We start from the raw sequence: 68562 nt of genomic DNA on the forward strand, positions 1-68562 counted from the left end.
CTTTGCCCGGAGAACTGCAGAGAGGATTTAGTCAGGAGTGAAATGCATGCTTCCAGCATCTTGTCTGGATGCAGATGTCATCCTGGTCTGATTAATCCTTCATGTCTCACCAGCACAGCCCCTTTCCTGCAGGTTTTTTGGTCCGTCTGAAGTCAGTTGTGCAGCAGGGCTGTCGGCACGGGATGCCGCTGTGGTGGGTCCCTCCTCCACCTCCTCCGAAGACGGGAGCGGAGCCTGTGCCTGGCTGGCGAGGCATGGGTAGCAGAGGGGGAGAGGTGCTGGGCAGCACCAGAGCACACCCACAAGCCAGGGATGGTTCGAAGGCTGCTCTGAGTTTAGTTCTGAAGATTCAGAGCTTTGTCTGGAACCACCTGCAGTTTGGGCACAATGCTGCTGCTGGCTCCGGCGTGCTCAGGTTTGGGTGGGAGGGGAAACCTGCCTGCCCCTTTGGCAGGAGGGTGAAGGTGGGCAGATGGGTGGGAAGAGGCTGCTGACTTAGGGAAAGACAGATCAGCTTCACATCTGCCTCCTCTGCCTCAGCCCGCTCCTCCAGAGGCAATTTCTCCAGCTGATAAGCATATTTCTGTATTGTAACACTGAGCCATGGCTGTTCTGCTGAGCTCAGCATCCCACTTCCCAGGCTGGGAGCAAGGCAGCAGGCTGTGACTGTTGTTAGATGGATGAACAAACCCAGTAATGGCCCCAGATGAACAATTTCATCCAAGCGATCAAGTCCCACAGCGGCCGGATCGACTGCCTTGACAAAGGCAGACGCTACCCGTGCCTGGCCGAGAGCAGAGCGGGGCGTGCAGGGCATTGCACACGCGGCTGACATCGACCTGCCCAACGCCCACGGGAGAGCGGAGCCGGTCTGTGACGTGCAGCTCGTGGCCTCGGGCACAGGCAGAGACTCACCTCAAATGGAGGGGGGAAAAAAGCACCAGAGAAGTCAGGCCTGAATGAGAACCGAGGGATTTGGCACGAGGAATGATCCCAGTGGAAAACAAAGTAAAAGGGAAAAGCTGGCTTGATTTGCTCAGAAGTAACATTATCCAGGGAGACGGCAAAGACAGCTCTGGCGGGGAAAGCGCTGTGCCGAAGCGAAGGCTGCCCAGCAGATGACTGCGGAGCTCTGCAAAGAGGTTACGCTTTTAAAATCCCGGGATATAAATCTATGCCACGCAATTGCACAAGTCCTCTCCGAGCCCCTCGGGGCTCTCTATCGTAATGTATTGCTGGGCTGCACAGCCTCGAGATTTAATGTGTGCGGGGAAGCATCCAACGCCCATACGTCATCTGGGTAGTTGGTGGGAGGTGCGTCCCCAAGAGCTGGAGGAAGATCGCTGCCAAAGGGTGGAAATTTTTTGGCCCATTAACAAAGCTCACGTTAAGAAATACAGGCTTGGTGTAAAGATGCTGACAGCCTGCAGGAGCATGGGGGAAGAAAGCTGAAAGGCTCTGAGAGCACAGAAGGTTGGTCAAGGACCGGAGCACAGAACAGGCCATGGAGAGGTGCAAAACGAGCAAGTTGGATGAAGAGCGATGAAATGCAGGGCGTATATAAGAGAAGATGGGCACCCCTTGGCTCCTGATGGGCTTCCCGAGGGGAGCAGGCTCAATTGGCGGGTTGGAAGCAGGGCGGGATGCGAAGCGGGATGCCTTTCTGCACCAAGTGCAACCCCACAAGCTGCTTCCCCGCTCCTGTTCCTGATGGAGCATCTCCAGCCAGGTCCAGCTTCAGAGCAATGCACCTGACCCTGCACCTTCACACCTTTGCAAAAGTTCACTACGCAGATTTCCCCATTTTGCCGCCAAGCCACCCAAAATCCCAGCCCATACCCCTGTGCCACGAGGAGATTCCTAAGGCAGGTTCCTCAGCTCAGGCCCGTCGTTTGACGCTGAGGGTTATAACTTTCAGGCAGCTCTTCTGTGGTGCACACACAGCTTCGCACGGGGACGGGTGCTCCTGAAGAGTCTGCAGAAGAAATGCTGTCAGCCACTGAAATGCACTTTAATTTTAAAGCTTTGATTTCCTCCCCACCCTGCCCTGGCTGCAGGTTCAAAGGCTTTGCAATCACTGCTGTCCGGCACCCCAGCATCCAGCAGCAAACGCCCAAGCTTGAACATTAGGGCAGAAAAGCGGGTTTGTCTCCTGACACCGAGCCCCCATCCAGCCCTCGAGACCAAAGTGAGTGCTTTAAACTGCAGCAGTAGAATGGCAAAGCCTCTGCAGAGGCTAAGAGGTCTAAGATTTGCATGCACAGAACTTTTTTTTCCAACAACTTCTTTCCTTCTCTGAAAAAATGGAATATTTTGCTTCTCTTCCATTTCCTCTTCTCCCAGCAGCCTCACCCTATCTGGCTTTTAGCTTCCAAGTGCCCTTAGATCTTAAATAAATTTGATCTAGAGCCACAAATACTCTATATCATGTTCTTTTGGAAGCTGTTCCCTGCTTCCTCGCACCACAGCCACGGCAGGGCCCGCTCACGCTGGAGGGAGGTGGTGGCGGGAGGGAAGGCTGCGTTTGTGGGACCCCGTTTCCCTCAATGCAGAGGAAGGGGGTGTCAGTACCGATGACAACAAGGAACAGGGGTAGGAACAGTTGTTGGGTTGTCTTGGAAGCATCAATGAGAATTTTGATAAGTTTATCGATAAGCTTTAAATGTATTAAGGAATGTGCAAATAAAAGGGGGGAATATCTATGTCACTTAATCCCACACTTTCGTCTTCAGGTCGAGGAGAGGTGGGACAGTAGGTTCTGTGACCTGAGGAAAGATTTGCCTTCCAGCAGCAGGGGAGGGGTTAAACTTTTACAGATTTTTCTGGACCTGTAACAAGCCTTTGGAAATGCCGGGGAAGGGAGACTCCGAGGAGACCCGTGCTCACTGTGCAGATGGTCTGGGAGCCGAGCGTGGAGAGCAAGGCTGTGGTAGGGGTCTGCTCTCCGCCTGGGACCACCTGTCCCCCTCCCACTCCCCAGCTGTGAAACACCGATTCCTCTCCCTCCTCCTTGCGGCTCGGGTGGATTTGAGCCCGAGAAGCTGTTCCATCCATGGGACCCCCGCTCCCGTGCTTCCCACCGTCCTGGTCTGCTGGGTTTCCATGCAGCAGCCGGAGCTGCGGAAGGGCTGCCCCGACGGCCTGTGGAAGGGGCGGCTGTGCCACCGCTCGTCCCTGGCTGCTTCGCAGTCACCGGTGGGCATGGCCAGGCTGCCTGGGGACAGCCCCCCAAAACGGGAGGACCTGTGCCCGGGGTGGGCTGCGCAGCACCCCTCATCCTCCTCCAGGGTGTGCATGGAGGGGTCTGGCTGGGGCAAAGGGGCAGGGAGGGGGTCCCAGACAGCGTGGGGATGGGGGGACCGCAGCATCAGTGGGGAGAGTGGGAGGACCCTGCCCCTACCCGCAGCCCACCCGGGCCCCAGCCCATGCAGTCCGAGCACCCCGACTTGGAGGAAGGCTCAGGGGCGGTGGCCCCGCACTGGGGTGGCTGCAGGGGTGCGGGGATCGGGCAGAGATCCCCACGGATGCCACCGCTGCGTCGTGTCCGTCGGGCCAGCAGACACGGGTGGGTGCAGGTACTGGCTGCGAATCCAGCAGAGGGACCTCTCGGGAAGGAAGCATCCTTCCTCCTCCTCCTTCTCCTCCCTCTCCTCCTCCTCTTTCTCCTCCTCCTCCTCCCAGGCTGTCCCTGGGCTCCCCTGGGGTGTGCACCCCAGGGTGCCCCACGCTGTCCCCGGCGTGGGGAGCGCAGGCGAAGGGCTGGATTCGTTTCCTTCTCCTTTCCTCCCCATGCGCATCCCCTGGCTGGATTTTTATGTGCAGAGTCCCACGCGGGCTGGTGGGTGCCGCAGATGTGCCCGAGAGCCGCTGCACCGGTGCCTTCCCCGGGACGGCGATGGAGGCAGAGCGCGGGGCTTCCCGGGGACCGGTGACCACCTGTAGCATCCCTGGTGCGTGCAGCCCCACGCGGCGTCGGTGCGTTCGTGTACGTTAGCGGCAGAGGACCAGCAGCATCTCCACGTTCCCCTTCCCTCCTCCCACTGCCGCCCAGCAGCCCAGGCGCTTTCCAGGCCTTTCGGAGCCGGGCGCTGCCCTGCCAGCGGCTGCTGACATGAGGCTGCTCCTCATCATCCTGCCGTCGCTTTTCTACGCTGCTACAAGTAAGTGGCTGTCTTTGCAGGTCGTCATCCAAGGTCATCCAAAGCGGGGAGGAAATCGGGCCATTTGACTGGGGTCTTGGTGGGGGGTGGTTGCAGAGAATTTGGCAGCGGGATTCGGATATAGATCCTGGCGCGTGGCAAGGGGATGCTGGCTGCCTGAAAACAGCCGTGCTCCGCAGAGAAAGTGCTGTCCTGTGAAGAGTTTGTGTGCCCGGTAACGCCGCTCCATGCGCGGCTTGCTGTTCGCTTTTCTGGGCATCTGTGTTCCCTGGAAAGCCAGAGATAGCTGCGGATCGCGATTCCACCTTTTGTGCAAGAGAGCGAGCACGGGAGCGCAGGGGGAGCTGATGCAGCCGCCGCGCCGATGTTACGGTCTGAAAGAGGAGGGAGCAGCGGGCAGAAACCAGACTGAAAAGCAGCGCTTTTTGCTGGAAGTCAGGAAGGGGGACGGTGGAAAGGCAGTAGCTCTGCGCTATTTCCCTTTTGCTCTGACTTGTTGTGATTTACTTCCGTGGATGGCAATGCAAACTGTTCCCTCCCTGCCCAGCCGGGGTGCGGGGTGTCAAACCTTTCTCTCCAATCAATCGCTTGTGTCTCCTTTAGCGGGGTTTGCTTTAGGTGCAGCTCAACCTGCCTCAGCGTGGGAAATGGAAGGGGAATTTTGCACGGTGTGTTCAAAAAACGGGTAGATGTGGCACTTCGGGATATGGTTTAGTCTAGTCTGCCCTTGATTGGTTTAGGTGGGCTTGGCAGTGTAGGTTAATGGTTGGACTGGATGATCTTAAAGGGCTTTTCCAACCTAGATGATTCTATGATTCTATGATTCTGTGAGAAGGGGGCTGCGGTCCTGGGCAGCGGGGATGCACCGTGGCGCGGAGAACCCGGGTGCTGGAGACGAGCGGGATGGGCGATGCATCCCCCCGGCCACCTCCTGCAGCTCCAGGACGGTGCTGGCAGGCCTTACACGGTTTCTTTGCAGACAGAGGCAATGCAGACCGAAGGCGTGTTTCATTCAGCCTGTAGGTTTCCGGAGAATTTGGTCACGGCTGTTTTCCTGGTAATGCGTGGGCTTCGTTTACAAGCCTGGGTGGCCGTCGTGAAAAGTCGAGGCAGATGCTGAGGTTAATCCCGGCTACATTTGGCCACTTCCTCTGGCTGCGCTTCCTTCTGCGGCCCCGCGGAGCCGGGGCAGGAAGGTCCCCGCTGCGGCACAGTGCCCGTGCCCACCCCGTCCCACCTCTGCCAGGGCATGTCCATTTATCTAATAGTCTGCATCGCCCGAAAATCGCCTGTTTTCTCAGCGGTTTACCTTGCCTGAAACACGCACTTTTCCTCTGTTTATTGTTTTGGTTTTTTGGGTTTTTTTTTTTTTTTAAATTTCACCTTCTCTTTTGTCTCAGGCTGCTCCCTGACTTCTGTCCTGCACAGTCCCCAGTTTCTCTGGCTCCGAGGGGGGTTAATGCGGAACGAGGTCCTACGGGGTGGCTGGAAAGCATCGGTTTAGCTGGGAATCCGGGCCTTGAGCGTCATTCCTGGAAAAAAAAATAGAAGCTATCTGTGTTTATATATATAAATATATATATGTATAAACTCTTCTCGCTTAGTATTTACATAACTCCATATGTGGATACGCTCTCTGCAATAGGGACCTGGAGGCCCTGGGAAGGTTTCTGTTGCCTTTTGTGGGTCCTACATAAATTCAGACTGAAAAAACAGCCAGAAACCTGCGTGGCATGACAGTATGCAACAGAGAGCCTCCCTGGATAACTAGAAATGGAACCAAGACAGGAGAAAAAAAAATCCCTCCGGAGGGAGTCGAGGTCAGGTCGGAGGGCTGGGGTGGGATCTGTTTCCATTCGCAGGACTTGGAGAGGGTAAGGGACACGCTTCCCTCCGCAGGGCTGCAAGAGGGCAAGAGCCGGGGTCTTGTACTATCCCCACCCCAGTTTTGTGTTTTCTTACTCTTTCATCACCCAAAATTCCGTCTTAAGGAGACACGGTTTTCCGTACAAGCCCAGCCCCTCACCAGTCGCCACCTCTGCTGCCTGCAAGGGCAGGACCCGACAGCACCTCCGAAATCTCATTTCTCCTGCCACCACTCCAGCCTCTTTTAAGAGCTTTCCCATTTGGATGATTTGCAGTGAGACGCTTTTAATTGCCCTTAATCTTTGCCCACGTTTTAATTCACTGGTTAGGTGTTTATCTTGCAGGGAGCCGGCGGAGCTGTGCCAAAGCGCAGCTCCCAGCCAGCGTGAGCGGGGACGGGCCAGCGGAGATAGCAGCCGAGGGAGCAGCAGGACCACTGTGGGCATGCTTAAAATGCACACGCGTGAAAGCACATTAAATAGGTCAGCGAACTTGCTTCTTGGCAGGCTGGCTCGGCCCCAGCGCGTGCTCCTCCAGGCAGACTGAAGAGCGTCTTCAGGAGCGCTTGGGGATCTCTTTGCGCTGGCTGCAGCACGGCAGGAGCTGCCCCTGCACCCAACGCAAACGTTCCCCAGTGCATTTTGCACACGGGATGCTGCGAGGGAGTTAGCGGGTCCCCACGCACACGGGGGTCCTGAGCAAATTCCGCGGGAGCCCTCCTGGCATTGCACCCGTGGGCTGTGGCAGGGTCCCGCGCAGCGCCCAGCAGCGCTCGCTGTGAGCACCCACGGGGAGGTCTGGTGTTGAGGAGCAGCTTCCAGCCTCTCACAGGTACTTCACACTGATATACAGCGCAGACTTGAACTGTTTTGACACAAATGTCATTTTATTTAGTTTTTTGCACATGCTTTTATTATTGGGTGTGATCTGCCAGCCTGAGGTATTTTTCATAAACATGATAAAACTCTTTTATTGAAGCATTAACACTCAACAGTTCTATTAGGAGTAAACTTACACTTAAACTTGGCTCAAATTTTTATTTTATTCGCTGCCTCGGAGAAACAGCTGCTTAGGAAAATCAAAAGGAGCAGTCACACATCACGAGTTTGCATTTGGCCACCTTGCGATGTGTGAATTTGTTAGAGCAATTGCTTGGGCATGCCCTCTATGAGATATCCACCTACCAGAGCTTTCCCCTGGTCTTTATTCCCCCCTTGGATGGGTGTCCTTGCTCAGCTGCTGATTTACACCTGCCCGAGCCTCTGGTGACTGATCTCAACTTGCTGGCAGTGAGCAACTCCATGGGCACCAGCCCTGCTCCTTGTAAATTTTTTTTTTTTTTGTACACTGCTGCAGTGCTGGTTTTAGTGTATAAAACAAAATCTTGCAAAAGCAATTCCCCTTCCAGCTCAGTTATAACTAACAGAAGTAAAAGACTGATTTTCTCTTTTCCCCATACCCCCGCAGGTTTTCGGCAGCAGCCCGGCTCTGTCAGCCTGAGCAGCGGTGGCCGGCTCCATCCGAGGGCTCTGCCTACTTTTCACTCTCCCTGTTGTATTTCCGTAACACTCCCCGTTCCAAAACTCATGTAATCTGGAGAGCACCAGCCCTCACCCCACCCCTCTCAGCTTTGGGTGGACCAAAATTTGCTTTTTATGAGTAAGAAACTGCGGTGCTAAGCCACTTGCCCATCATCATCGTGCAGGAGATGGCTGCCTGTGTCTGTCCTCTTGGAGAGGTTTTGGCTTCATAAAGCAGAACCATGCCCAGAAGTATTTAAAGTCACTGAGACTCTGCACTAACGAGAGGTCTTGGACGAGGCTGTCCGGTAACGAGCCGCCCCTGGGCAAATTCCCCAGGGAAATGCTGCTGGAGCGGGAGCAGGAGCTGCCTGTGCTGCCTGCACCGCTCACCGGAGGGAAACAGCCATATGCCGGGGAGACACGGCTATACGTGTTTTAGCTATATTTTAGCTATACGTAACGTTGTCATGGCACTGGCAGGCTGGGAAGGGAAGGCGCCCAGCGCATGCAGCAGCCCTCACCCGCGTCCCCAGAGACTTGTCTGTCACTGCCCCGGCTCGCGTCTGTTGCGTTATCAGAAGAAAATAGATGTTCTTGCCCCCAGCTAAAAGGAACAAAAGACCACACGTAAATGAATTTTCAGTGATAAATTTTTGCAACATTTAATAGCAGATATGCTTTTTAATGTCGCAGGCAGACAGTAATTCGTTAGACAGTTGTGACGTGTTTCAGTGTTCTGCAGTGGCATGTGCGATACCCCCCAGGGTTTAGACATGTCTAATACAAAAATATACCTACAAGCTGTATTTATAAAAAAATCTAAAATTTCCTCTTGGTTTGCAAAAAGACTAGTCAAAAGCAGGCACTTCCGAAACAGAGATCTCTGGAAGTCCAATGTACTGTACAAGCTGCGCAGGGCTACAGCCCAGATTTTTTCACTTTGGGGTAAAGGGGACACGGTCCTGGGCAGGGCGACGGCTCAGCCTTCAAAACCTTATGGAAGCGGGGTTTCCCTTCTCGCCCCAGGCTGCCTCGTGGCTGGGGCTTGGGCCCCGGCTGATTCACAGTGCGAGACAAAGAGGAGCAAGAGCGTAGGTATGTTAAAAATGCCGCTTGGACCCGCTTTACAGCTTCGAGCGGACAGAGATCCCTTCCAGAGGTGCTTGGGATGGCTCCAGTTTTCAGGAAAGATTTATGGAGCCACAATAGACTCTGCTCCAAATCTTAAAAGACTTTGAATCATCTTGATTAAACCCATCAGGTTTTGTGTGGAATGAGAGTCCTTGTTTTCCCCAAAACAAACACCCCAGATGCACCAGTGAATCCCGGGGAAGGCGTGGGGGACCCCCGGCCGGTCGGAGATCTCCGGGCAGGGATTCAGGCAATGCATGTTGTTTATGTCTAGCTCAGCCAGCCGCTGCAGAAAGCAGGGATATTTCTAGTCTCATGGAAAACTTCCTCAGGTCCAGGCACAACCTGTCTGCGGGAAAACCCCACTGGTGTGGATGGGGCACCCGTGATTCGGCTGCCGGGACGGCCGGAGGGGACTGTGTCCGTGCGATGCTGCCCGCCATGTGTTGCAAGCCCCCGCCGGTCACCCCTGCATCCCACCCGTTCCCACCGCTGCATCCCACCCGTTCCCACCGCTGCATCCTACCCGTTCCCACCCCTGCATCCCACCTGTTCCCACCCCTGCCTCCTATCCGTTCCCACCCCTACATCCCACCCGTTCCCACCCCTGCATCCTACCCGTTCCCACCCCTGCATCCTACCCGTTCCCACCCCTGCCTCCTATCCGTTCCCACCCGTTCCCACCCCTGCATCCCACCCGTTCCCACATCACGCCGCAGTGCTTGCTGATGGGATGGTTAATGGGGGGGGGGGGGGGAGGCAAAGGGCTTTTAATTACAGCATGCACCATCAGCCATTAACAGCCTGGCAGTTGGAGAAAATTGCGAGCAACAAGCTGGGCCCCCCCAGCCCTGATCAAAGCGGGCTGTGGAAGCGTTTAGCTGGATGTGAAGCATGCCTCTGCCATGGCTAATTGCAGGATATTAACGAGCAGGGCCCTGCAGCTGGCTATCTGTGATGGCTCTGATGGAAAGGGCTCAGCAAACGGGCAGCGGGAGCTGCCAGGACAGCTTTGCCCCCGGGGACGGGGCTCTGCCTCGGGGACAGGGGGGCTGGGGAGGAGGGATGGGGTGCCCAGTTTCTTGGCGCTCTGCATTTCCTCAGCAGAACTGCCTCTGCCCTGGTCTTCCGGCTCCAGGGCGGCATTTTGCCAGCTAAAGGTGCTCCGAAAGCAAGGGTTTGGGTCCTTCTTTTCCCCTGGGGCACGCTCGTGCCTCCTCGGTGGTCTCCATCACCCCATCAGCTCACGCTTGCTCCGGCCGGCGCGCGGTCTCGCAGGACACCGGTGTGGCGACGCTGGCCTTCAGCAGCAGCGCAGGCACCCCCCCTTCAGCCCCCCGGCCCCACCCTGCCCCGAAAGTCACCGGAGCTGGGCACAAAGCAGGACACGGCCCCAGGAGCTGGGCGCCCGCAGGAGCCCGGGGGCAGGAGGTGCTGCCCCAGCGCTGAGCATCTCCTCCTCCTTCGGCAGAGCCTCCTCCGATCCGCTCCCGGCGGGACGGGCACGCGTGTCCCTTGGGACAGTTTCCCTGCGGCAATCTCTCCGTCTGCCTGCCCCAGGCCCTGCACTGCAACGGGGAGGACGACTGCGACAACGGAGCGGACGAGGAGAACTGCGGTAAGCAGCGAGCCCTTCGCAAAGAGGGATGCTCTCGGAGTGAATAACCCCCAGACCGGGGAACGCCAGGATCCGGGACCAGGAGTGCATTAGAGCAGAGCTTGCTTTTGCCCCGGGAAGCGTGAGGAATCCTGGAGCTGCTCCGTTCTCCAGCCGCTTCCCCGGCTCTTGCGTTTGCACGCCATCCTGGCACAGTGGCCGTGTGTGCCCCAGCGAGGAGCTCATCCATCAGGGATTCTCCCGGGCTGGGGTGCAGGAAAACTCTCATTGCTACAAGGCTGGGGCAGACATTTCTGGGCCATGGTGGAAAAGCAGAGGAGCAGAGGGGCTCTGCGCCATCAGTCAGGACACGCGGGTTCAGCAGATTTAAATACACAAAATGGGGTCCTTTTTTCTTTCAATATACAGTGCAATTGTGGAGCTCTTTGCTCAGGGATGCTGAGTCTAGAAGTGTAAATGAGTTGGAGACTGGACAAATTGATACCCTTTGGGAGCTGGTTAACCCAGTGGCTCGGATGCAGCGGCTGGCTCAGGATATCCTTAAAGCAGGCTAGGTGGGATGCTAGAAATAGAGGAAAGAAAATTGTATTGTGGCTGCGCTTGGAGAGATGCTGAGGGGCTGGATGAACCCCTCTTCCGCCCTGGTACAGCTGTGGGGCTGCAGCCCGATCTCAGGCTTTGTGCGATCCAGCACCCTCTCCCGCGGCTGCCAGGGTTTTGCTCCGCACCGATGCCCGTGCCTCTAACAGTGGTCCCCCCTCTGCCCTGCAGTGGACGACAGCGGCTGGGTGCAGATCCTGGGTGACATGCTGGCTGCGAGGAGCAGCGGGATGGCGGTGGAAGATGAGGGTGATGCCTGCTGTAAGCCGTCCTCCCCGGGGCAGGCATCCTTCCCACCCCGCGGGCCCCCCGTGCCCTCCCCGCAGCGTGTCCCCTCTGCTTGCCCGCAGGGCTGGAGCTCTTCCCGGAGCGGTGCCGGTGCCGGGGAAGGGCTGTAGACTGCACCGAGCAGGACCTCACCGCTGTCCCCTGGGTCTCCTCCAACGTGACCAGGATGTGAGTAGCAGTGGGTGCGTGCACCCCTCTCCCCCGGGAGAGGCACGAGCGGGGCATGCACTGTCACCCAGCAGGAAAACGAGCTTACAGGGAAGGAAATAAAATCCCTGGCTTTTACTTCTTGTCCCTGGATCCAAAGCAGCAAAGAGGCCTGTCTGTGCCAACAGACCCCTCTCTGCAGAGCTTCAGCTGCTTGCTGCAAGCCTCCCACAAGCAGCGTTGAGCTGGGAGCAGGGAACAGCCGGATCCTGCCGGGATGAGGGCTGGGGAGCCTGTTCACTGCCAAGCCTCCAGCTGAGATGCACGGGGTCCGAGACTGTCAGCAAGCTCGAGGCCTGGGGTACCCTTTTGCACACAAAAAGCAAGGGCTAGGAAGGGAGGAGGGTGCAAAAAAAACCTCTGCAGCAAATAAGGCTTGCAGATTGGGAGGGCAATTAGCAAGGTAGCAGCTGCTTTGCATTTTGTTTGTATTGCACAAGAAGGGGAGGGTCTAGTCTTTACTGTTCTCCTTTGATAAAGGCCTCTCTGTCCTAGTCTGCTGGCCCTGGGTTTGATTTTTTTTTTTTTTTTCCTTCTGTTTTCCTGCTAGGGACCTGAAGAAAAATAAAATCCATTCCCTGCTGGACAATCAGTTTGCCAGGTACAGGAGTCTGAAGAAGCTGTGAGTACCGCCTTCCTTTATCCTGCTGGCTGGCATGACGGGGGAGAGCAGTGGGCGCCCAGGTCAGCAGCAGCGGGGCCGTGCGTAGAGGAGCGAGTGTGTGTGCTCGTCGGGACAGCTTTGTTTGGGACAGTGCACCCCAATGGGACACTACAGCTGTCCAGACAGCAGCTTTTTCAGCTCCTGGAGCCCGTGGTGCCCACTGAAGTCGGCAGGCGCCTGCTACGGGCATTGCAAGCCCCTGATGTGCTGCCGGCATCGTGCCGCTCCCCAGGGGTGGGCGAGCAGATGGTGGAGCAGCGCCGGTGCTGGCCGATGACCGCCGCGTGCGTGGTGGCGTGAGATGCCTCATGAGCCAGCTGCCCTGCTCTGGAGAGCTGGGCGCCTCTGCTCGCTCAGCCCATCGCCTCGCTAGGCTGCTGCACCCGGGGGTTCGGGGGGGACCCAGCGGAACGGGGTGAGGGGGAGAGGGGTGTTTGCTCTCGTGGGTGGGATGGCAGCTTCGTACGGCGATAACCACGTGAAGCGGCTCACAGCGGCCGCCTGTGACGGTCAGGCATCTGTGCTTTCAGCTTCCTTCCCTTTGCATGGAGTAAGTGAGGTAGAGAAGGAAAATGGGCTCTCCGGGGGCACTGGAGACAAGGAGCCCGCGGAGAGCAGGGGCTGCAGCCTGGAGCTCCGTCCCCGAGCACTGCGTGGGCAGCAGCCGGCCCTGCGAGCCGCATGGCTGGTGTCCCGCGGATTTGGGCACATGCCTCTCTTTCCTGGGGACCATGGACCCTGAGAATCCCTTAGAAACCATACTTCTTCGATCTCTTTTTCTGTTCTGTTTTTTTTTTAAAATAGGTTTTTGCAAAACAACAAGATCTGGTTGATCTCACCCAAAGCCTTTGCTGGACTTTCTCAGCTTAAAATGTTGTGAGTAAAGGTGTCTGTTAGGGGGCCCTGGGGAGGGGGGCCCGGGACGGACACAGTCCTCGGCTCCTCTTGGCACGAAGGCTCGCAGCACAGCCGGCTCGAGGCCAGGTTCTCAGCCCTTTTTCTTGCTCCTGCAAGAGCTGGTGTCAAGCATGCTTTAAGCTGCAGTTGCATGTGTTTTGGGTGAATGTGGAGCAGAGCAGAGGCATTTCCCCTTCTGCTAACGTGGCTGTTCCCACCTGCACATTATCCAGCCTGAGCTGGGACCCCGTGTTTGAGCTGCTAAGGGAGATGGTGCCACGAGCACCCAAAGGCAGGGGCCATGGGCAGCTCAGGAGGAACGGCTTTAGCAAAAGCAGGCTTAATCGGCAGCGGTGCCTCAGGATCGCTCTCCTCCTCTGCACTGGTTCCAGGTTCCTCAGCCACAACAGGATCACGCAGCTGAAGCCCCGGGTTTTTGAGGACCTGCATCGCCTTGAGTGGCTGTGAGTTCCTCTGCCAGTCCCAACAGCACCAGGAGATGTGACTGATCCCGACTCCTCCTTGCGTTGACCATAATTTCATTACCTTGGAGGGAGGGGGAGCGGACAGGATGGTTTCGGGGTGTCTGTGGTAACTTGGCTGTGCTGGGAGCCGTGATGGCGATGGGTGCAATGCCGGGTTGGGTCTCCACCTCCCCACCAGCCCTGTCCCCAGGGCACACTTGGCATCTGCTGCAGCTCTTCCATGAAATTCCTATTTGAGTTTCCCTCCTCTGTTCCTGGGGTCAGATTCAGCACAGGCTGGACGTGGTCTTGTCCGAAATCTCGTTATGGTTCGCCGTGCCGTGCTCCCCTTGCCGCTCCCGAGCAGCTGCGGCAGGGCATGGTGATGGGCTTTGTGCAGAGACAGCCTCAGGTCCTGGGCTGGAGCACTGGAGGTTTGTGTATAAAAGGCTTTAAGTGTGCTGTTAAACACAGAGATTTGCAGCTCCGTCACTTCGAAAAACATCCACCTAAATTTAAAGTACAGCTAATATCCTTCCTCTCTGTTTATTCTCAAAGGCTCTCTTTGATCTGGGTCCGGTGTGCGGTTTTACACACGGAGCTTATAAAGGTTTTGCTACAGAAAAGAAACCGTAAAGGCCACTTTACACGATGGCTCGTTCCTGCTCAGCTCGGGCAGGTCTGCCACCCCCCAGGCTTCCCTGCTCTTCCTTGCCCTGGGACCAGCGCAGTTATTCCTTGAAACGGGAAAACAGAAGGATGAGCAGCTCACGGAGGGTGGTCTGTGGTGCAAACGAGCCAGAGGACTTTTGAGAAGCCAAGCACGGCCCTGAATTCCCCAAATGGTTTCTAATTTATCTTTATTTCACAGCAGAAGAGGGGGGGGAAATCCAACAGACCCTGACTGTGAAGGAATCCAGACTCTGCAGCTGGATCTAATGCTTCAGCCAGGGCTGCCTGGATGGATTTAAAGGGGGGGGGGGGGGGGGGGACGGGTTTTGGAGGGGGGCAGCCCCCCCCGGGGATGGGTGTCTATGGAAGCTTGCGGGGGAGAAGGGGCAGAACCCCCTCCCGCAGCAGCGCCAGCGCTAAATGCGGGGGCTTGCCCCTGCCAGGAGCCCCAGCGCCGCCTCGCCCTCTCCGGGTCCCCTCGCCTCACTTCTCCCCTTCTCCTTCCAGGATAGTGGACAACAACAGGATCGCCACCATCGTCCCCGCGACGTTTGCAGGGCTGCAGTCTCTGTATTTCCTGTAAGTTGGGGTGGGGGCAGCCCTCCGCGGGGTTTGGGGGGACCCCGCTCCTGCGGGTGTCTGTCTGGTACCTCCTGCACCCCTTCTCCGGGCAGCTCCTAGCCTTTTTCGGGGCAAGTCGAGGGTGCTGTGGCTTCCTCGCCTTTGCTGGGGTGCGAGGGGCGACGGTAGAAGGGAGATGCCTGTCTGGCTCCCGCGGCCAGGAGCTGCGGGGGATGCCTGACCTGGCTGGGGGAGCCAGCGGGTTTTGCCGGTGCTGCTGCTTCTCTGTGCCACCTCCTGCTCTCAGCATGCTCTGCCTACAACCAGGGTTATTGCTTCTGCCTGGGGCAGGGGCAGGCGTGTCCTGGGGAGTCTGGCCTCCCCTCAGCACTTACTGATCAGCAGGACGGGCAGCAGTGCCTGCGGTTTGGTTTGCTGATTTTTTTTTTTTTTTTTTTTTCCTTGAGTCAGCAACTGCAAACAAGATCCGATGCTTTCCCACACTACTGCCCCTCTGCTGGGTGTTTTCACACCAGGTCATCTCGAGCCAAGGGGTTTTTAAGGTCCAGCCATTTCCAAGATGGATGTACAGGATAACAAATTTACTCTAACCACCATAAAAACAATTTTGCAGTTGCTCTAAGATGACTTTAACACCTTCTCCATAGTCCAGAATACAGATCGGAAACCTTGGCAGCAGCCTGGAGTCAGCGTTAGGGGAGAAGTTTTGGCTGTTACAGTGGAAAAAACACGTGTGTGTGAGCGCACAGATGCACATACGTACTCGCATACATCTGAGCACGTTTTAAGCTGTATTCCCTGGGCTTACACCTGCAAGGAGAGTGCTTCAGCCACGGCCGCTGGTCCCGGCTCGCACCATCTCTGCTGGAGGTGTAACTGCTGGAGTTGGCTGGAAAAGCCTGGAAGTTGGTTTTGGGTGCATGCAGGACTCGGGCAATGGCTGTGCCTGGGGACAGGGGAGCCGTCGGCACGGGGGGACTGGGCAGCTGGGGCTGGCAGCAGGGTTGGGGAAGAGGGGCTGTGACCCTGGGATTTTGCTCCTCTGCAAAACCTGGGTAGCGCTCGGTGTCCAGAGAGCTGTCCCGGCTCTGTCCCAGGAGCCGGAGCCGTGTGTGCCGCGGGGGACAGCCCCGGGGGCACGGAGCTGCCCTCAGCCCCGCGGTTCCACGCTGCAGGCAGCAGCGCGGCTCTGCTCGGTGACGCGCTCTGTTTATCCTTCTGCATTTTTGTTAGTAAATCAAATAAACTAAAACTGCGGTCACAAAATGTGCAGTGAGGAACACTGTGCGCACAGGCATGTGCAAAAGTGCTGGGAAAAACACCAGCGGGAGTTCAGGCTATAAATTTGCCTTTACTGGCTGTCACTCCAGGGTCACTTGCTGCTGCTTTCATGCACCATTCTCCTGGTGACGTGCCCGCCACAGCTCAGTGGAGAACATGTCCCACGGCTGCTAAATGTGCCCTGTATTGTTACTTTTACAACTTTCCCAAAGAAGGTGGGTGAAGCTCAGCGCTGCCCTTAGCAGCCACGTGTGCCAGGCCTTTCCCTGGGGTGGTGGCAGCTGAATTCACTCTCTGGTTTTGCACGGCTGTGGTTGCTCTGCAGGGGTCTGCAGAAGCTGGCACAGCCGTGCTGCTCTGGGCCGGCTGCTGGAGGCACCACCGGCCCTGAGCTCATCCCCGGGTACTGGTGCAAGCAGCCCATGCAATGCAAATATCCCCCAGGTGAGGCCATGGACCAGCCCAAAGCCCTCGTGAAACATGGTCCAGGAGCAGCACCAGGACTGTATCCGCGCACAGGGTTGTGTCCCGGGCAGACGTATGGTGCTGTGACCGCGTTTGTCCTTATTGCCTCCCGACCAGGTACCTGCTGAACAACTCTTTGACCCAAATACCCAACGCCTCCCTCTGCACGGAGATGCCGAAGCTCAGCTGGCTGTGAGTACCCTGCCCGCGGGGCAGACGGGCTGCTGCAGGCGCTGCTCCCGCTCCCCGGCCGGGTCCTGGAGCAGAGAAGGGGCGGAAAGGGCTGGGAGCATCCCGCAGGGAATGGGGGCAAGGGGGGCAAGCAGGAGGTGAGGCAGCTGGTGGAGAAGGAGCAGATCATGCTGGGCAGCCCCCCAGGCACAGCGGGGATGGGTGGGGGGAGAGCCTGGGGAAGCAGCAGCACAATTGCCTTTCTGCAGGGAGCTGGAAGGGAACAGGATCCAGGCGGTGCACAGGGCTGTCTTCCAGGAGTGCCACGACTTCACGGTGCTGTGAGTGCCTCCGCTTGCTGGTGGAGACCCTGTCCCTTTGCGGGTGCATGGACAGACCTGGGGGGGGATAACCAGCATTGGACTGGGCCCCCCAGTTCCTGCCCCTCTGGGCTAGATGAGGGGCTGCTGTCTCGTGTTTAATCGTTTCAGCCCACGTTTGTGTGCAGCATCAACAGTGCAGTCAGCTTTGTGAATTTTGTAGGGACTTGATCAGGCACCCCAGAACTTTTTCCAGGGGCTGTGTGCTGGAGGATGGCTAACCCTGGGTTGGGCAGCTGGTGGGCTCATCCCAATGCCCTGTCACCAGCCCACGGGGGCTGCCCGAATGGAATGGGGACCTTCTTCAAGTGCGAATGGTGGCAGGACACAGCATGGAAAAAGCTTTCTATGGTGTACAAATACCAGAGCTTGTATCTAGTCTCACTTCTGCAGGCATCCAAATCCCCTAAAAATATCCCTGAGGAAGGCCAGAAAGCTTGTGAGCCAGCTCTCCATATGTCAAATGGTGTCTGGTTCCTCCCCTCCCGCCTGGAGCCGGCTCCTGCCCCATTCCCTCCTGGCCCCGGGGCTGAGCTCTTGCTCAGGTGCCCTCCTAGAGCTGACAAAGGCAGAAGATTCCCATCGATGGTGCACAGGCTTCTCCCAGGGTCTCGTTTTCCTGCACACGATGGTCATCTATCTCCCAAAGAGATATATACGGCCCCTGGAGCCCCAGGAGATAAGGAGAGTTGTGCACGGTGCAGATGTGCACGGTGCAGATGTTGCGCACGAGCACGAGACTACCAGCGGGCACAGGGTGGTGGCAGGAGAGCAGAAGTGGGCTGGAGCCAAGCCACCCTCCCAGGGGATCGGCAGTAATGTTCCCCGGAGCACTGGGAGTGCATTGCAGGACCCTGTGCCAAAGCTGCCAGATCGGAGTACGCAAATAAATCCAGGGCTTATCTGGACAGTAGCTGATACGGGGCTGGGATGGGATCATCTCTGGCAGGAGCTGCTCTCCCCTCTCCCTCCCCGGACATCATTTTCCTGCAACGTGCAGCAGAGTACGCCTCTGCCCCGAGGGCAAACGCAGCAGCAGCCCTGTGCAGGAGCGGGGTACGCAGCCGGTAGCGGCAGAGCGGAGACGTTGAGTGCTCCAGTCTCACAGCCGCTCCCTCCTCTCGCGTGGAGTTCTGCAAAATGCTCTTCAACTCCCTGCAGCTCCCGTCGGAGGTCCCAGCAGGTAATAGAGATGCTGAGCAGCGCGTTTGAAAGTCAGGCTGCTCTGGCAGGGCAGCGTCGCACCCCGTGCCCGCCTCGCAGTCCCTGGCCGGGTGGTGAAGAGCAGCTGTCCCAGGCTGGCCCGTGGAGAGGTGAGATGCCGATGGGGTGACGATCCCCTTTGCAGTTTACCCGGCGGTCCCTGGGGACCCATCTTGGTCCTCCTCTGTCCCCGCACAATGTCTCCAAGGATGAGCGCTTTCGAAAGCTCTGCTGTGACTTTCCGGCCAAAGATTGCCGCACAAAGACCCTAGTCCCCCATCCTGCCTTTCTTGGAGAAGCCCCAGTAGGCATTAAATCCCCAAAAAGTACACCACTACATTTTTTCCTCCAGCAAGAGCTGCCTGCAGAGCCCTGTGCCGGGCGGCTGAGCCGCTGCCCCGCTGTCCATCCTTCCTCCCGCAGCCAAGCCCATTGGCTTCGATCAGCAGCGTGTTTCCCAGGACTGTTATGGCACTTCCATGGAAACGTCCGTACGGGCAAGATGGACGGCGTAAACATGCCCCGCCAGTGACACTGGTGTAGGAGACAGCTTTGCGAGCGGAGGCAGCAGATGAGACAGGGGCTCGTGTTCGGGCTTTGCAGAATGACCCATGCTGGCCGGACTCCCTCATCTCTCCCGTCCCTCGTCTCTCCCCATCCTGCCTGGCCACACCATGAGCCACGTCAGAGCGGGCTGCCCTGGTCAGGGTCAGCAGAGCCTGGTTGCTTGATGAGAACCTCGGCCAAGAAGCCCCGTCCCCAGGTCATGGCACTGACGGGGTCTCCCAGCACCTTCAAGCACGTGCCATCCCGCAGGGCTCTGCTCTGCCTGCTCTGAAGCCGTTTGTGTTTCTTGGTGCACCATTCTGGGTTTTTACTTCTGAGCCCTTGAGCCAGCTCTGCTTCTGCCGGGCTCTTCTCTGAGCTGTGGGCTTGGGTGAGATGGAGCCTTGCACCTGAGAGCTGGGCTCTGGCTTAGACCTTCCCCATAACAGCGGAGCGTTTGGCTGCTGGAGGTGGTGGCTGCGGCTCGCTGCCTTTGGGAGGGACGCGGCGGGGCTGGGTGCACCCCGCGGGTGAGCCCCGTGCAGCACCAGCACCCCCGGCTGCTCACCACCAGTCCGGGGGTCGGCCGGTGCTCCCGAAAAGCGTGCGGGGCTGTGCTGCACCCACACGCTCTCTCCCCTTCCTTCTCCTCCAGGATCCTGCGCAGAAACAAGCTCAGGTGGATCCAAGACGGGACGTTTTCCAGGCTGAACAAGCTGGTGGAGCTGTAAGTTTCCAGCCGTTCTCCCGCGGTGCTGGGGGCAGGGGTGGGGGCCTTGCTCGGGACCCCGCTCTGCCCCCACCCAGGGCTGCTCGCTGCTCGGCACCCCTGGGTGCAGGGCTTGGTGCCCACAACCCCTTCTCAAACACCGCTCTCCTTCGCGCAGCGACCTGTCGTCCAACCAACTAGACCAGCTCCCCTCCTCTCTATTTAATGGCCTGGCTCGGCTCCAGCAGCTGTGAGTACCGGGGCTGCGCTGCCCCGGGGGTGCCCCTGCCCCCCTGCAAGCACCCCTGCACCCCCTGCATCGTTTTGGGTAGATGTCCTCGCTGCACGGTCGGCTCCCTCAACGGAGCCGTGGTGGCCTCGGCAGGATGGGCTCCCTCCCGGCGGGTCTGCCTGCGGCACGGTGCCATCGCAGACCCTCTGCTTCAGGGCTGCGGACCCGTCCCGGGGGAATGGGGAGTGCTGGGGAAAGCCATAGAAACACAGCCCTTTGCCCTTGCTTCCAGCTACTCTGATAGCTTCCAGGTGGGAAAAACACCAAAGGCTTGACTCTTTTTCAGGAATATTTCCTACAATCCATTGAAAGAGATCTTCCCCAGCCAGTTTGAGAGCCTGCCCCAGCTACGGTCTCTGTGAGTCCCGCGACGTGCCCGACCCTACAGCGCTGCCTCCACATGCAGCAGCCCCAAACCCAGCCCGGGGCCGCTCACAGCATCCCCTGCGCTGGTTTCCTTCTGCAGGAGCTTGGAAGGGCTGGACATCCCCAACATCCACAACCTGACCTTCCAGAAGTTGACCAACCTCTCCCACATGTGAGTGGGGGGAGCGGGCGGCTGCTGCTGCCCTGGCACCCGTGCCCGTGGGTGCTGGGTGCGGGGAGGGAAACCGGCGCACTCCTACACCCGTGAGCAAGTTATTTCAGCCCACTGGAAGCCCCTGAGCACGATGATCTTGTTTAAATCCCCCCGGGGCAAGAGGGTCTCTTCTAGCCAGGGCTTGCTTAGAGCAAGGGGAGCGTTTTGCCCGTGTGAAGGGAGCAGCTGGCAGAGCCACGGGCGCACGTGCGATACAAAGAGGGATCTGCGTTTCTGAAGGTGCACGTTGCATAGGTGATGTGGGCAAGGTAAACTCGGTCAGGCCAAGGCGTGCTAGGCTGTGCGCTGAAAGCTGCGCTGAAGTTATCACATTAGAGGCCCTTTTGGTCTGAGATAACGACCCAAGAACCCCAGAGATGTGCAGGGAGACAGGCTGGACAGGCATCGCACACAGGGTGGGAACAGGACGGCGCGGCCAGCTGTGAGTGCTTCAGCGTCTCTTTGGAAGGAAAAAAAAAAAAAAAAATCACTAATTTTCTCCAGATGCACATTTTAAAGTACCTGTAATGAAAGACAACTGTACATCTTCCTTTCCGTAATTGGTCTGTTTGCACTATAAATATGGTACATTTTCTACCTGACTTGCTAATAAGCAATCATTTTCTCTCCTTTTATCTATAATTAAGCAGAAATGAGCCTCGCATTGCAGTTTTGTAGTCATTTTCTAATGTAGAGTTTTCCTAAGCTTATATAGGCTGGCTTTTATAAGGCTTGAAAAGATTAGTATGAAATAATATGCAGGGGGGAAAAAATGTGAATCCCTGTTAATGGAACTTGCAGGATTTGAATAAGGGATTGATTTTTAAATGTTAGTTTGTGAGAATCATGGGTTGGAGGAAAGCACTCCTGTATTTATCAGTTGACAGTGCTGAATAGTGGCGGATTTAAGGGTGCGGCTGTGGTACATGATCCAAAAAGCACTGGGGTGCCTCCAGCCGGTTTTGCAAAGGCTTGGGGGTGTTGCTTATTTAGTGTCCAAAACCAGCTGCAGTACCGTGCAAATGGGGACCCCCTCGCTCAGCTCCGTCACGCTCTGAAACCTTCCCCCCCCCGTCCCAACAGCTACTTCAAGAAGTTCCAGTACTGCGGCTACGCGCCCCACGTGCGCAGCTGCAAGCCCAACACCGACGGCATCTCCTCCTTCGAGAACCTCCTCGCCAACATCATCCTGCGCGTCTTCGTCTGGGTCATCGCCTGCCTCACCTGCTTCGGCAACCTCTTCGTCATCTGCATGCGGTCCTTCATGGTCACGGAGAACAGCCAGCACACCATGGCCATCAAGTCCCTGTGCTGTGAGCTGGCTGGCGGGGGGGCAGGGACCGGCTGGGGGGTGCAGAGGGAACCGGGGTGGATGAGCTGCCCCCCGGCATCTCCCCAGGGAGGAGCTGTCGAGCTGGTGCCAGCCCTCCCCAGTGCAGCCAGGGCCCCTTTGCTGCCCATTTTTCCCTTTGTGCTGATGGTGGACGGGTTTCTGGGCATCCCTCCGTGCCTGGGGCATCTCGGCACTTGCGCTCGGGTCTGTGCTCACAGACACCAGCAGCCAGCTCGTTTCTGTAGCAGCTTTTATATATATATATATATATATATATATATGCATAAAGCCAAAGGCTGCCCAGCTCTGTGATGGCTTTATGGCCATGGCATTAATGCAAAGGGCTACATTTGCCCACTGGTGCTTTTTTCTCACCGTACCTTGCCTCCCCCAGGCGCAGACAGCCTGATGGGCATCTACCTCTTTGTCATCGGAGCCTTCGACCTCAAGTACGCGGGCGAATACAACAAGCACGCCCAGGGCTGGATGGGCAGCCTCCAGTGCCAGCTGGCGGGCAGCCTGGCCATGCTGTCCTCCGAGGTGTCGGTCCTGCTGCTGACCTACATGACCCTGGAGAAATACTTCTCCATTGTTTTCCCGTTCAGCCACCACAGAGCCGGCAAGAAGCAGACCATCTTGGTGCTAGCGGCCATCTGGCTTCTGGGCTTCTCCCTCAGCATCATCCCTCTGGGGTGTAAGGAGTCCTTTGGGAACTACTACGGGAGGAACGGGGTGTGCTTCCCGCTGCAGTCCGACCTGGGTGAGCGGCCCAGTGCCCGGGGCTACTCCGCCACCATCTACCTGGGTAAGGCCACCTCAGGACTTGGGAGCCAGGGATGGGACGATGTGGGGCAGGACGGGCTTCCCTGGTGGGAGCAGGGCTGCTGAGCCCAGCTGTCCTCAAATGTTTGAATCATGGAATCATGGAATAGTTTGGGTGGGAAGGGACCTTTAGAGGCCACCCAGCCCAGCCCCTGCAGTGCCAGGGACAGCTTTAACCAGCCCAGGGTGCTCAGAGCCCCGTCCAACCTGGCCTGGGATGGTGCCAGGGATGGGGCTTCCACTGCCTCTCTGGGCAACCCCTTCCAGTGCTTCACCACCCTCAGTGTAAAAAATTTCTTCCTTATATCCAGTCTAAATCTCCCCTCCTTCAGTTTAAAACCCTTACTCCTTGTCCTGTCCCCTCCAGGGTGCCGCGACAGCCCGCACCGCCTCCGTTAGCGATATGTCTGACTCCACGGGGCGCGGCCATCCCGCTGGGACCCTGTAAGACGGGGGTGCCGGCTCTGTCCCGGGATGGGGAGGGTCCCTGCTCCAGCCTGACGCTGTGCCCAGCTTCACCCCAGAGCTGGCCAAGGCCATGGGCATCGCTGGGCTGAGGCAGGAGTCAGGACTAACCGGGGCTGCTGAGATGTCTTTGCCCCCTCTAGTGATAAAAGCCGGAGTCGTCCTGCTGCTGCCGGCCGTGCCGGCCATGCCAGCTCGCGAGGTTTGTGCTTTGGCTACGCTCAGAGCGGGATTTTTCCCTCTCCAGGCTTGAATCTCGTGGCCTTCATCACCATCGTCTTTGCTTACTCTGGCATGTTCTACTCCATCCGCATCACTGCGTCCAAAACAGCGGAGAGAGGCGTCTGCTCCCGGGAGGTCGCCATCGCAAAGCGGTTCTTCTTCATCGTCTTCACTGATGCTCTCTGCTGGATACCCATCTTCCTCCTCAAGCTGCTCTCCCTGCTGCGGGTGGAAATACCAGGTGAACCCCCCAATCCCCACAGGGCCCTGACACAGAGCCCGCCGCTGGCTGCTGCCCGCCATGCGTCCCTGGGGCGGGGACCCCTCCGTGTAGGTGCTGCCGCGTTTTGGAGCTCTCCCCACCCACGCGTGGGCTGCAAGGGGAGATGGGCAGCGTTACAGGTTTCCCTGGGCCCCTGCTTCTCCCCAGGGAGCAGCAGTCGTGACCCGCTGTGGGGGGCTGCCCTTTCCAGCCATAGAATGGTTTGGGTTGGAAAAGCCCTTTAAGATCATCCAGTCCAACCATTAACCTAACGCTACCATGTCCACCACTAAACCAGTTAAGGAGAGAGTAATAATTTCATCTTTCCTGGCTCATGGTGGCTGGATTATTTTTTAATGAAAGTAAGAACTAGGAATCACTAAGGTTGGAAAGGATCTCTAAGATCATCAGTCCAACCATCAACCCAACACCCCCATGCCCACTAAACCATGGCCCAAAGTGCCACCTCTGCCCATTTTTTTGGACCCCTCCAGGGATGGGGAGTCCACCGCCTCTCTGGGCAGCCTGTTCCAATGCTTGACCACTCTTTCCGTGAAGAAATTTCTCCTAATATCCAATCTAAACCTCCCCTGATGCGGCTTGAGACCATTTTCTCTTGTCCTATCGCTAACTATTTGGGAGAAGAGACCAACACCCACCTCTCTACGACCTCCTTTCAGGGAGTTGTAGAGAGCGATAAGGTCTCCCCTCAGCCTCCTCTTCTCCAGGGAAACAACCCCAGCTCCCTCAGCCGCTTCTCATCAGACTTGCTCTCTAGACCCTTGACCAGCTTCGTTGCCCTTCTCAAGCCTGCAAACAGCATCGCCCCTCTTTGCTGCGTGGGCTGGCGCGGGTGGGCTGTCCCTGGGCAGGGGGGATGTCCCCCCTCGGCTGCCTGACGTCGTGTCCTTGTTGGCACAGGCACCGTCACCTCTTGGGTGGTCATCTTCATCCTGCCCATCAACAGCGCCCTGAATCCCATCCTCTACACCATCACCACCGCCTCCTTCCAGGAGAAGGTGAAGGGCTGTTTGCAGAGCAAGCAGCTGGCGCTGCACGAGTCCCGCAAGAGCTTTACCCTGGTGACGCTGCAGGCCAGCAGCGCTTGACCCTCCCCGGTGCCACAAGGATGCCTGTGGCTCGCCAGCCTGCCAGGCTCTACCTCCAGCTCCGCAGCCCCACGCATGGCTCAGCTCCAGGATGCTCCTGTGTTGGAGAACCGCGAAGCATGAAGGCTTCCTCATCAGCCAGCAGATATCGTTAGTACTTTATTAATTGCACGGATGGGAAGAGCAGCCCCGATCCAAGTCAAACAATCTGTTGCAGTTGCACATGATACAAAACAAGAGTCCCTTAAATACAAAATACACGTCTTTTAAATGAACATCACCTGGCGCTGAGCTCTACCGCCGGAGTTATATATTAATATTCCAACTGTACAAGTATTTATAGAAAAAAAAAGAAACATTTTAAAAAAATATTAGGAGAAAAATCACTCCCCCAAATGTTAGTTATATTTTTATATATATATATATATATATAAAAACCTAGAACGCAGGCTGGGTTGCTTTTTTTCACTGAAGAGAGACAGATAGGATGTGTTACGGCAAAACTGACACTGGGAATCGCTCCCGCGCGTGGGTCATGTTGCCTTCCAGTTGGAACGATGTCTGGTAACTTGGGTCCCTGCCTGAACGGAGAAACCAGGTCGGGTCCTGGGTGCTGTTAGCTACGGCAGACGGTTTCTCCGCAGAGGAAAAAGGAGGGATGGAAGGGGACTGGATGTCTCTGCAGGGAGTAGCGTTAGAGGGGCAGCTCTGCACCCGGGGGGGCATGGGCTCTGCCACCTACAGCTGCCCAAAGAGGGGCGAATCTCACTGCAGAGGCCAGGACGGGACCGAGCCTGGCCCGAGCTGCTGGCACGTGCTTGGGCTACCATGCTTCGCTTGCATTGTCCCCAGGTTAGCTGGGATGAGCACAGCCCTTTGCCTTGGCCAAAGTCTTCAGCCCAGAGCTCTGCCGCGGTGCAGCCAAGGCTGCTCTGCCCTCCTCCCCCTCCCGGGCACTGCAACGTGAACCCCGACGGCAGCAAGGAATTGGGAGCGGCAGCACCGGCCGTCTCCCTCCCTCCCTCCCTCCCGCGGTGCCTCCTTGTAACCGGCCCAGTGGAGCATTGCCCCTTCCCAGCTTGTAGCCAACTGCAAGGGCAGCTGCTCTGGGGCTCTAGACATGTCCTGCCCCCTCCAAATGATGGGTAGGCTGGTGCCGAGGGACAGGCTTGTCTTGGAACATCGTCCATCCAGCCCCCGCTGAAACCTAGTGCACAAGAGAGGGCTTTGAGCCAAGTGGGAGCAAGGCACAGGACTTACGGGCTTTTTCTTCCTCTCCTATGAAATTCAGCACCACAGGTAATGGCAATAGGTTCCTTCTGCCACTCGACAAGGGCTGGCACTCGAGGCACACCTCGATACCTAGACGTAGCCCCCCTCCTCCCAGAACAGCAGCCTCTTCCACTACCGAAGAAGTTCTCGCAGCGGCTCCCTGCCTGTCCCCACACACGCGATCCACCCCTCGCCGCCCACCCCTCGCTTCCCTGCACAGCGCTGCGACCTACGGACGCGGCCCCGTCCTCCCCGCTCGCTCCTCCCGCATCGCTCTGCACACCTTCGCCCACGGCCGCTCCTGCCTCGCATGGGGGGACCCAGCTCCGCCTGGGCCACGGCTGCTTCCCACCCTGCTGCAGGCTGCCTTCCTGGGGGGGGGGTCACCCCCACAGCCCCTCTCTTTCCCCCTGCTCACCGACCCCTCCTGCGGAGACCACGGGCTGCACGGCTTCGCCTCTGCAGACAACCGGCTGCGCAGCGCACTTGAGCAAGGGGTGGCTGAAGCAGCAGCAGCAGGGACGGTGGGACTGGGAACGGCCAGCCCAGGGTACAAGGACGCTTATAACTATGTGCCTGCGAGCGCGGCAGCCTCTGCTTCCCCCTCCACGGCCAGCTGCCTTGCACCGTGCTCCCCTCCGAGAGCCCCAGCCCGGATCCCCCGGCCAGTCCACATCAGACAGGACAGAGCATCTTCCTGGCTCCTCAGATCTTCGTCTCGGGGCCACCGGGACTCAGGGCTGGGAAAGAGTCTCGGATCCTCACCAGCTCCATGGCGCAGAGGTGGCCAAAGACCTTGTTGTACCACTCGGGAGACCGGCCCCTGGGGAAGGGAACAGGCAGGAGGAGGGTGAGCAGGCAGAAGAGACCCAGGCAGGCACCAAGGAGCAGAACGTTGGAGCAGGACGGGCACTGAGCGCAGCTCCAGCTGCGATGGACTGTGAGACGCTGAACGAGCACGACATGAGAGAAAAGGGGATGCGCCTCCCCTACTCCCCACCGCAGACATCTGGCAAAATGGGGGAGTGTCTGTGACCCAGCTGGGCTCGTGCTGGCCCAGAATGACAACCAGGCTGCCCCTCGCCTCAGCCCGCCCCTGCAGCACTACACCCAGCACGGCTCACCGGGGAGGAGCGCGCCAATGCCATGCTTCAGACCCACGGGGGACCCTGTGCTTTCTGCAGAAACTTTAAGGGACTCGGCGTCACCAGAGGAACTGCCAGCACTGCAAGACTGAGCTGGTGGCTCCTCTCCCAGTAACCATCCGGCAGCCAAACCCTGGCCCCAGACCAGCACCCCCTTCCCTGCAGGCAGGCAGGCACGGTGCTGCGTGAGCTGCAGCCCTGCCCGTGCTGCCAGGCTGGGCAAGCAGAGGGACGAGCAGCTCCCGCGTCCCACCGCTGCTCCACCACCCTCCCCCGTGGCCGACGCAGCCGCTGACGCAGCGGCACCGAGGGCTCCCCTCACCTGAGGTCAGCTCTGCAGATGTGGGTCACTTTGGAGCGTCCCATGGCGCTGGGCTCGATGAGGTACTGGGACGTCAGCACGACAGCTTTGACGCCTCCCTCCGCCGGCAGCTTGTCGTGCTCCACCGAGATGGAGATGAGCAGGCAGGCTCCCCGCGGCAGGTCCGTGTGCCAGCGCCTGCGGGACAGAGCGGCCCCCGCTCAGCCCCCGTCCCTGCGTGCCCACCCCGTGGGCAGCCCCTGCCCGGACCTCAGGGGCTGCAGTGGGAGCGGGGAGGTGCGGGAGCCTGCACAGCCCAGGGAGGAGCAGCCAGGGCTGGGGCCAGATGGGAGCCGCCAAACCAAGACCAAACCCTCCCGCTCGGGTCTTTCCCTGGCCTCACCGGAGCACCACGCAGTCCCTGCGCGGATGGGGTGCCATGCTGTCCGTGATGTAGTGGTAGACCTCCATGTTCTTGTCCAGGGCCTCCACCACTTTGCTCTGCAGCAGGTCCTCGTCCCAGAGGTGACGCTCCCGAAGCACCCGGTGCAGCACCGTGGCGGGAGGGGCCTCGACCTCTGTGGAGACCTTCCACAAGCGCAGAGGGTGCCCGTCCCCAACCTGACAGGCCAAGGGAAGGGTCAGGCAGGTACCTGTACCGTGGAACCCCCAAAGCGCTAACCCCCGAGTGGCTCCCACCACCCCGGAGCAGCACCTGGCATCTGCTGGCCAGTGACGGGGTGGGATGGCATGGCATGGCATGGGTGCGGGCAGCCAGCTCCCCTGCTAACAACAACACAGTGGGTTATCTGCCAGGACTGCTGGGCGCAGAGCACCCTCCACCCCAGAGCTGTCCAACTCTCAGCCCCTCCTCTGGCCAGGGAAAGGGTTGCTGACCCCTCCTCACCGAAGCGAACGAGCACCAAGGGGTTGTTAGCCGGTTGGCAGGTGCCTGCAGGACCTCTGGTTCCCAGTGGTCACCCCATACACACGTGCCCGCAGCACCCCAAGCCCCCCTCCACACAGTGCCATTTACCTTTTTGCAGGAGAGCTCCGTGTTCAGGGGCCCCGGGGTGCTCAGCCACCCCTTGAATTTCTCTGATGACTCTTTCAGCAGGTTCTGGACACTCTGCTCGAAGTAGGAGTGTAAATCCTTGCTTTCCCCCTGACACATGAAGTCAGCCAGGGGATGGGGGTAAGCATCCGCTGCCATATACGAGCTGCTCAGCTGCAGCAAGATGTCATGGGAGACCTACAAGCCAAGAGCATACAGGTCTTCAGAAACCCAGAGGGATCCTGTTTGTGACCAGTCCTGGGCAGCCAGAAAACCGTAACTCCTCATCCCCCCATGGAGGGGGTAGGATGGACACAGCCTCCCTGGACATACGTCCTGCAGCTTGTGACCTGCACCACCACGAGATGCAGCTGGGCTTCGCTCCCAGTGCTGCCTCACCGAAGGATGGGTGCCCTTATCTCCGCAGGACCAGCACCCCACCAGCGAGGTCGCATCTCCCTCCGGCAGCACCCGGCGAGGGCAACGCTGGGCTGGACACACCGCAGCCACCCACCTGGAAGAGCTTCTTGCAGTCGGTGATCATGTGGGAGAGCCCCTGCGTCGCAGCCATGTTCTCGTTGAGGTCCTTCTGGTCAGGCTTCCCCATGGTGCCTCTCTTATGTATCACCCTGCGGAGGAGCAGGTAGCGCTGGGACCGGGTGGGCATCCCGCCCGCCTCCAGCCCCCGCATTGCTCTGCTTCGCGTTGCAGAGCAGGGGACCCCCACGTTGCAAAGCAGAGCGACGGGGGGCTGTGTGGGAGCGCGCGCGTTCCCACCACGCCTCGCCCCGCTTCGGCGGCCTCCTCCCAGGATGGAGAGGGAAGGGGCGGCGGGGAGACGGGGGCTGCGGGAAGGCTGGGGAGGCCAGAGCTACTCCAACCCTTACCTCGGCGAGGTGCTTTCCTTCTTGGACACGTTGAGGTGGAAGATGGAGGGGGCCAGGCAGACGGCCAGGTTCCCGGCGGTCATCTGGTTCTCCTCTGCGGAGGCGATGTCGCTCAGGAAGTAGAGCAGGGTCTGCAGCACCTCCCGGTTCTCGTCCGGCATGAGGATAACAGCCGCCTGCACCGCCTGCAGCCGCTGCTCCTTCGACACGACTGGGGGCACGGGGCAACGCCGACGGTCAGCGGGTCTGTCCCGCAGGCCACCACCCATCTCCATCACCTCTGTCCAAATGACCGGAGAGATGCCTCCTCCCTGGGAGACCCCGACTCTCGTCCCCAGCCCCGGGGCGACCGGCCCCAGCCCAGCACTTACACTGGTAGATCTGCAGGAAGGTGTCCGTCAGCTTGCTGGTGAAGATGGGCTCCGGCAGGTCGCGGAAATACTGCTTCAGCAGGTCAGCCACGTCGTACGCCGACTGCCCCTCGTAGTTGACGTTGTCAGGGCTGGTTTCGTTCATGTGCCGGAGCGCCTGAATCCGGGACTTCACCCCTGACTTTCGGAAAATGCCAACCTGCCGGGGAAGAGCGGGTTGGTGCTTGAGCGCAAAGCGGGCAGCGACCCGGCAGGCGCCAGGGTGGATTCCCGTGGGACAGGCAAGGAAACCCCTTCCCCAAAGGCTGCACCCCGCTGCGACCTGGAGGAGAAGCCTGAGCGAGAGATGGCCACGCAGACAACGATGGGCGCGGGGTTCCCACAACCTCGCCCTCCCGCTTCACCACGGCCAAGTGCCGCAAGAGGCGAACAAAAAAGCACGCCTGCGAGCCAGCTTTTCCCCCCCCCCAAATCACAGCGCTGCGACACAGCAGCAGGCTCGGAGCCGCCCCGCAGCCGCGGCATCACCTGGTCCAGGCACTGGCTGCGGATGTAGCGCATGGCCTGCTGGATGCTCTGGGGCAGGGGCTGCCCCGTCCGCTGCACGTTGACGATGGGCGGCACCCCGAAGACCATCTTCTCCCTGTAGTCGGGGACTTTACTCCGCTTCATGAACTTGGGCACGGTCCTGCGGGGTGGGACAGACAGACGTCAGTGCAACGAGCGGCTCCCTCAGCACCAGCTCGCAGCGGGGAGCCGGGCCCCAGGTGACACACACACACACGTGCTTCTGCCATGTTTTCAATATACTAAGCAAGGCAGCTTTCAAGCAGGAGCTGCAGCACCTTTTATTAAGCCAAAATGCTTTAATACTTGGCTACGATAGGAAACCACCATCCCGCTCTTCCGTTGCTCCAGCATTTTTAATGCCCCGCAAACGCCTGCAGCCCTCCTGCATGCAGACAATGCCAGAAGCCCAGGCGTCAGCCCCAGCTCACGCTTGCGAGGCTGCCCACAGCCGCGCAGAGCAAAGCCAGCTTTTGCTTCAGCTTTTTCCCCTCCCTCTCCAGCATCTTCGCACACCAAAGCCGCCCCAGGCACAGCGCAGAGCTGCAGCCCGCACCCGCCGCGGCAGCACCGACCCGCTGCCCTTCCCCAGCAGCTCACCACGTCCAGGCTTGCTTGTGGGGCACGGAGTACTTCTCCATGATGGCCGTGAGACGGAGCAGGGAGCACTTCTGGAGCAGGTTGAGCTGGGCAGAGGACTGGCGGTTGATCTCCAGGGAGGCCGAGTTCAGGCTGGGCCGGTGCGAGTTCTGGAAGCTGTGCCAGCGGAGCTTTCTGCGGGGAAAGGCTGGCAGTGGCGGAGCTGGAGACCCCAGGGAAGGGCCCTTCCCTCCCCGCAGCACCCGCTGCCGCGGGGAAGGTGCGGGCACGGCGGCGGGCAGGCTGAGCCCAGGGATCCCAACGCCAGCCCCAGCGCTGCGAGGGCTTCCTCCCCCCGGGAGCTCACAAACCCAGTGCCAGAGGGTGGCAGGGAGAGCGCGAGAGACGCTTTCCCTTGCCTCAAAGGCGTGCGCCCTCCCCCTGGTCCCCCTGAAACAACCAGCACCATCTCCACTTGCACCTCAGGCTCACTGCACCGGCCCCAGCACCCGAGGGCTGGAGCTACGGCCCCCCACGAGACCTGGGGAGAGCTCAGATGCTCAGGGTGACGCACGCCTGCAGGACCACCACGCAGAGCAATGCCACGGCAAAGGGGACATCTCCAACACCCGCGTTCTCAAGAAGAAAAGACACCCCAACGAGGTAGGGCTCCCTTGGGAGCCTGCTAAAACCCTTCCCAAGTCCCTGCTGCTCGGGGAAGGCTCCTGCCCAGCTGCTCCGGTGCATCCCCAAGCCCAGAAGGGCACAAGGGACATTCGAGCTCATGGAAAAAAGACACCCCTCTATATCCTTCCTTCCATGCCTGCCTGGAGGCACATCACCCTCCCACATCAGCCTAGCAGGGGCTAGAAAATTCACGGAATTCAGCAACAGCTGGAGTTTTCTTAGGGAAAGCCCAAGGGAGCACGAGCACACTGGAAGCAAGTGCCGCCTTCATTTAGACCTGTTATTAGCACGTGAAAAACCGTTTAATGACGGGTCTGCGCAGGCAGGGAGGTCGCAGCCTGTGCACAACAGGCAGCAGCAGCAGGCAGCAGGGCTGGCAGTGGGGGCTCGCAGCCACCAGAGCGCACCAGCGACCTGCGCCGCGCTCCCTGCCCGCACCATGCCAGGGTGCTGGTCTGTCTGCACCTCCCTGCACCACGGTGCTGGTCCGTGAGCACCTTCCCATGCCATGGTGCTGGTCGGCTAGCATCTCCCCACGCCACGGTGCTGGTCCGTGAGCACCTTCCCGCACCATGGTGCTAGTCCATCGGCACCTCCCCGCACCACGGTGCAGGTCCGTCTGCACCTCCCTGCACCACGGAGCTGGTCCGTGAGCACCTTCCCGTGCCACGGAGCTGGTCCATCAGCACCTCCCCGCGCCACGGTGCTGGTCCATCGGCACCTTCCCGCACCACGGTGCTGGTCCGCCAGCATCTCCCATCTCCCTCCCTCCGCCTCGCTTCTGCCACGATCGTCAGGCCAGGGCTTGCAGGGCACCGGCCAGCACCCCTCCAGCAACGGCGCCGGTGCTGCTCCCCGAGCCACGGGCCGTGCACCCCTGCCGCAGAAGCACCCGTGGGGCAGGGAACGGGCTTGTGGTGGTCCACTGGCCAGCAGCACGCCGGCAGCCCCAGGACCGAGCCCTTCCCGCACAGCAGCAGCGTCCCGGGCACGAGCAGGGGGAGGAGGACGCAGCCCCAGCCCCAGCCCACGCTTACCTGCAGGGCCTGGTGAGCGATGCTCCCACCCCCGAGTCCCGGCGCTCCCGCATCTCGATCTCTTCGGCCTCGTTGAGGGAGTTGCCCGTGCTGTCAAAGTCGCTGGCAGAGGTGCCGACATCAGATATGGACCGCTCTTCGAAGTGCAGGTTGGAGGGTTCCCCTCCTGAGTCCGACTCCTCCTCCTCCTCCTCCTCCTCCTCCTCCTCGCCCCCCTCCTCCCCAGCCAGGTCAGGGGAGATGGCTTTATACCAGAGCTCCACCTTCTGCTGCAGCCCCCACATGTGCCGCAGGATGTCGTCGAGGTTCTCGTAGGTCACCTCCCCGTCCTCCTTGCGGAAATCCTCGCTGCTGCCGAACTCCGGCACGTTGTCGTACACGCTGACCCGGCTGCCCAGGGAGCTGCAGGAGCCGCGCCGGCGGCGGCAGGCGAATCCCCGCGGGGAGGACGAGCCCTCCACGCTGCTGCTGCTGCCGCCCCTGTCGCCTCCCACCAGCCCGACGGTCGCGTTCCCCGATTTCCAGTGGGTAAGGGAGCTGCTGCCCAAGGGACACAAGCTCTCGATGGAGAGGGATTTGGGGAAGGTGCCCGGCTTGTGGTCCTGGGGGATGTAGACCAAGCAATCCCCCCGGCGTGCCTGCTGGTGCTGGCAGTCTCCAGCAGCCCAGTTGCCGCTGGCCGTCACGGCCGTTTCGTAGTCCTCCAGGTAGATTCCGCTGTGTTTCGGGTCAGAGCTCACCTTGCTCCTGCCTGAGCCTAGCAGGCGGTTAGTCCTGTACGATAAGGAGAAGAAGTGTTTTTTGCCGTGGAAAGAGGCAGATATCCCTCTTTTAGGGGAGCTGGCCTTGGGGGCTGCAAGGTCCCTGTCAGTCTTCAGGGAGCCCCATCCCGGTGCGGCCGTGACGCTGCCACGTGGGGCCACCTTCTCGTGCGGGGCCACCTTCTCATCCGGGCCGGCTTTCTCTTTGTCCTTCCTTCGGAGGGACTCGATCCTCTTCAGGAAGCTGCGAGACCGTCGCTTCTTCGGCTTCTCCTTGGAGTCCTCGCCGCGGCTCGAGGGCTGCGCTGGCAAGGAGCGCTCACTCAAGCTGCGGCTGGAGGCGGCGATGGCGGCGGGGATGGGGGACGGGGGGCCGGCCGGCGCGGCCCCGACGCCCAGCGTGCCGCCCGCGCTGCCCATGCTGCCACTGCTGCGCAGGGACGCGGCCTCCGGGTTGGTGCTGAGGTCCGTGAGGACGCTCTCGCGGCTGGAGGCTGGGCGCATGGTGGAGCTCAGGACCTCGGAGCCCTGGGAGAGGACGTCGACGGACCCCACCCGCGACCACCTCTTGCTGTCCCTCTGAAAAGCCCACCGGTCGCTGATGGCGCACAGGTCTTCCTCCTCGGAGTCTTCATTCTGCAGGCGGTCGACAGCAAGGGGCAATCGGTCAGAGTCACAGAGGGCCAGCGTGTCCCCCCGCCCCGCTCTGCTGGGACAAGCCCCCCAGCGGGGGCACGGTCGGCAGCGCGGCCCCTTAAACCAGCTCTGGTCCCCTTTGGCACCGGGGGGCTCCAGGGGCCACCAGGCAGGGTTTTGCCGTGTCCGAGGGCCATTGTGCGCTGGGCAAGGGAAGGTGCTGCTTCCAGGCTGCCTCTGGGCAGCTCGCAGGCAGCCGGGACATCCCCGCGGAGCCTCCCTGCAAACCCCCGGCCGCACAGCGCGGCGCGGCACGGTGAGGGATGCAGGGCAGCGCCCCTTCCCAAGCCAAAATAAAAGCAGTGGGAAGAAGCAGGGATACAGCCAGGTAATCATTTCCACGTGCTAAACACGAAGCTGGCATGCGTTTTACATGTACTATTCTATGATTCTATTCTATGATTCTATTCGTTAAGGGAAATAGAGAATATTTTGTTATTAATATGCCAATATTAATTGTTTGTGACACACGGGCTGGTTCCACCCATCCCTCCAGGGTCAGGCTTCCTCCTGGAGACGTGGTGCCAGGGGGTTCTCGGAGCCCAGCTCAGCAGAGACCCCGCGGGCAATGCTGCAGGCACGCAGCCCTGCGACGCTGCAGGCACGCAGCCCTGTGTGGACCAGCACGCCTGTCCCGGCGTGGGTGTGACAGCTCCTGCGGTTCGACGGCCACTGCCAGAGCCTCGGAGAGTTGCAGGGGCACAGGGGAAACTCAGGCGCCCACTAATTCAGCCAGGCACCGCTGGGGCTGGGGCCGTCCGGGGAGACAGCGAAACAAATGACCGGCAGCGCTGGGCGCTGCTCTGTGCCCAGGGGCAGCCTGGAGCGCGCCGGTGCTGTTACCGAACACGGGATTGCTGCCAGCAGTGCGCGCACGTCCCCCCGCGCCCCTCAGCCCCTCGCCTGCCCTTGAACGCCCAGGACTTACCTGTTTACGCTGAAAGTGCACTTCCAGCTTCATGGAGGCACATGTGTTCAGGGTCATCAGCCTCCTGCAAGAAACCAAGAGAGGCTTTACCCCAGTCCTGGCCCCCGCCACGGCCGCAGTGCTTGCTTTTTCCGGGCTTTTTTTCTGCTTCTGCCTTAGAGCCCTTGCTGTTGGCTGTCACCTGTCACCCAGCAGCTGCGGCTCCAGGGATCAGAGGGACACGTGGAGCCCAGCACAGCTCCAAGCCTGCTCCCGGGCTGCACCCCTGCCCGCGGAGCTCTGCGGGCGCCCCGCACCTCCCACCCCATCACATGCGCCCGGGGCAGTGCAGCCAAGGGGCGAAACCGCTCGAGCGCAGGGGTGACACAAGCCCTTGGTCGCACGCCAGCGGGATTTTGCAAGCCGAGCCATCGGAGCGGCACTCCGCTCCCTCCGTGCGGGCACCGGGATGCCCTGCCCGTGCCTAAATGCCTGCAGCCACCCCAGCGCCCGGCGTTTGCTCTCCCGCAACTTGCAGCCGCAGCATCAAAGGACGCCCGTCTCCCGCCGCTCGCGGGACCACCGCGCTGCCGGGGCCGCATGGGTGCTGGCCACCTCTCCGGTGGCGTTTGCCGGGTGCCCCGGCTCCCTCCGTGTGCTGAGGGTTTGCCTGGGCCGTGAGCTGGCCCCACAGAGCAGCCGTGACCCCCACCCTGCTGCCCGTGGAGGAGCAGCCGGGTCCCGAGGGCTGCCGGCGGCATTTCCGGCGTTGCCGGCGGCATTTCTGGCGTTGCCGGCGGCATTTCTGGCGTTGCCGGCGGCATTTCTGGCGTTGCCGGGGGCAAATCCCCAGCGGGCTTGGGGGGAGCCAGTCCCTCGAGCAAGGCTGCCAGGCGCCCTCGGGGCAGGGCTGGCCCCCCACCAGGCCCTTCGCCTTTCCCTAGCCTACAGCTTCAAGTCCTGGTTTTTTTGGTTTTTTTTTTTCTTTACCCAAGTGAATGACTCTCCAATTAATTCACTTTAATTAGCACCTTCACGAGCGCTACTACAAGCGCTTGTGTTCCAGCGTGCAAATACCTGTCTGCACAGCCAAAAGCAAACCTCAGGGACGTTTTACCAAAAATTTCAGTAATGCCCCTCTTGCAATCCCACTGAAGCCCCCTCAGCCAAGAGCACGGTCCCGCAGTGCATCCTGCGGCAGGATTGAATGCATGAAGCCCGGCAGAGGGAGCGAGATGGGAGCACACGTGCGCGAGCGGGGAAGAGAGCACATCCAGGGGGTTCATTTTCTTCGAAAAGCTGCATTTTCCAGTGTCCTTCTAGACCTTTTTGTTAGCCAAATACTGCAAGGGGCCACCTCAGGGATCCCAGAGACAGCCTGGGGGGCCGGGGACATTCCTGCCCTGCGTGGCTCACCCAGCCGCGCTGGTCCCGCGAGTGGGCAGGGGTGACGTGCTCCAGGTTATTAGAGCAAAACAATCTCAGAAGCTCCTGCGGCCAGCCAGGCGATGGCAAAAGGACCCGACAGCTCAGACAGGGCGGGACGGTCAGAGACTTCCCGTCACCTCCTGCCTCGCTGCCAGGGAGGGAAAACCAGGAGCTCACCGGGCACCCGGGAAGCGGCGCAGGGGATCCCCTCCTGCCCGGCACAGCAGCCTCTCTGCTGGGGAAACAAGTAAGAACAGAGCACTTCCCCATCCCTTCTCCGTTCTGCTCGGCAGCAGCGCGCGTGGGAGGGACAGCGAGAGGCAGCGCTCATTTCTCGGCGCGGAGTCAGCGCGGGGGCACGGGCACGATGATGTGGCCCGAAAGCCAAAGTGCGGCTGAGTCACCCGCAGCGCTGGGCGACACACAGCCCGTCTGGCCGGACGGACCACCTGGACAGACAGACCGGACAGATGCTGGGATGGGGGCAGGGAGTCCCATCTTTTGGGTGTTAGCTCTTGCTCATGCTGGCAGCGCTGGGAGAACTCCCCCCGCACCGAAACACAGGCTGCCTCCCTGCAGCAACACACCCGGCAGCATCTCCCCGAGCTATTTTCAGCCCCGCTGCTGCAAGGAGTAGCGTGTCCTGGTGGAAAATGCACGGCAGGGCTGCGTTGCCAGGCGCCGGGACCGCTAACGTCACACGAAGCCAGCGAGCACGTGTGAACGCGGAAATCCTTGGCCAGAGCAGCCGACAGAGCGGTCGCTCCGGGGAAGAGGAGGGACTCACCAGCACCGATTGCACCTGCGCGAAGCAAACGCCAGCGCGCGCGCCCGCGGCTCCCAACGACCCGCACGAAACGCTAATTAGCGGCATGCAACTTCCACGGAGAACCTCGCGCTGCACCAGTGCTCGCAAATGCCTCACCGCGCGTTTTCTCTCTTTCGCAGGCAGCACGCGCCTGACGGCCGAGTGAAACTCTGCCCGCGGACACGATTTCATCCGCAGACACTTTGACCCGAATCCTGCTTACGCCAACAGCCGAGCAAGACCCCTCTGCTCTGATGCAGAGACGCGGTTTCCAAACTCCATGTCATTTCTCAGAGACGTTATGAAGCATCCTTGCAAAATAAAGCAACGTAAAATGCACCCGGGGAGACGCAGCTCCCTCCCCCGGGGACCACAGCCCGCGAGGTGCCACCCAGGGCAGCCGGTGCTGGAAGCAGAGAGCGTGGGCAGCGGGGACGGCAAAGCTGGGGCTCTCTTTGCACCTCTGCTGTTTTACAGTTCAGCTCTGACCAATCCAGTTCTAATCGAGCTCTACAGGCCGGAGTTACCCAAGCTTGAAGTTAAAACACAGCCCAAAAGTCACACAAAAAGGAGAATTATTCCTGGGGAGTGTTCCTGTTCCACAGGAACTCTGTATGTTCAAACCAAAACCGCTCTCGTTTCCCTGGCACCACCCAACAGCCAGCAACGCTTCCCGACTCGAAAGACGAATGCATCCAGCAACGCTTCCCGACTCAACAGACTGATGCATCCAAATTCCTCATTGCAGAGGGAGCGACAGCGCCCGAGCAGGCTCTGAGCCGCAGCCGGGGTGCAAGGCAGGCACCCCACAGCCCCCACCGCCCCGGGGACCACAGGCAGCAGCCCCGAGCCCTCGCTCGGGCGAGTCCTTGCAGCGGCGAAGGGGTGCGAGGGAGCGTTACCTGCACAGGGATTTGAGGGAGTCCTGGTCCAGGAAGCTGTGGTCCTTCTTCACAGCGCTGATGTCGAGAGGGAATGACGAGTCTGGGGAGAAAAGTGAAAGGAAAATCAGCGGCTGTTTCCGAGCCAGACGCTCCGACAGGCACAAGGGCCAGCAGTGAGCGTGGGAGGAGGGAGATGCTGCGCGGAGCAAGAGGAGGAGAGACGCCGAGGATGGAGAGCTGGGGAAGCGGGGGAGCAGCGGAGGGGAAAGGCATGGGAGGCTTCTGGGCCACGAGTACGAGTCGGAAGAAGCCGGGAAGGCTGCGGCATCGCATTGCCCCCGGGAGCTGCCAGCTGTGCCAGCCGGGGCTGCGGGAGGGGAACCTGCAGATTGGGACGGTCCCGCCGAGCCGGCCGGGAGGCAGCGCTCTGCAGGCAGGGCTGGACCCAGGCTCCTCCCAAGGGACCCCACTTTTCGGCCACAGCTGCGGGAGGCAGCCAGCAAAGAGCAAGACACAGGCGGGGGCTGGCGGGGGGTCTGGGGATGCCCTGGTGCCGCGGCAGCGAGCGCAAGCCAAGCGCAGAGGTGGGAGGGAGAAGCCAGGCAGAGGAGAGGGGTGCGAGTAAGCCCCAGCGGGATGGGAGCGGGAGGGCTCGCGGCAGCCCAGATGCTGGGAGGGGATCAGTGTCGTGCAGCAGACGCCCCTCGCATCGCTGCCTCCTCAGACCGCGTCCCCCTCGCAGGACGAACAACCCGGTCACTGCGCCGGGGACCTTGCCGTGCCCGGGACACTTAAAGCCCCCCGGAAAGGCTCCTGCTGGGCTGAGGTGCTAGCCTGGCTTTAGCACTCGGCGGGATGAGCCGATCCAGAAATAAACAGCAGCCCTTCGCAGCGCTTTCACACACCCACGCAGGTACCCCACGCAGCTCTGCTGCCAGCTGAGCACATCTGGAGCCCGGGCTGCCCCTCCTCGGGGGAGCCGGCTGCACGCACTGCAGCGGAGATGAGGACCCCCTCGGCTTCTCCCCTCAGCACCTCAGGGTGGGTTTTGGAGAGCAGCCACCTCCCTAACGCTGCCCAGGAGACATCTTGCTGCCCCATAAAGCAACACATTACGCATGCATTGATTGCTCATCAGTGACTCCCTTCTCCCATGATCCAAGGTCAAGAAAAGCCTTTCTGCTCCCCTGGGGAGAGCTAGGAGCTGCTGAGAGCTCTCCCAGGGGCAAGAAAGCTGTACCAGCGGGGTGCTACAGTAGCTCCAGCATCTCGCTCAATCCCCACCATGCCTCAAAGGCCATGGGCCAGGTCTCCACAGCCAGGTACGCTCGCTGGCCGCAGGGCAGTAGCTGCAGGACCCCCAGGAGGCTGTACATGCCCGGGGTCTTTGGGCAGTGCTCTTTCCAGCTAAGTTTGGCGAGGGTGGCGAGGTGCCCAAGGGCCTCCATCCAGTTCCCCGCTCATCTCTGCGCGCTCGAAGACAGCTCTGCTGGGAGCAGCTACGTAGGGCCTGGACCATTAACCACGAGTGGCTAAGCCCGGCTGTTAATGAAGCTGTCGAGTAGCAATTACCAAGGGGACGCTGAGCCCTGACAGCTGGGGAGAAAAACAGAATGCAACAGGATGCGGAAAGTTTTGCGCAGAGAGGGTGGAAAAAGGGTCAGTTTATTCATAGACTCCAGCACCCAGCGCCCGCTCCTCGCCGCCCCAGGCTGTAAGCACTATTTGGGGACGACACCTGGGGCTGGGTCTCACCTGCAGGAATCCGGCCAGTCCTCGCACGTGGCCGTGCAAGGAGCCTGCCCCTAAGATAGAAACCAGCGGCGAAGAGGCAGCCTGTAAAGCCATCACCCGGGGGGCAAGAGCGTGGCTCCCGCGCACGTGTTGCGGGGGGCGGTGGAAGCGCCCGGCCGAACAATGGCCATCGCTGCAGCCCGCCGGAGACCAGGCTTCCCGCTATTGTCCCGGCCAGCCGGGGTCGGCTGCAGCCACCGCTCCTCGGCACCGGCCCCCCCGGCAGGGACCGGTGGTCCTGACGTGGGTTTGAAGTCAACACAGCTGAGCCGGAGGCGAGACCCACCAGCGGTCACCCTGCAAACCGGCCGGGGGTGCGTGGCAGAGGAGGTGGGAGCGGGTCTGTGGCGGGGGGGTCTGCCCATCCCCTGCGCCCTGGCAGCTCCGTGGCACGGGGACCCGGTCTGCCCCCGGCACAGCTTGCTGCGTACTCGGAGAGCGCAGACCTCGCTGCCAAACAGCACATCGGGGCAGGGCAGGAGCCCGCAGGACGGGTCAGCGGGGAGGGAGGGAGGGAGGAAACGCTCACTCTCCCCGTTACCTACACTGGCTGCCCCTGCGCTCCCACCCACTGCAAGCACTCACGGAACTGCTAAAGAGCCGACGGCTCTTCGAAGCCTGCCTGCCCTTGGCCTGAGCAGCCGCCCCGGGGACTCCTCGCAGCCCTGCCTGAAGGGGAAAAGTTCAGGAATGCAGAAAGGTTAACAGCACGGCTGGCTCTCCAGGCCACGGCCAAGTCCAAAGGCTTAAAGTTTTAACACGTGATCATATAATTAGTAAACAAATTTCCCCATCCTCTCCTCTCCCCAGCGCTTTGCAAGCTCTCCTTGCAGCCAGCCATGGTATGCGGTTGAGATGCAGAATACGAGACCAGGCACAGGGCAGCAGGAGGAGGCAGCTCTCACCTTCGTAAAGCTGGGCATACTGAGGGAATCCTGCCGCTCGCAGCCAGTCGCAAGCTTTCTTGGCTTCGATTTCTGAAAGAAAGCAAAGAACCAGCTTGAGCATCCCACCCAGCAGCAGCGATGCTCCCCGCAGCGGCAGCATGTCCCCCCGCCGCCAGCTCCCGCTGCGGGCGTGCTCCAGCAGCGCCCGAGCCTGTGTTGCATGTGCACAAAGCCGAGGAAACGATCGACTGCAAAAACGGCAACCGGGGAGCCCAGGGGTGTGCTGGTGGGCAGCGATGCCCATGCGCAGCGGGGGGGTCTCTGCCCAAGGGAGCAGAAGCTGCGCGGCTTCAGCCTCTCCGCTAGCACAAGGCAACGAGGAGGTAACGCAGGACTGACAGGGCCACACGACACAATTTTAACCTCCCGATGAAACATTTCATTTCTGAACTCACCAAGCCAAATACAATACTTTGCCAGACAAGAGAGGAAGGTCTTTATTTTTAATAATTAGTTCAGAGCTCATCAAAGCTCAGGGCCGGTCACTTCATGGGCCTTTTGCAAACATCCTCCAGAAAAGCTTGCCAAAGAAACCTTTCCTTCTCCCTCCCCCTTCCCACCACCCCGGACCACCCCACCTCTTCTTTCAAGCTGGCGTTCATCCTGGCAGGCACCAAAACCCTGATGGTTTTCTGTACCTCCCGCCTGGCCGCTTCCCATCCCTCACACCTGGATGAGCCCACCCCACTGCCAGCACTATTTTCTGGGAAATTTCTCAGGTTTACAGAGCTTGAGGGAAAACAGCCCAAAGCTCACGCAGCCAAAGCAAGCTGCTGCCTGGTGTCGGCGGTCCATCGGTCTGCTGAGATTTATATTTCTGACAGTAACAAACATTTGAGCTCAAGTGTAGAAAATGCAGCAGCAGTTTCAGGGTCTCGCCCGTCCCTCCCGGAGGCACCACCCAGCACAGACTGGGCTGGGGCCGGATCCACCCAGCGCGGGCCGCAGTGAAACACCCCAATTTCATCACCATCCACCAACAGCCCCAGCTGAGAGCTCCGGCTGCATTTACAATGACAAAGCTACAGCAGGGATAAAAAAAAAAAAACCAAACCAAACCCGAAACAAGCAGTTCACTTAAGGACGGGACCAAGTCAAAACCCTGGACCCAAATACTTCAGGAGTTTTGGGAAGAAGGTTTGGAATAAGCATCTGGCATCTGGGTCCAAACTGTGCAGCTGTCCTTAGCCATGCCGTGAAGCCAGCCAAAATCCGTGGCTGACCCCTCCCCTCGACAGGGCTCAAACCCAGTAACCCCAGCGAAGACCTCAGCCCTGGAGCCCGCCCTGGAACCCGCCCTGGCCAGCCCGGTCCCCGCGGAGCACCGCATCCCTCCTGTGCCCCCCGGCACCTCCGCGGGGGAAGATGCCCTGCGGCTGCGGCTGTCTGGCCGGGAGGGCACCAAGACTCACGGTCCATGCGAACGGTCTTTGGTCACGACAGCTCCGGAGAGCAGATCCCTCCCGCATCCGCAGGGCAGCTAGGGGCCGAGGATGGGCATTTCCCACAGCCCCCCCGGCCAGTGGACCTGCTGGACCCCCCTCCTGCTCTGCTCCGCTCACCGCGGAGCCGCCGGCCACGGGGCCGTCACGGCCAGAGGCTGCAGCTCCGTGCCCCCAGCCACGAACAGAAACGCCAACCTCCCAACCCGCCGCTGCCCCACGACGCCCTGCCCCCCCCGCTGCCCCCAGGGAGGGACGGGTCCGGCGTCCCCCCCAAGGAGGACGGCAGAGCAAGGGGCAGCCAGAAGCAGAGCCGCGGACCGAGCTTACCGCTGCCGCCGGAGGGGCTGAACTGGTAGAAGAGCATGGCCGGGTGCCGACGGGCACGGCTCAGCCGCCCGGGCGGCCGGGGGACGCGCGGGAGCCGAGGGATGCCCACCGTGGCCGCGGCCACCCCACAGGGCTGGGGGGCAGCCGGGGGCCGGGGCCGCAGGCTCAGGCTGCAGCAGGATGCTCCCGCGCAGGACGGAGCTCGGCCGCCCATGGCCGCGGTGGAAACGAGGAGTCAGGGCACGACATTTCCTTCCCCTCCACCGCCTCCTCCCAGCGCCGGGGCTGGCGGGGGGGTGAGGGGGAGCGTACCTCTCCTCGCCCCGTTTTGGAGCCGGGTCCCGGGCTTTGCTCGCTGCAGCATCCCGCATCCCGCCCTGGAGCCCCACGCAGCGGGAGCAAGCCCACCAAGGGCAGGGGAGCTCTGCCTGTCCCAGGCGGGAGCCCTCCCCTCCTCGAAGCGCTGGCACAGAAAAGGTTTCCAAGCGTCCCTGTCCCGGACGGAGCCGGCGGCCAGCTTCCTCCTCCCTCCCGCCCTTCCCACAGACGTGCTTTCCCAGGGAAGCGCAGGAAAGGATGGGACCGGCAAACACTCCTGCCGAACACACGGGTGGGCGAACTGCCCACGGGGGGCACGGCTGCGGCCGCCGCACCAGGGCCACGGCCGAACGCCGTGCACGGCGTCACCCATTGCAAAGCCACGTCCCCAGCCCTCCCCGCGAGCTCCACGCGCTGCACCCACCCCTCAGCAGCGCCAGGAAGAGGGTCTGGTTGCCTCCTCCGGTCAAATGATTTTCACGAGCTTGTAGTAACTTAATATCGTTGCGATCTGTAGTTTAAATGTGGCGGAAATGATCCCATCCGAATTGTATGGCGGGAGGAGCGGGCACGCCAACGCCGGCAGGCAGGCACATAAACGCGCACAGAGCCCGCGCTTCCCGAAGAAACAAGAGGATAAATCCCACGAAGCCGCCTTCCAAGGACACGCCGCACCCAGCCTCGGGGGAGCCCAAACCCGCCCCACCACGCACGGGGCACCCGCTGCCGCTGATGGGCTCAAGCTGCACCAGGGGAGGTTTAGGTTGGAAATTAGGAAAAATTTCTTTACGGAAAGGGTGGTCAAGCATTGGAACAGACTGCCCAGAGAGGTGGGGGAGTCCCCATCCCTGGAAGCGTTCAAAAAACGGGCAGAGGTGGCACTTGGGGACATGGTTCAGTCTGGTCTGCCCTTGATTGGCTTAGTGTGGACTTGGTAGTGTAGGTTAATGGTTGGACTGGATGATCTTAAAGGGCTTTGCCAACCTAAACGATTCTAGGATTCTATGATTCTGCCGGTCCGCGCCGAGGAACGAGGAGCAGATGGAGCTGGGACGCACAAAGACGGCAGCGCTTGCACCCAGGCTTTCGCAGAGGACTGCGGCAGGGGAAGAGGGGCCGATGGGTTCCTGCTATTTTCAGGAACAGCCTTCTCCGTCCGCGTGTCTGCATGACCCCAGCTGTCAGCACCGCCACCAGCCTGCCGGCCACCTTCACCCGCATCCGACAGGCGTGCACGCACGCAGGCGAAGCTGCTAGCCAGTCTCACGAAAGCAGCCGGACAGGTAGAGGAGAGGCCCCATTGCAGCTCTCTGTGCGAGATGAGCCCTCGGTAAACGCCTGGATGTCCCCATGGTGGGAACCAGCACCAACGCACTCGCTGGAAAAAGCTCCTGATGGTGCACAACCCTTACGAGCCAGCAGAGAATCCTCTCCAGGCAAAGCCTCTGCCCTCCTCCGGCAGCTGCTGAGGCTGGATGGCGTTTCCCAAGGAAAAGGCATCCACAGCCGCTCTCCCCATCTCCTGCGCGCAGCGAGGGGCACACGCTGCAGCCCCAGCGCCGCCGGGGTCCGTCAGAAACGCCCCGAGCGCGTCCGGCGGGGGCAGCTCCGGCAGCGTGGCTGCCGCAGAGCAGCCCGGGGGTGGAGGGCACTGCTGGCGGGCGTCTGCCCAGGCAGACCGGGAACCAGGACCCCCAGCACCTCCCAGCACGCCGGGGCGAGGGGCAGAAAGCAAAAATAGTCTTTCATTTTGCTACTGAAAGCAGAAGGGTGAAAAGCAACATGGAAGTGGGCAAAAAAGGACAAAATTCCCCTAATCACGTTCCTGCACAGTCACTGCGCCGTGGCATTTCCCTGGATGTAACCCGCTGGCAGGGGAGCACCAAGACCCAGCCCGGGTCCGTGGTGGCTCCGATGGGAACGGCTCCCGGCCGTGGGATGTTTGGAGCCTGACGTGTCTCCCTGGAGTGCTTTTGGGGCTACAGCTACCCCACCCCTGACCTGGCACAGGCGTGGATGGGGAAAAGCCTGGGAGATGCAATAAAAGCTCCAACATGAGCGAGCTGAACACCGGAGGCCAATGTAATTACAGGCAGGAAAGCCACTTCCCAGAACCCTGGCTCTGCACTTTCGCTTTAAAAATCAAAAATAAAAAAACGAGAAGTCACACCCCAGGATCCCAGCTTCTCACAGCAAGTTTCCAAATTCCCCATAAAAAGTCCCACACAGCCAATTAGTGTGTGAAAAGAAAAGCACATCATAAAATTGCCCATACGTTACCTAATGGAAAGCCGTGAAACCAGCTGCCCGGCAGACGCAGGCAGGAGCTCCGAGCCTCCGGCTGTCACGCTCCAGCACTAGCAAGGGGAACGCTCTTTTTTCTTTTTAGTGTGCTTTCTTTCATCCCGCCTTAAAATAAACTGTTGCCTACAACAGTGACTATGCAGAAGTGGAGCTCAGCTTCCCTCCCCAGCCTGCAAACAGAAGTATTTGCCTACTTTTTACAGAAATGACAGAAAATCCTGACACATCTCCCAAAACCAGGGGTATGTGCCTTCACTGCTTGAAAAAGCGAGGAGCTGAAACAAGTCTCCCGCTGGAAACGCGTATCCTACTGCTGCTGAGGGTGCTGGGGCCGGGGCATTGGCAGCGTACGTGAAGTTAAAGAGGAATTAACTCCGGCTGCAACGCCCAGCGCCGTGCTCGCAGTAATCAGCGGCGCCTCTCCGAACTGAGCACCGCTCAAACGCATCCGAGGGCCAATTCCGGATCCCTCCGTGCGGACCGAAGGCACCTCTCCCCTTCCAGCGCGCTTCCAGCAGGCACCCGGAGGAAGCCCCCGCGCCGCCTCCCACGCTCTGCCGGGGCTGCGCCAGGGCTCGCTGCCCGCGCCGGCCTGGGCTTTTGGAGCAGGAGAGGCACGCCGAGTTTCACGCAGCCACGGGCATCCCCCGTCCACGCGCAGTTTGGCACTCAGCACCGATAAATACCAGTTATCTGTTTCCAGCCCAGCCGGCCCCCGGCACCGTCCAGCAAACCGCAGAGATTTCAAAGCTGCCAGCGCAGACAGAGCGCGCAGATAGGGGTAGGAATGAGAAATGCAGTTGGACGCTCTCCCACGTGCAGCGGGTTTCCATAATTAACCTTCATGCAGTAAATAGGTCTCACAAGTTTTGGGAACCGCTCCTTGCTATGTCACCAACAAGGAACCGTGCAAATGCCTCCACCACCTCCAGCCCCGAAATGCCCCGTCTGCTCCCGAGGGCATCGCTCCCCCGGGGCCAGCACCGCGCCCAGGGTGATGGCACTGCGGTGGCACCGCGAGCCCCGGCGCGTACCAGAGCTCGTGCTCATGTCCCAGACAGCCGCTGCGTGGTGCAGATGAACACGAGGGAAATCTGGGGTAAAAACGATCCCAGAGGTAGCACAGAAACTGCTGGCCAGCGTCCGTGCGCGTGTCGGTACCTGTGCATTGGCTGGCACAACCTGGGCAAAAATCCCTCTGGCCACCCGTGGGGCAGGGAGTCCGAAGCCATTGGGTTTCTGGATCGCCCCGTGCACCACCCTCAAACGTCACCCCAAGCTCCTCCGCTCCCAGCTGCCCTCCAGCTGCCGGCCGGGTGCCCTCCCTTCCTTCCCCATCACCCCTGGGCAGTGCCCGGCTTCGGCAGATGCTGGCGGCCGTCCTGCCCAGCACCCCGTGCCCCAGACGGCAGCAAGGCTGGAAACCCCAGCTGGGCAGCAACTCCTCAGTCAGGGCAGCGGAGAGGAAGGAAGGGCCCTGGGACGCTGGACAAATCGCCGCTCTATTGTCAAAGCAAAGTTTCCAAGGAACAAAAGAGGCTCCACTCGGCGGGTGACCCCAGCCCGGGCAGAGGCAGCTCCATGCGGGGTGTGCACGGAGCCTGCCCCGGGCAGCGCTGCAGCAGCCACCCCGCAGCGCTCCCCCCGCCTTATCTCTGCCCCGCTCGCACCTCGGCTCAGCCCCAGGGCTGCGTGCAACCACGGTTAGCAACTGGATGCGACAGCTTTGGTTTCCTCTCCTGCAAACGAGCCTAACAGTAGCCTCCAGTCTGTTTTCTTCTGCTCTAAAGGAAGTCAAAATGCGTCCCTTTGCACCCAAAGCGACTACAACCTGCGCTTTGCGCTGCAGAAACGCGACTGTAAGATCACGGCCGTGAGGAAGTCGAGGGCAATGCCAGCGCTCGGCTCAGCACCACGCCCAGCCAAAAAGCAGCTTCTCCCCTTGCAGGCTGGCACCTGAGGCAGGAGCTGCATCCGATCCACACAGGGAAGACCACCACTTCCACAAACATCGCTTTGAGCAGTTTAAATTCAGGTTTGCAGCCTTTGCTGTCTGTAACAAAGATTGCAAGATAGCATTGAAGTAGCCACATCAGCCCCAAATGCATGAGGCTCCGTCATACCTTTGCAAAATGCAAGCACGTTTGTTACCTCCTTTACTTTAAGAAGGGGAGAAAACGTCTTCTCTCCTTCCAGTATTCACTCCTCTGGGACAACAAAGCCTACCGTTCACCTCCAGGGAAGCCAGTGTTCATCTTCTGCAGCAGCAAAGCGCCTCTTCCTCTCTTGGGGTGTTATTTCGACATCCATGCCCAAGAGGCATGAGATGCACCAGCTGCTGCAGGGAAGAACCCAGCTGGGCTGCCGGACACGCCGTCTGCTGGACGTGGCTGCAGGACGCGGTGGGGTGGCAGGGACAGACCGAGACGGGGTCCTCCGGCACCGCCGCGACGGCTTCCCTTTGCAAGGCAGCGCTGCTCCCTGCCCCTCGCCACGCGAGCTGGAGGAAGGAGGATGCGGTCAGTCCCCTGGAGCTGGTGGCTGCTGCTCTCCGCGGCTTTAGGTCACACGCAGCATGGCAGACTGGACAAAGGCAGAGCTGTGTGTGAGCCAGGTGAGGCTTTCCCTACGGGGGTGTCCCACAGGGCATTAGAGATGCCGGCTCCCCACAGGCATCTCCGCTCCTCAGGGTCTGTAGCACCTTTGGCCACCTCAGGACATCTCCTCCTAGCCCTTGGCTTCAGACTGCCCCTGGGAGCACGAGCGCCGCGGCAGCTCAGGGGTTAAACGTCCCGCATTTGAGTGCCGCAGCTGCAGAGCAGATGTCTGGTGGGAACAAGGGGATGGAAAGGGCACCGATAGGAACAGAAACAAAGGGCCAGGAAGGTGAAGACCCTGATCCATCCTCCTTGCCTCCCCCACCTGCATTTCTGCAGCTGCTCTGGCCCCAGAGGAACAGACGGGGCAGGAACCCGTCCCCTCCTGCGCCCCGGGGAGCGCGGCAGCAAGCCCCCCTCGCGCGGGAGGAGGGAGCCCAGCAGGAACCCCGGGTTCCACATCCGAAGAAGGCAAAGCAAGCTCGGGGAGAGAGGGCCTCCGGCTCCAGCCCACCCCGTGCACCACCCTGAGAAGCTCCGTCAGCGCCGGCACAGCCCACGGCTCGCCGTCTTCTCTTTGGCACCAGTTACGATATTCCCTGCCCGGGTTTCAGGCTGGTATTCGCTCTGCTGAGCTGCCTGGATCTCTACAGACGCACCTCTGCGCGCATGGGACAGGGAGCAGCTTCCCAGTGAAAATCAGGAGTCAGAAAGAAGGCGCTTGCGTGGCTGAAGCAGCCAGCAGGAGCGAGCGATGCTGGCAAGAGTGACCGCGCTGCCGCAGCGGGATCCGTCTGCAGGCTGCTGCCCCTTACCGAGCAAAGAACACCGAGACACCCCAGTACCACCCGCAGCAGCTGAAAGAAAAAGATTGCATCCAACTGGCTGGAATGAAAAGGCAGAGCTTCGCGGGGCCACCTGCGTTCCCCCTTCCACACACTCGTGCTGCAACAGCCCCGCGCCTGCAGCCAGCGAGCAGCCGCTCGCAGGGAAAAGGGCAGCCTGCCCCGTCCAAACGCAATCACTGCCTTCAGAGAGAGCCTGGCGCTGCTGGCACAGCCCTCCCAGAGACTGAAGGCTTTATCAGCTGTTGTGGTTTCTTCTCAAAAGGTGCCTAAGCACGTAACCATTTTCCGCAGCAGCCTGTGCGCTATGCCAAGAAGCGAGCAGAGTTGCGCCCCTTCCTATTTAAGGTTCCTAATGATCCAACCATTAATTTATTGAACATCTGCTCCCACACAAATTTGCATTTCTTCTGTTGAAGTGGCTGTGATGGCTGGGTGCTCTCGTTTCTGCTACTGGAAACGCAGAAGAGAAGCAAGATGAAAACAGCTACTCAGATGCTGAAGAAAACGAATCCATCTTGCCCATCCCGTATCCCACCCTTTCTAAAATTGCACTGTTGTTTTCCTGTTGACCATCCCACGGGTCTCACGCGCGCTTTGTTTGGACTAACAGATGCCATCCCTCCGAGGGCAGCCAGCGGTGCCGGCGCTCCCCACCCCACCGCTTCGGTAGCGTCGGGGCACGGCATCCGCCGGACGCCGCAGGTACCGGCAGAGACCGCAGCTCCCCGACGAGGAGGGATCGCGTCGTGCATTTCTTTACATTGACAACAAGAGTCCATTCTTCCGCTGCCTGGAAGAGCGCTGGACCCAGCACCAGCAAAACGATGCACCCATAGCCTACTCCTGCCTCCAGCACGCTCTGATGCTGAAGTCCAGAGAGCTGCATCCCGCCGCTGCTTTCGCCACAGCACTTACAACATACGCAGCGCGAGACCCAACCCAAGCCACCCCTGAAGGCCAAGGAAGGTCAAGGCAAAGGAAAACCACAATAGTTTCGCTAAAAAGCCAGAAATCGGCAGCAGGTCTCGCCTTTGCAGAGCGCTCTCAACTCCATGACGCAGCATCTGCAGCCGATGCACATTTGCATCTCCAGCCAACGCAACCTCCTGTGCTACCTTGCTTAGGAGCTATCCTCAGCTCCTTCTACTTTTAAATCTCGGCACTGAAGAATAATTACTTGCTTAATACATGAGGGGTTTTCCCACTACTTTTATGCATTTATTTAGAAGAAACACCAGCGTGTGTTACCAGAGGAACTCTGCGGAGCAGCATTCCCTCGTGGGCTTTCCGCAGCTTTTTCCATGTTGTACAGAAGTACAAACCCATCCAGATCCCAGCTGAGGCGTGCAGAGGCCTCTGTGGCCGTCGGTGGGAGTTCTGCGAGCCCCTGGGGACGGTAAGCCCAGAGCCAGAGCTGTCACAGCCGGTCTGGTGGCTGCCCAAGCCGATGGCCAGGCACTGCCACAGCCCCGGGACAGAAATGCATCCTCGCAGGAAGAAACGGGCACTAATTTCTCAGCAGAGGCACAAAGGGTTGCTTTAGGGCTCTTTTCTTCCCTTTTTAAAGGCTGAAACACAGAAATAACCCAGAATCAAGTATTCCTCCAGCTCTGTGCAATAATCTGCCTCCTTCTTCTGCCTCACCAATCCCCCACGGCAGACTCTGAGCATGACTCCGAAGCCATCTCCCCTCCCGCCTGCCCGCAGCGTGCCCTCGACCAGCAGCCCGCCGGCGTTTCCTTCAGCCAGACTCTATCGCCTGGTCCCTGCATCCGCTGCTGCAGCTGGTCTGCGGCAGCACTGTGAGCAGAGGTGCTCGGCGATTCTGCACAGACGCCAGCACACACTAGTCATTAAAACTTGCGAAAGTCCCATCCCACATCAGAAAGATCTCTGCAGGGTCGAAGTTTTTAACACAGCGAAGTCCTGCATGTGCAGATGACCGCCATACCACCCTGCAGCCTGCAAACGTCACGCTGGAAGTTTGCAGAAAGGCCCTCGTGGTCTGCACGGCAGCCTCCTCCCCGACAGGGACATCTCAGTCCTTCCGGAGAAAACTACAAATCAAGGTGTAAAACAAACAAACAAACAAACAAAAAAAAACCCCAAAACTAAGCTTCAGAAAGCAGCCAAGTAACATTTCTCACGTGAACGCAGGTCTGCATATGCTGGGGCAGGACTTTCACCCTGCCCATGGCATCTCTCCCACCGAGAGCATTAAAGAATCACAGAATCATAGAATCGTTGAGGTTGGCAAAGCCCTTTAAGATCACCCAGTCCAACCATTAACCTACACTACCAAGTCCACACTAAGCCAATCAAGGGCAGACCAGACTGAACCGTGTCCCCAAGTGCCACCTCTGCCCGTTTTTTGAACGCTTCCAGGGATGGGGAAGAAGCTCGGTAAGAAGCCGCAGCCCCTTTTGCCGTGCCCAGCGCCTGCCGGCACAGCCCGGGCATCGCCGCTGCCAGCTCCCGGGGCGGCATTTCCCTCCGCACCCCGCAGCCCTGACGCCCTCTCCCCCGCCCCTCCCCGTGCCCTCCTTTCCTCTCGCTTAAAGCAGCTTTTAAGTAAATCTGCGTCGGCAGGCGATGCCCCATCCCGCGGCATGGCTGGCACCGGCACTGCCGCGCTCCCGGCGCTCCCGGCCAACACCGGCTGCCGCCCCGGCTACTCCAGCTGCCGGGCAGGAGGCGGGGGTCAGGCTCAGGGAAAAGCATTTTGGCTTGGGCTCAGGAAACAGCCGAAGGTTAGGAGGAGCTGGCATGCCGCGCAGCCACCGCGCTTTCACCAGCTTGGCTGACTCTGTGAGAAATAAGCCCAAATATTAAAAAGGCTGCAGACCTCTTACGCCTCCTGCATCTTAAGGGGCAGCAGAGGGGTTGAAAGAAAAGCCACACACAGCGCGACTGAACCCAGGCTGTACTTTGTCGCATCCATTTCCCCTCTCCTTCCTACCACGCACAGCCGCACCCTCGGTGCTAGCGCTTATTTCATCAGGGCTCACAGTGCACCGAACCCAGCCCCTAAGGGGGCAACGCTCCCCTCAGGGCAGAACCTACAAATTGTTTCAAGGGGGAAGAAAAGAAAAAAAAAAAGGGTAAAGGAAAATCTGGTCTGTTTTTCAAGAAAAAGGAAAAAAAAAAAAAAAAAGCTTAACAACAAAACAAATTGCACCTCCTAACCCTTCCCTCACCCTACTGCATAAACGCCAAAACAAACTGACTCGCTGCAAAGGAAACACTGTTTTCAAGAAATCTCTGACAAGGAAAAAGGTCATTTTACAGACTTTCCCATCTCCCCCCCGAAAGCGTGTTTGCTGGCTGAAACCTCCCGATACAAATACAAAGCTGGGGCACGAGCGGACTCACCATGGCAGACGCTGTTAATCCTGGCTTTGTTCATTGGAAACCGTGGATTAAATGCAGAAAAAAATATCAGCATGACCACTGGGCTCCTTGATCCCCCACCTCAGCCACCCCAGCACCGCTGGAGGCGAGAGGATCCCGGCCAAAGACCCTCCCGCAGGCGGTCAGCTGGAGATCGCTGCTTTTTCCATGCAGGCCGACTGTACCGAGCGAATAAAATCTACCCTCGTTGCCCCAGCCATCTAACGTCTCGTGAGCAGCAAACAGGACATCCCCGGCCGCGCGAAGAGCAGAACTGTTCAAACAGCGGGGGTGGGAGCAGGCGGGGAGCGCGCGAGACAGCCGGAGCGAGAGCGCACATGCACGCTTGCACGCTGCTTAACTGTTTCCAGCTCTCCGCAAGCGCTGCCCGGGCGGCGGGACAGGCTCGCCTCCCCCCGAGCAGCCGTCCCTGCGGGGCCGGGGGCGTTGCCGCTCCAGGGATGCCCGTTCCAGCCAGGTGGGTTGCAGCTTTCAATTGCAACTTGCAAAATTAGGCATGGAGATGCTCAAGTGTGAAACTTCCCGCAGGGCTGCATTTTGCTGGTGCCGGGCTCTGGAAGCGGGACCGAGCCTGCGGCAAGCCTGGAGTGAGGAGAGTGATGGACACCGCCAAAACCCCCTTCCTCATCCCAGGAGACGCTGCCTAGCCAAACCACTGACCTTAGAGCTCAGCCGAGTGGCTTCTCTTGCTCGGCTCTTCCCAGGTGGCGGGAGCTTTCCCCGCGTGCCTTTCCCCGCAGCCTTCCCCGCGTGCGGGAGATGGGAGGGCTGGGAAAACTGGAAGCAAAGCCTGATCCGCCGTCAATTCCCCAGCCCCTCAGGAGACCAAAGAGGACCAAAAGCTTTGGGAAAAGATGGTTCAGGGACAAGACCAAGAGCACCTGCTATGCGCGATACATAGACTTACATTGCCTAATTTTCTACAGACTCATGGTCTGCGTTCAACCCATCAGTGCTCCACCTTGCCCTGGAGCGCTCCGTCCCTCCACGCAGGCAGGACTCGCCTAACCATTTCAGGCAGACCAAAGCTGAGGGAAACGGCACGGTCCAAGACAGAGACGCTCTGGTTGACGTGGGGTTGGTCTCCGTAATGAAAAGCACATTCTCTGCAACTGCGCTTCCCCGAGTCGGTGCTTTGGGCGTAAATAGTTTACAGAACGAGCTGTGAGATCCCCTCGGCTGAGCGGGACTTGGCAGGGGAGATCCTAGGTCCAAAGTGCAGAAGGGGACAGCTGAGAGGAGCAGGCTGGTAAATACATCTGCGAGCAAACCTTGGAAAGGAGCGGGATGAAAACACCCGCACACGTGACGGCAAGGGCGTCCAGCTGACAACAGCGACCGCCTCGCAGATGGGGAGGCGTCTCCGGCCATCCCAGTTACCAGCGACCATGTGCAAAATTTCCACCAACACGGGAGGAGTCAAAAGCTGCTTCCAAATGTGACCTCACGTCCCAGCGATGCAGGGAAGTACCGGGCCTCAGAGACAGCCGTGCTGCTGCCCTTCAGCGTGCTTTAACGGAGGGTGCTTTGGCTGCTGCCTGGTCCAGCTCACAGCACGCACGCCACCAGAGCTGCTCGGGGATCCCACAGAGCTATTTTGACAGAGCAGGTTAATGAAATCCCTGAACCGAGGTCTCGATCCTCTTGGGGCTGAAAGCAAGCACTTCCCTTGCAAAGAGAGTACTGCTGAAAACAAGCCAGCGGCGGACTTAGCCAACAGATAACAAATAATAACCGTATTTTAGCATGCAAAATAAATGACAGCCAAGGCACCCAAGCCAGCTGACGCTGCAGGTGCACGCTGGAGATGCAGGATGGTGCTGGCCAGGGTTGGCTCTCCGCGGGGACGCGTGCCACCCGCGCTCACGCCGGCAGCGGGACCGGGTCCCAGCCGGGGCGAGGTGCGCATGGAGGCACCCCCGGGTGCCACGCACACATCCTGCCCGCTGCAATGTCCTCCCCCTCGGCAAGGGGACTTTGGTCCAGTTCTCCGCAGGAAAAGCCTCTTCCACCGCTATCCCTGGCCGGACCTTCCTGTCATTAATGCTACCATGGCGCCACAGAAGGAAACCAGACCGTAATTTCCAGCTGTAGCAAAAGAGCAGCAGCTGCCTCCCGGGTCTCCAGTCAGCCAACATCTGTAGGTGGGAGAGAAGGGAGGAAAAAGAGCCTTTGCTGGCTCCAAAGCGATGGGAGAGGCAGCCAGGCGTCCCCTTGTCCGGAACAAACTGAAAAGCTGCCCAGGAGAGGAGGCTGAGAGGGTCCCCAAACCCACAGCTCCTTCTGGGGCACAGAGAAGGTCCCAGTGCCACTGTCCCCTTCACCCATGGGAGAAAGGGGGAGCTGGCACAGCCCATCCAGGGAGCTCCCTGCATGTCCCGGGCAGCTGCTGCCCGGAGAAGCGAGGGAAGGGGGCCCCAGCGCCGGGAGAACACCTGGCACGGGGACCTGCGGGTTGGCTTCTTGGTTCACGCTTCTTCTCCCGTTGGTCTTCTCCGGGTCTCCCTGAAGTCTGGCTGCAGGGTGACCGAAGGAGGGCTGACGTGTTTACCAGACACATCCCGACGCAGCTGTAACACGCCGTACTGATTCCAGTCAAACTCTCCGCTAGGTCACACCACGGGCTTCAACACCAGGTTCTTTCTTTCCCGCCTTGTTTCTGATTCCCGGTGGGAAACGCGATACGTCTCTCATTCCCTATCAAAGGACACAGCATTGCAAACCATCCCACCACCCCTCCCTCACACCCTGCTGGGTAAGACAGAGGAGGCCAGCGCTAGAGGCAGGACGCCAACGCGAGGACCACTGTGGTGGCTTCTGCCATCTCCAAAGTTCTCCTCCAAACCCAGGGCCCTCCAGACCGCGCTGTCCAGACAGGCCACAGCGGTGATGAAAGCACAGCTAATGAGCCCATAATCATCACAAAAACGTGGAGAGCTGAGCGAAACCTCGGGACAAGGGTGGAACCAGATAGCATGGACCTGAGGTTTATGGAGGTCACCTGAGCCAAACAGGAGTCCACGACTCTCTCTTCTTCCCCCCTCCCTCCCCACTGGAAGGAGACGGCGTTGGGGCTGGAGTCGAAGCTCAAGGCTTCCTTTTCTTTATGAAGCTAACAGGAGCTGCTGCAGAGCGCAGGCCAACCGACTCTTTGAGAAGTAGTTTTAAAGGGTGTCACAGTTTTGCAAAAAGACAAAGGAACATTTCAAAAAAAAAACCACAGAAGTCTCCTTGCCAGGAATGTGGGGAATGTCAGGGAATATTACAAAACAGGATGCAAAAGCTGGCCTCAAGCGATGTTATAGACTCATATGCTGGCCTGACAGCCGAGATGCTGAATCCCAATGGAAGATGGACCATGGGCATGGCAGACTTGGCTTACCTGGCTTGGTCCCTTCTGCCTGTCTCCCAGCAGCGAAGCCAGCACAGCCGCCTCTGCCAGCCACCCCTGCACCCCTCTCCACAGACGTGCCTACCCACAACCCCGATGCAGTCTGAAACGTGGTCCTTCACGTATACAAGGCATCTTCTGAGGAGCTGGAGCACGCAACGCCTCGTGGGACACGGCCGAAGAGCCTGGTCATGTTACAGCACGGGGGGGATCTGAGGATGCACGGACGGAACTGGACTGGTCCGTAGCCGAAGGATGGTCCCGAATCCCAGACCTTTGCTGGGAGCACTAGGAAACGCTTCTCAGAGATGGTTAAAATGACTCTCTTCTCCAGTTTTGTTAGTTAACCAAGCACTTCCCAGCCTTCCAAGGGATTTACAGGCACATGAGCTCACACCTCCTTGCACAGCTATTCCGGATCAAGGGAAGCTATGACGCCGAACGCATCGGAGTCGGTGCTGTGGCTGCAGACGGCAAGGTCAGAAGCAGAGGAAGACCCCCCTCAGGGTCAGGCCAAGAAGCCCACAGGTTAGAAGACAGCAGGAAGCCCTAATTCAACACACCAACCGTTTGCAGTAGCAGCATTAAAAAAACAGAGGCCAGTTCCTGGCAAAGCAGCGCCTTTTGGCAGGAATGGGTATGTTTTTTTCCAGCTTCCCGTCCATGTGAAAGCCCCTGCGTAAGTAAAAGAAGATTTGTCACAGCAAGACCTACTCGGGGTTTTCTTGCCCGGCTGAGTATTGCCCCCACAGCACAATAGTCTCGCTTCTGCTCGCAGCTGGACACAGGGAGGAGGCGTCTGCTGCTAACGGGAGACGAATTCCCCTCCTGATGACAGGCTGATGCACCGGGCTGATGAAGGCTCCAGCCCACGTCCGATGCCTTCTAGGGGTTATACTAGGAAAACTTTGCCCTAAAGGCAGTCACACTGGAACATCCACCTGCGATCACAGAGGGAGGAAACTCTCCAGCAAAACCTCTGCTGCAGTGGCCGCGCACGCCGGGAAGCCCCGCTCTCCCCATCGTTTGGGGGCAGGAGGACCAAAGCAAAGGCTGCCCCGGTGCTCGCTCGGGTCTCCTTGGCTTGCAGGAGAGCAGCCAGGAAGAGCCCTCCGCGGGGCTCGAAGCCCGTACAGCCACGCCTTGCAGGGTGAGGGTCCTCGGCAGCATCGTCCCCCCTCCCCGCACCCCGCAGGGGCTGCCCACCCTCGCAGCCCCCCAGGGCCACCTCAGTCCCACACTTCGGTGCTTTGCACGGCAGTGGCTTACACATGTAAACTTCCCCAGCAGTCATCTTTGCATCTTTCAGAACAATGCTTTAAAATGTTTATATCTTCTCAAGCAAGCGCTACTTCTCAGTCTCACTAGTGTGCAGCAATTCTCCTGTTGACATTTCTGAGGAAACCTTTGCTTCGGAAAAATTCTACCTTAGAACCGCGGGCTAACGTCATTTGTGGTAAATCAATCAGATCACATCCTTCTGAAACTCATCCATGTCTGTTTTTATGAGTCGCTAATTTTTGACTCACACATGCGTGTTTTCTGACGGGACTCAAAGCCCTTAATTAACACTCGGCGTTCACAAGTGGTTAGAAAATCAAGTGCTGAGCTGCTTTGAAATGGCAGGCTGTGAAAGCCTCTGTTCCTGATCCTCTGTGAAGGGCTGGCCCGGCACGCCTGCAGTCCTGGTCTGCCTCAGCATCTTCAGGAGGCGAGCAGCACCAGCCACTGCGGTCGCTCGCTATCCAGCCCCATCTGAGACATCTTGCTTTTGTCCGAAAAAATGCAAGTTGCAGCGCCTGGATGCACGGCTGCTCGCCTGAAGCTCGGCCGAGTGAGCTACGGCGGCGTGCACGCAGATGGGCAAGCTCCCGCACGCTGCCCGGCACGCAGGCTCACCCGCACAGACGTATCCATGCCCGCTGACCCGCGACTGCTGCGCTGAAGGATTCGCTGCTCTTGCCTGCTGGCTGCTCACTGAGCGTTTCGTTCCTACCCGCCAGCAACCCGCTCGCAGAACCGCGGAGGCGCACGAGGTGCCTCCTGGCTAAGATCACCAAGCTGGACCGGAGGAGCTGACCTTTGCTCTCCCCGGCTTTCCAGAGCATTCCCAGAGCGATGTGTGGGATACAGCGTCTCATCCCACTTCCACTGCAAAACTCGTCTGTGTCCATCCCCACACCGGGACCTGTGGGCTGGCACTGGAGAGGGATGCGCAGGACCGTTCAGCACGGAGGGGCTGGAGCTGAGCAGAAGCCCTTTCCACCTTTTCATTTTCCTCCACACAGCCTACAACTTTCCCCCTCTCACTTGTTTTGCCCCGAGGAAGGTCTAATGCACGCCAAACACTGGTTCAGGCTGTCCATCCAAACAGCCCTGCTGAAGGCTGGGGTTGCTGCAGGTCTCGGCGCAGGCACCAGCCCACCCTGCCAGAGGATGCCATCCCACAGCGAGAGCGTAGGGCCAGCGCATGGTCTCCTGCCCTCCGGCACAACCTGAACTGCTGAGTTACTCCACCAGCATCATCAGACAGGTCGAGCTGAAATTACCTGTGCTCATTTTCCCTTATTTGCTCTCCTTCTTTCCAAGCCCTGCCTGCCATTACTGTTTTCCCCTCTGGACAAGGAGCCATTGCTGAATGAATGATATGTGCCAACCGGCTGGGCCAGAGACATATCAAGGCAGGAACAAGGAGGCGTTCGCAGCCGCCCCGCGGCCCACAGGACATCCCTCACCGACTGCCCGGCAGCTCTGCACCGCGGCAGGTCCATGGCACCGACCCACCGCCCCGGCTGGGCAGGGGAGCGGCTGCGGCAGCCGTGCAGGCAGGACCTCGCTGGCAGCCCGTGGTTCCTCCTGCCCGTGGCCAGCACAGCCCCGCATGTGGCCAGCACAGTTCTGCACATGGCCAGCACAGCCCCGCCCGTGGCCAGCACAGCCCCGCCCGCCGCTGCCCCCAGGCAAACCTGGAGATGGGCAAACGGGAGCAGCTCACCTTAGAAAACAGGGAAAGCACCATCAAAGCTGCTAGCGCATCATAGAATCCTAGAATCGTTTAGGTTGGAAAAGCCCTTTAAGAGCATCCAGTCCAACCATTAACCTACACTGCCAAGTCTACTCTAAACCAGTCAAGGGTAGACCAGACTGAACCGTGTCCCCAAGTGCCACCTCTGCCCATTTTTTGAACACTTCCAGGGATGGTGATCGTTTGATGCCCCGATGGGCTTAGGAGCCTGGCCAAGAAACAAGAGTGCCTCAATAACCCGCAAAACGCAGTCTTACACAACGTCGAGTTACATTTATCGGTGCCACCTCCGTGCTGCCAGGAGCCACTTACGCACACAGCTCCAGTGCAAGGGGGGGCACGTACCACCAGACGGCAGGTAACCTCCCCAGGTGAAGCAGCGGGGCAGGCGACCGGCTCTGCCCACGCAGCCAGAGAGAAGCCCAAGGGCACCCGAGATCCCCGTGTTCATCTGCGGTAAGGAGACTGGGATCTCAGGGGCTTCGGGTCCCACGAGGCAGGACCCCATCCTGACCCAGAGGCAGGCAGTCGGGGAGGGCTGGCCCTGCCAAAATGATGGTCTTAATTCACCATGTTTTCCTCCTCCCTATGGAGACAAAAGATAAAATGCCAGCGAACCTTATCAAACACTCATCATTGAGACTTCTGGCCTCGTTATCCTCGGTCTTCTCTGACAGTTGCGGCCAAAGAAATAGAGGCGCGGGACATGGGCTGCTTTCACAGGAGCCTGCCTGGGGGACCTCAGTCCACCCCCTCCAAACGAGAGGTGCCAGCCCAAAGCACAGCTCGCGCAGAGGAGATAACAAGGGGCAGAGGTAGGGGCTGCCATCGCAGAGCAAAGGGCTCGCTCAGGGTTTGCTTAGCTGAAAGGGGGCAGGAAGGAAAAACGTCAAACCACGGAGCTCTGCCAAGTGCTCGGCGCTGCTTCCGGCAGCAGTTTTGCAGAACTTTAATTAATGAGCAAACATCTGCGGCTTCACATCCCGTAAAGAACATTCACAAAAACATGCTCCATTCATGCAAAAAAAAAAAAAAAAAAAAAAAACCAAACAAACCCCGACTCCATTAATTAAAAAAAAATCACTGCTTCTCAAGCAGGTGGGAAAGCCGTGGAGAACAGGAGCGGGAGAGGCAGGCAGCGCCGGCGCGGGCTGCAGCAGCAGGAGCACGGCTGTGCCCCGGCCCCGGGGACAGCGTGACCCCCGGTGCAGCTTCCTGCGCAGCCCAGCGCCGGAGGAAGAGGTCTGGGGCACACCCAGCTCCTCTCAGAACCGGCTCTACCGACAGAGAAAGGCAATCCATGGAAAATCTGCCTTCACCCAAGTCCCAGCCTGCCTCCACCTCCCTGCCGCCCAGAACCCCTCAGCCACTCACAGCCTGCTCGAGTTGCCGGCTACGCACCGCTTTCTTGCAAGTCCAAGGTCATGGCTAACAGCATCCGTGCGCCCAGGGGATGGAGCGTGAAGCACAAAGCTTCGGCTTACCAGCAAGCTCCGACTTTCCTCTTTCTTGACCGCTTCTTCAATCCCACACTGCGTGTCCTGCCACCACCACAGGGATCTCTCCCAGTGTCTGGGGACCAACAGGACCGGGAATGATGCGGGCACCTCACCCACCTCTTTCAACCTGCATGCCAGAGCAGGAGTGTGCTTTCCACCAGGCACGAACACATCCTCACCCAAGCCCTTCAGCTGCAAGAGGACCCCCCCAGTAACAACCCAGCGTCATCTCCGTGCTGCTCATGGCGGGGAGGCACCCAGAGGAGAGCAGCAGAAGAGCAGAGGACCACGCAGACCAGGATTCGCTCCCACCTGCGGCCAAGAGCAGGCAGCGGGGAAGAGCACCAGACCAGGACCTGCAGCTCTTCTTCCCCAAAAGCTCTCCCGGGGCTCTACGGCGCGGAGCTCCCAGGACGCCGGCAGCCCACGGAGAAACCGGCCGGTCTGGGCAGATGCCTCAGCCACCCGGCACGCACGCCACCGTGCCACCCCCCGAGCAGGGAGTCTGCAACGGGACAGATGAAAAGGCGTGCACCTCTCCTGGCAGGTGTCCTCGCTCTGGGGACCGCGTCCCACACCCTCTCTGGAAAGCAGAACTAAAAGCGTACTTTAGAGAATTAACAAACCCCACCGTGCAGGTGTGCTTTCACCGCGGGCGTCTTGGAGGACAGCAAACATCGCGGCCGTACCAGCAGGAAGGAGGGGGCAAGGCACCCACATCTGTGCTGCAAAGTGGAATTTCCAGCTTTTCACCATCAAAACACAGATTCCACCCAGCACCCACCTCGGGAGGCAGTAACGAGAAGTAAGAGCAGCCTCCTGTTTCACCAACAAACACATCTGTCATATTTGTCATAGCAGCTATTCAAGAAGCAGATCGCTGTTTTCTTCAGTCGCATTTCCTATTTAAGCATCCTATGGGAAAATGAATTCACACTTTTTTTGCTTTCTGGATCAAATGTTTAAAACCAGAGCTCACAGTCAGCTGGCGTTTTTCCAGTTACCCAAGAGAGACGGTTTTGGTGTCTGTAGCTCGCATGGCTACAAATCTGACTCAGAGCAGCGGGCAGGTTTTTTAGCCAGGGAAACTCAGCAGATGCAAAACCCAAGGGGAAAGGAGGCCAGGGCACTCACACAGCCGAAGCCGATCCTTTTGACTCTGGAGCAGGGGAAGGTTTTGGCATTACTCATGCTGCCCCAGATGAAGTGGTTCTGCTGGATGACCGGGACACGCTGAGTAAACACGGTGCGGCACACACTTCTGAAGGCTTTTCTTCCTCCCGCTCCTTTATGGCGGGTAATTTGGACAGAGGGCTCGACGGCTTTCCAGCAAACACAACCTCAGGTCTCCGATCCCCAGGGATAACAAAACATCTTTAAACAAAACCGATTCAATTCTTTCCAACGCTTTCCATGTCACGTTTGGCAGCGATATCCTGCGCCGGTGCAAGGAGCGCCCGCGGCTGCCGGACAGGAGCCCTGGGCAGCTCTCCACCCAACACAGCAGCCCCAGCCGGAGGGCTGGCCCCCAGCAGCACCCACCAGCACGCACCCGAGGGTGCGTCTCCAAACCCTTTCTCTCTGCAGTACCTACAAAAGATTTAAAAATTATGCAGCTGCTTTTGCGCTGGGAATAAACCTCATGACACTGACCAGCACCACTTTATGTTATTCACCCTCTCCTCCCCTGGTTCCTTCCTCTTTTGCAACCTGGGTGTCAACCATCAGACCAGCGGCTATCGTTGTACATGGCCCGGCGCAAGATCATCCCAGTTTGAAACCGAAATTTGAAAGCTATACTGATAGCAGTGCCGTGTTTTGTAACTGCTCTCTGTGCTGTGTCTTGTCTCCATTTCAACAGCGGGCATCTGGTCACGGGCCCCACGCTCTGAATTCCGCTCAAACGCACGGGATCCCACAAGCAAGTATCAGCAAGGTGGGTATTTGGAGCATTTTGGCTTGGGGTGCACTCAGGTAGAAGTGGCACCAACTGGCCCCTCCAGACAGAGTCTTGTTGGAAGAGCGGACGCGTACTGGAAAATCCGAGCATCCCTTGCTGGAGCAGCGGCCAACCGAGCCAGCGCCCCAGCAGCAGCCTTGCAGCAGGCACGCTGCCTGGTTAACCCCTGCAAGGAGGCAGCCTCCAGTGAGCCTCCCAGGTGTTTCTGGAGGGTATCGACCGAATACCAGCGTTCCCAGTTCAGCCTTTTCACACCGCCTCATGGCCAGCAGCATTTCGCGGCTGGGCTCACCCCTCCTCAGGTTGTCAGAGCTGAGCGACGCTACCAGTGGCCCCGGCAGAGACGGGGCCAGGAGCCAACGCGGAACAATGAAAACCATTTACAGAGCAGGAAGCTGCATCTGCTGGATGAAACGCTATCTTCAAACAAGACGTGTTTGGATAACTCCAGTTTCATAACTCGCCTCTTCCGATGTTAGGAAATCACAGTAATAAAAAGAAAACAAAATGGGGGAGAAGAAACTTGGCATGGGGAACAATGGGAGAATTGCTTGAACCACGGCGCTGCCTCGGAGGCGAGCCCAGCCTGCTGCGTCTCACCGGGGCGCAGCGGGGCTCCGGCTGCAGGCTCCAAGGACCTTGCACAAGAATAAAGGTCTGATCAAATATCAGTGGGAAAAGAGTTAACTCTGCACTACAGACGCCAAGGGCACAGTAAATTTCGATATCTTATATATTACTGTGCTTGCTTGATTTTGTTTTTAATGGAAACCAAAGCCATCTTGGGGGAGGGAATAGAATCAGAGGTGGCCAACAACGAGCCCCAAAATATGGGGTCCGGCAGGACTTGACTTCATCTTCTTGAAGGTGATGGAAGGGATGGTCGTAAAGGGTGAAGAGGATGACAGGTCACAGTTTCTTGGCACTGACCACTTCTTGGGCAAAGGCAGGCAGCTATTTTCTGCTCCTAGCAGTGGTGAATTATGGCGAAGACAAACCTGCCTGCTCCGTAAATCCCTAATGCCAACCTAAAAACAGTACAGACATTAGAGAAGGACTGAATAGCAGGTCACTACTCAGCCGGGGGAAGCAATGAGAGGACAGACAGACACAACAGCTCCTCAGCTCCAAGCCCATGGCAGCTGCTCTCTGACCCAGCACAGCGTGAATTCCACCGGAGCGACTGCCCGAGCAGCGAGGCTGACTCGAATCCTCACCCCAAATCACACTGCCCGGCTAGGGACAGCTTCGTTTTCCAGAGCACGCAGTTGCCCTCTGATGGTTTTTGCAGGCGAAGGAATAAACAGCTCCGTGCTGGGTAGATCACCCCACAGTTCAGCCGCACCACAGAGGCCAGCGCGGCACGGCACGGCACGGCACGGCACACACGAGGACAGCCCAGAGCAGATGATCCCCCTGCACGGTAACTCCATTTCGCAGGGGAACACAGTGCACCCGCTCGGCCACCTGCTCTGCACGGCCCCCGCGTGCTGGGCGCTGGCCCCCGGCTCCAAAACGCGCCGAGGGGGCAAGCCAGCCGCGAGAACAAGGAGGGGGATTGCAAAGGCAGGGCTTGGTACTGGGATTTCGTTCCTATTTTTAAACACTGAGGCTTTCATGGAAATCAGAGCTGGCTGCTCCACCAACAGCTTCACACCATCCCGTTTGCTCTGACCCATCTGTGCAAACGGGGTTTTGGGGTCCCTGACGCCCCGCGCGCGCCGGCTCGGCCCCACCGCGGGCGGCAGCGCTGCCGGGGGCCGGGACGCGCGGGACCCCGCTCCGACAGCCGGCCGGTCCCACCGCCGCTGCTCCTGCAGCTGCCACCTCGAACAATTTAGGACAAGGAGCCAAAAGCTGAGGTCACTGGGCTCGGGCTGCCGGACCCCTCCCCAGCACCCACCTCCTCTCCCCACCCTCCCCAGTCCAAATATAAACTTGCTTACAGGAAATGCCTTACAGAAAAGGCACCTCCCTGAGTCCCGAAGAATGCCCAGAAAATAAACTGTCTCTGTACATGAAGGAAATGACTTTTTTTTTTTTTTAATCACACTGCAAAGCAGCTTTAACCCTTTCAGTCCCTGCTGCAAACTCAGTCACCCACATGCCCCAGGCCCTCAGGGTGCTTCGAGGTGTCCAGGCTCCAGATCGGCGATGTGAGAGGAGCCTCCCGCCACAGGTCCTTGCGCCATCACCGGGTCTGGAGCAAAAATGGTCCAAAATCCATAATCCAAATGCAAACTCTCCTTCTGACAAGGAAAGCACTGGACCCTCAAAACGGGCTCATAGCCTGGGACCCACTCTTAATGGCAGGTGAACGCAGGCTCCGTTCCCAAAGCCGCCGGGCAGAGGAGGAACTCGCACAGCTGTTCGCATTACTCGAGGTCCTGCATCGCCCCGCGCAGCTGCGGAGGCCGGGGACGGGGGCTGCGCCTCCCCCTCCCCACCCCGACCCCTTCTCCAAGAGCTCCATGGGCGCATGGTGCGCGTTGGTCCCAGGTCACCCACGGGGCTCCCTAAGGAGGTGCGCCGCGCCGTCCTGCAGCTAGGAACGCGGTTCCCGAGCTCGCCGCAGAGGGCTGGCTCCAAAGCAAAGAGCCCAGCGCAGGGGGAGGAGCGCCCACCCTCCCCCGTGCCTCCTGGGGACCCCCGGCTGAACGAGCATCTGGCATCCCGGGAGAGCGCTCCGACTGGCACGCTGGCACCGGCACTGCCGTGAGCGCAGGCACTGCCAGGGCTGCCGGCGAGGAACGGTAACGGGGCAGGAGCAATAAATAAAACTTGGTGGCAGGATTCGGTAGGGTGCCCGTGCATTCACAGGGCTACAGAGAAGGCAATTCTCTTATCTCCCTCCTACGGAGGAGAAAGCTGAGGCAAAGCCTCTCCTGAAGCAGAGTCAGGAGCAAAGCCAAGAGCACAGCCCAGCTCCCCGCGTTCGCAAAGGCGCTTCCCTTGTCACCGGACCGCAACGCCTCCCTAAACGTGCCCCTTAAAAAACGTACACTCAGGGCTTTAAGTCTCAGATGCACCAAGTAGTTTGATACAATTCAGCTGCTGCTGCAAAATGCCTAAAATGCTTGTTGCTTTTTTTTTTTTTTTTCCCCAACAGCAGCAGCACTGGAAAAGTTGTGCTGCAGAGGTGTGTGCAGGCCCTGGGCGTGGGAAAGGAAAGCAGCGGGGTCAGCTTCCACTTGGCTGCAAAGCCAGTGTCCGTCTGGAGCACAAGTCAAGGGTTCAGCGGGAGATCACGCCTGCCTCCCGAGAAGAGAGATCATTTCTGCTCAGGCCGTGGTTTTTTTGCTTCATGCATTGAGGTACCCAGCGCGAACGAGCCAGCGGTAATCCTGGAGAGCGGTAACAAGTGCTCAGGGAGAGCTCTGCTGGAGAAGGACACTTCTGCAACAGCCAAGCAGGGTCCAGGGGAGCAGGGCTGTTCCTCTGGCTCTGCTGAGGCAAGCTGTGCGATGAAATCCAGCGATCAAGTCAGCATTTTGGTATCCAAAGCCTCTGGAGATGCCCACATGGAAGGTGTTAAGGAAGAGCAAACCATGCAGCAGACCCAGCAGACGTCCCGTCCGGCTGCTGTTGGTTTTGAGGATGGGCACCTCCGGCAGCTGAACTCTGCAGCGATGTGCAGGCACAGAGGCACGTGCTGGGAGCACAGCCCCGGCCGGCCGAACCAGGGGAGCCCCGAGCGCTCCCACCGCCGCACTGCGCCCGGTATACATTTTACCGGGACAATAAAAGCACCTCTAAACTTAAACAGTCTTCACAGCAAAACCGCTGCACGCGCGTCTCACTGCTGCCGGCAGCAACACGGCAGCTGGGCTTTCACCCCCCTCAGCCTTTGGGGATGGGGAGCTGCGGTGTCGGCCGGGAGCCCCAACTGTTGCCCAAGCAGGCGACCGGGGGGATTTGGGATGCTGGCACCGCTGCCCCATCCCCACCCGCTTGGCCCCACGTTCCCGGCACACCCGGCACCTCAGCTGAGCCGCTCCGGCATCCCAACAGCAGGCACCCTCGCCGGCCGTGGACTCCGTGCTGCGCTCGGGTGCCTCTGCCATGGGACAGTAACTCCCGCCAGACGATGCGAGCAGCTGGGGAGGAAACGCTGCAATGTCCTGCAGCAGCGCTCGTAAATCTTTTATGTGGACTTGAGCTTAATTTCTGCAGCCCGCTTGCCACACGACCAGCCACGTTACAGGGTGGCCACAACACAGCACTCATCCATCCCCCTGACGGGATGAGGCCCTGCGAGGACGAACAGCAGACACACACACATCTTCCTCTGCGACCATGGGACACCGCTGCCGAGCTGGCCTGTGGGCAGAGATTTATGCACCACAGAAACTCATGAGGCCATGTAACTGTCCGGCAAGAAACGCTCCCTGCTCCAAATTAGCAACAGAAGATCAGAGTCAGAAACATTTGTATTGGAAGATAGATTTGGAGATGGGCGCAAGGATGCTCAAGATTTGGAGATGGGCGCAAGGATGCTCAAGATTTGGAGATGGGCGCAAGGATGCTCAAGATTTGGAGATGGGCGCAAGGATGCTCAAGATTTGGAGATGGGCGCAAGGATGCTAAAGATTTGGAGATGGGCGCAAGGATGCTAAAGATTTGGAGATGGGCACAAGGATGCTAGATTTGGAGATGGGCGCAAGGATGCTAAAGATTTGGAGATGGGCGCAAGGATGCTAAAGATTTGGAGATGGGCGCAAGGATGCTCAAGATTTGGAGATGGGCGCAAGGATGCTAAAGATTTGGAGATGGGCGCAAGGATGCTAAAGATTTGGAGATGGGCGCAAGGATGCTAGATTTGGAGATGGGCGCAAGGATGCTAAAGATTTGGAGATGGGCGCAAGGATGCTGAATGAAACGAAGAGGAGGAGATAAACCGCTGCTAGGGACACGCTGGCTTTGCCGTGGCCCATCGAGCCAACGCTCAGTCTCCCATTGGCAGGGAAAGGCTTCCCGAGACACCACCACAACTCCCGGGACTTCATCCCAGGGGAAATCACACAGGCGCAGTTCATGCCCAGCCCCAGCCATTACGGCCGGCGCACGCCCGTGCCCGGGAGGCTCACGCCGGCGGCTCTGCCCGGGGCACAGCCATCCCAGGAGGATTGCTCGGGAAGGCGTACAGCGGCCATGGGGCAATTCTCTGCCTGGGAAAACGAAGCCGAAACGCCGGCCCAGACGCCCTGCTCTTGCCCAACGACACTGATGAAACGAGGTCAAGCGCGCCCTGAGTCACCGCCGCGCATCTCTGTCCCACAGCCTCGTGACACCCCTGCCCGCCGCTGCCGTGGCCATTTCCAGTTTCGCCGGGAGCGGCAGAGGGAACCGACCCCCCCGCCGCCCCTCGCCAGCCCCCTGAGCAAACCTCTGCCTGCAGCCCCGGAACCGCTCCCCGTCCCTCCCCAGCCTGACCCGCTGCCCCCAAGCCCAGCCTTTCGCCCAGCAGCAAAGCCTCGTCCTCTTCAGTCCTTTTTTAATTCCTTTTTTCTTTAAATGCTCGCTCTTGTCCTCTCTCCCTGCGCTTCCTCCCCAGCCCCAGGCTGAGCTGCCGGCTGCCAGCCGCCCACCCTGCACAGGTCCCTGCACCCCACGGGTCCGCGGTGGGAAGGCAGGAGGGGCAGGAGCAAGGGGGACAAGCCCCCCAGCCCCTCCGCTTCACCCCTGCACAGCCCGCAGTCGCATGGGAGGCTCGCAGCCCGGGGACCCATCCCTCCACGCCTGCAGATTTACTGCCCTGGCCCCACGAGCGCCCGGTTTCCAGCTGGCAGCCTGCCGTGGGGCCGTCGGCGTGACCTCGTCCCCCCAAAACACGCGGCAGCACAGCGGCTGGAGCACCCGGCGAGGGGCGCGGCGGAAGCGTTTTGTTGCCATTCCTAGAAGGAATGGGGAGAGAGCGTGACTCCTCTGTGCCGCACCAGACAAAAGGGCATTCAGAAACTGAACTTGTGCCCTTGACAGCAGTGAAAATACTCTTGCAAAAATTCATGGGGCAGGGGGAGAAGAGAGGGAGAAGAGAAACCCCGTCATGCACCTCTGCAAACAAATTGTAGTTGAGCAGTGACACACTTGCGGCTCGGAAGCACCCTCTCCATGCACGGGCAGCGCTGGCAGCGTGGAGCCCAGCGCACGCTCCCCAAGCGCAGCCGCTTTCCTTAAATAGCGGCGTTAATCGCTCGTGCCCCAGCGAGCTCCGAACACAGGCATGGAAGCCGGCTCCCAAGGGGCACAGCGAGCCCGCGAGCGGCCCGGGAGGCGCGGGCTCTCTGCAAGCCCCGCGTTGCACACGTTGCAGTCAGATGCTTTTCGCTCCCAGATAAAGGGCAGGAAATCCGCCGGCACACCCGGGCTCCGGTGCGCTGGGCCCCTTGGGTTCAGCGGCGTGCCATCCCGGGAGGAGCCGCCGAGCTCCTGCTCCCAATTAAGCAACGGGAGGCCCCAAGCCTTAGCTGCAGGGTCCGTGGAAATCCAGATGTTCGCCCCAGGACCGCTCTGCCTTCCCAGGAGTTATCCTGACCGCCCCGTCAGCCTGTGCGCTCTTGTCACAGTGGATAGACGGGGGGAAAAGAAATGGCAGAGCACGAGCGCACCCCGCTGAAGGCTCGTCCCCTGCTGCAGCATCCCGGGCTGCGACGCTGCGCCTCCGCCTCGCTCCCCCCAAGGCAGGCAGCCTGGTGGGAGCAGAGCCGGCGCTGGACGAGGCTGAGCAGGGACCCCCGACCCTGCCGCTGCGGGGCTCAGCCGCCCCTCCTGACGTTACACCCACCCCGGTGACCGCCCCA

General features: G+C 59.5%; 2 protein-coding genes across 2 annotated transcripts; one reads left to right on the plus strand and one right to left on the minus strand.

Annotated features, from left to right (window-relative positions):
• The first annotated feature begins 4111 nt into the window (after positions 1-4111).
• LOC104034275 (relaxin receptor 1-like) lies at positions 4112-24512 on the plus strand. Its single transcript, XM_075720803.1, has 18 exons — positions 4112-4160; positions 10152-10298; positions 11070-11159; positions 11249-11354; positions 11944-12015; positions 12862-12933; positions 13347-13418; positions 14598-14669; positions 16536-16610; positions 16859-16930; positions 19374-19445; positions 19606-19677; positions 20006-20077; positions 20186-20257; positions 21383-21612; positions 22027-22437; positions 23167-23382; positions 24325-24512. Exons 1-18 carry the CDS (start codon positions 4112-4114, stop codon positions 24510-24512), a joined length of 2160 nt encoding a protein of 719 aa, XP_075576918.1.
• Positions 24513-26489: 1977 nt separating this feature from the next.
• STARD8 (StAR related lipid transfer domain containing 8) lies at positions 26490-34861 on the minus strand. Its single transcript, XM_075720406.1, has 11 exons — positions 34798-34861; positions 32413-33809; positions 30710-30883; positions 30071-30230; positions 29543-29741; positions 29172-29382; positions 28799-28913; positions 28267-28482; positions 27634-27851; positions 27252-27428; positions 26490-26607 (listed from the first exon to the last, which is right to left on the minus strand). Exons 1-11 carry the CDS (start codon positions 34852-34854, stop codon positions 26490-26492), a joined length of 3042 nt encoding a protein of 1013 aa, XP_075576521.1. The 5' UTR covers positions 34855-34861.
• Positions 34862-68562: the final 33701 nt, after the last annotated feature.

Source organism: Pelecanus crispus, chromosome 13 (assembly GCF_030463565.1).
Source record: "Pelecanus crispus isolate bPelCri1 chromosome 13, bPelCri1.pri, whole genome shotgun sequence".
NCBI lineage: Eukaryota > Metazoa > Chordata > Aves > Pelecaniformes > Pelecanidae > Pelecanus > Pelecanus crispus.

Bases quoted from the DNA above. Each gene is read 5' to 3' on its own strand.
- LOC104034275 (XM_075720803.1), top strand. From the start codon at position 4,112: ATGAGGCTGCTCCTCATCATCCTGCCGTCGCTTTTCTACGCTGCTACA. The intron at 12,016-12,861 runs GTGAGTACCGCC...TTTTTAAAATAG, and splicing joins TACAGGAGTCTGAAGAAGCT to GTTTTTGCAAAACAACAAGA. The intron at 19,678-20,005 runs GTGAGTACCGGG...ACTCTTTTTCAG, and splicing joins CTGGCTCGGCTCCAGCAGCT to GAATATTTCCTACAATCCAT.
- STARD8 (XM_075720406.1), bottom strand. From the start codon at position 34,854: ATGACCCTGAACACATGTGCCTCCATGAAGCTGGAAGTGCACTTTCAG. The intron at 28,483-28,798 runs GTGGGTGGCTGC...CTTGGCTTGTAG, and splicing joins ACTGCAAGAAGCTCTTCCAG to GTCTCCCATGACATCTTGCT. The intron at 27,852-28,266 runs GTAAATGGCACT...TTGGCCTGTCAG, and splicing joins CGGAGCTCTCCTGCAAAAAG to GTTGGGGACGGGCACCCTCT.